This window comes from Dermacentor albipictus, chromosome 1 (assembly GCF_038994185.2).
Source record: "Dermacentor albipictus isolate Rhodes 1998 colony chromosome 1, USDA_Dalb.pri_finalv2, whole genome shotgun sequence".
Taxonomy (NCBI): Eukaryota; Metazoa; Arthropoda; class Arachnida; order Ixodida; family Ixodidae; genus Dermacentor; species Dermacentor albipictus.
The window spans coordinates 50,052,800-50,124,888 of NC_091821.1; the positions used below are offsets into that span (position 1 = coordinate 50,052,800).

General features: G+C 47.7%; 1 protein-coding gene across 1 annotated transcript; it reads left to right on the forward strand.

Annotated features, from left to right (window-relative positions):
• The first annotated feature begins 3,040 nt into the window (after positions 1-3,040).
• Positions 3,041-59,520, forward strand: LOC135912015 (uncharacterized). Its single transcript, XM_070520930.1, has 5 exons — positions 3,041-3,065; positions 3,183-3,302; positions 23,244-23,323; positions 31,765-31,947; positions 54,733-59,520. The coding sequence occupies exons 3-5, from the start codon at positions 23,275-23,277 to the stop codon at positions 54,981-54,983; spliced, it is 483 nt and encodes a 160-aa protein (XP_070377031.1). The 5' UTR covers positions 3,041-3,065; positions 3,183-3,302; positions 23,244-23,274; the 3' UTR covers positions 54,984-59,520.
• Positions 59,521-72,089: the final 12,569 nt, after the last annotated feature.

Genomic DNA, 72,089 nt, shown 5'->3' on the forward strand with positions numbered 1-72,089 from the left:
ATATATACATAATACATATGACAAAAATAAGGCATAGCAAGAAACAGTTGATTCAATTCAAAAACATCGTGCACGCTATATATAATAAATGAAATGTAAACAGCAGATAGATGTCTTGTAACTTGTTTAAAGCATGCGCTGAAAGAATTTTTTAGCTGTAAGTGCAAAATTTTGAGCGTATTTTATTTCTTGTGGAAGAGAGTTCCATATCTGAACACCAGTGAATGATAGCCGTCGTTCTCCATAAACGTTGTGCGTGGGAGGTAGATTAATGTTGCCTAATAATACATTTCTGGTAGTACGTGATGATGTATGAAAGAGGGACATATGAAAGGGGTGGTTGTTTCTTACGATACTGTTTACGACAGTTGCTGTTTTTAGGAGGCGTAGTGAATCGAAGGGTAATATGCGTAGATCGTGGAATAATGGGTTGCTGGGGTGACCCTCCTTAGATTGCGTTATTATTCGTAATGATCGTTTCTGCAATTTTCTGATTGGCTGGAGATAACTATTGTAGGTCCATCCCCATGATTTCAGACAGTATGATAGATGACTGTGGATAAAGGAGAAATATAAAATACGTAATGTGCTTGTGTCAAAAAAGTCACGTGCTTGAAGCAGTTTATAACACCCCGATGCCACCTTCGCCCCAACTGCTAATAAATGGTCTTGCCAGTGAAGGTTACTATCAAAGATTACGCCAAGATATTTAAAACACGGGGTATATTCTAGTACAGAGTTGTCAATACTAATGTTTACAGAGTTGGCATCTACTTGTTTTCTGCGGGAGTGAAATATAGTATATTTCGTTTTCTTGACATTTACAGTAAGCTTGTTGGCTGTAAACCATTTAGAGACGTTTGCCAAATCTACGTTTGCTTTGGACTGTATTTCCTCGATGCTATTGCCTGTAATTATTATAGCAGTGTCGTCTGCATACATCAGCATTTCTCCGAATTTTAAGACACGTGGAAGGTCCGAAACGTATATAGAAAAAAGTATGGGTCCCAAAACAGACCCTTGGGGCACGCCTGCATGAATACGTTGTGGTGACGATGAGACATCATTTATGACGACTATCTGATGACGTTCATTGAAGTAGCTAGAAAACAAATCAAAAATCCGTTCCCAAAAACCGTAGTGCTTTAGCTTGTACAAAAGGATGGAATGGTTGACCGTATCGAAAGTCTTCTTTAAATCTAGAAAGACTACAGCTACAAGTTTGTTGTCATTTAAAGCACTGTTTATAATGTGGGCTAAAGACTGCACCGCTGATGAGGTTGAATGGTTTGGCCGAAAACCATGTTGCTGTGGGCAAATTATGTTATGTTTGTGTATAAAGCTATTGATTCGATTCGCAAGGATTTTCTCGAAAAGGACATTAATGGCGCTGAGCACGGATATTGGTCGGTAACTAGAAGGGCTTGAGCGATCGCCGTCTTTGTATATTGGGACAACTCGGGCTGTTTTTAGTGACGTTGGGTACGTGGCGGTTGCAAGTGAGTGATTGAAGACGTGACATAATATGGGTATTAACATAACGTATTCTTATGTTATATACATAACATAAGAATACGTTTTTTTTTTTCACTTTGAGTTTGATATAAAAGAAAAGCGGTGTCGCGAAGCGTACAGACAGAGAATGAAGCGCGCGATTGCGGTTTCCTACCGAGGAAAACCTTCTCACAGCCCACGTCACATCGGCCGCAGCTGCGATTCCTACAAACAAAAACAATATGACCTCGAAACCACTACGCATCACTTGATTCCAGCCATGTCTCCCCAAATTCAATGACTGGCTCGCAATATCGGTATCGCTACGGGAATAAACAATAAAGCCTGATATCCCACCACTTGAAAGCACACGTGAGAACACGAGGGTCAGAAAATTGTGCGCTCGAAAGTGCCAACACGATGTACTACCGAGAGTGAACGAGACGAATAACTATAAGGGAAATAGTGGCAAACATTACAACAGTATAGTAAATGATAAATTACTAATGCATGAACACATCCCGCCGCCTAAAACTCATCCTTTACGCTTAGAGAGCTGACAGGCCCCCTCATAAAAAAAAAATTAACAATAATGCAAAGAAAAATTTCTTTCAGGGACGGCTTTATTTACTTTTTTATTCTCGCATGAAAAAGAAAGCGATGAAATTTCGTATGGCGTCACAAAATGCCACACGCGTGAGCGGCTTCTTAATTATAGAGCGTGATAAAGTGCTCCGCAGTTTACGAGGCGCCATTTTCAAGGGCCGTAAAAATGGGAATGTCCAAGGCAGCGAGGCAGGCGCCAATAATTTCCTCGCTTCCCTTAATCAACACGCAACATTCCGACACAGAGCGTACAGAGTCTCAGGTCAGTGCGAAAAAAAAAGGAGGAAGGTCTACACACGGTTGGGGCAAGGAGTACTGATGTTTTAGAAAGAAGAATGGGGTGGAGAGACATCTAAGGATATACCAGTGACTGACGTAAGCAGCCATGGCTGTGTTTCGGAGACAGCTCCCGATGCCGCCGAATGAAAGACAGTCCAATAAAGTGTTTATAGCCTTTTTCATTGTCCGTGGTAATGGGGGTCTAGGAAAATACGGCCGCCCGTTATCAAAGGGTCCCGCCACCTATACGGCGGCATGAGCGGCGCCCTGGCAGACAGCAGCGTCCGTGCCACGCACGTCGCCAGGCTTGACGGCGGAATTACGAGTGAAAACAAGAGGAAATTGCGAGAGGGTGATTTTGCGACAGAGAGAGAGAGAGAGATGCCGGTAAAATAAGAAGTTCGACGGCGGGGTATTCGCCGTAACAACGTGGGGGAAGGACCTGCGGAGGCACGATTGCGCGCGACCGAAGCAGCCTGAGAGACATTCAAACAATAAGCCCAACACACGAAGCGAGAAAGGTCGCGAGCGGCGAGCCCAATATTCGGTTTCATAAATAAAAAGAAAGTCGAAACAAGACAAGCAGAGGAGTAAGGAGTGCAGAAGAGAGACAGATAGGGAGAAAGCGACGCAGAAAAGAATGCCAAGCAACAGAGCGAGATGAAAAAAGGAGCAACAATAGAAAGGTATGTATCTGGTACCGCCGGCGCGCTAAAGAACACATGTTCCTTCATATTGCTCAGCTTGCGAACACGGCGCTGCGGCTTCCGCCACGCGGGCGTTTAATGGCGCCGTTTTCGCAGCTGTGTAGTACGCCGGCTGCGCCTGCGTGCCCCTGGGTGTAATTGTGTTGCCTGCCTTCGGCCGGGGCTCTCCCTCGACAAGAGACCGAGGAAAGGGGACGACGCGGCTGAGGAGAGCAGGTCGGTTGTCTGCGGCGAATTTGTTCGCTTTTTTGTTTTTGTTTTTTCATTCTTCGCCCCCCCCCCCTTTTTTTTGCGAGCTGCTTTTAAATGCGATCCATCAGAGCCACCGTAACGCGCGGCCGCTCGCGCACGTTGGTGGCGGAAAGAAGGTGGAAATAAGCGGCCAGTCGCATGTGCCGTCCTCTCTTTATTGCGACTCCCATTACTGGCAGTGGCACTCGCCGTATGCGTTTACGAACGCGCTGCAGCCAGAACCGAGCGCGAAGCCAATAGTCGCTGTTCGAGCAGAAGGCTGTCTAGCTGTGTATAGGTGCCGGCAGGGATAACGAAGACAGCGAAAACACTGTCGACATGAACAGAGAGACGGGACATCACAATGGAAAATTATTCCGTACGCGCATCGGCGCAAGGTGAATGGTACGCTTACTGCAGCGTCGATTGGGGCGCAGCGGCCCAGGGAAAGCCGGCTGCGGTATAGTCGCCCTGCACGTACGCTGACATTATACGCGAACATGTCGGCCATATATGTGCGACGCGCGCAAGCGGCAGGCGACGCAGCCCCCGCGTCTGACCCTGCCGATGCGGTGTTGTCGTGGCTGCAGCAAAGGTCGCGTGCGCCGGTCGCACTAGAAGCTGGTGAACCGCGCATGACTGGACAATGGGCCACCAGTGTTCTATGGTGGAGGTATCGTGTCCGGCACGATGCTAGCACCGGGACGCTGTATGAGGCGCTTAGCCAACGGCGAATATGGGACCGTTGTACACGGCACGCGAGCGGCGGATGTTTCGGCCACACGGAGCGCCTCAGGTTCCGCGTAGGGTCTTCGCGCTCAAAGCCCTGCTGGACAACTAAGCTTGTGTGGTATGACGTTTGTGTGCGTGGTCAGTTTGAGTGTGCTTGCTATAAGCACCAACTAAGCTACAGCTTGGCAGGACCCGTCCTCTTATTTGCGCGTCCACCGGTTGCGTGCAATCGATCACTTAGTTACGTAAACACGAACTTTGAGTAATATATCGTTCCTTTATTGTAACCACGACTCAATTCAACTACGGCCATTCATCGCATCATTTGTGAAGGTAATTACGCTACGAGGGTGAAATGTATTATTGACGATTTTGTGAGAATCCCTTAGAAGCGCTGAGGAAACCGTTGCTGATACTTTGTGAGGACATTGTCATGCACACATTTTTATAGTATGTCGAACAAATTATTATTTATTACTAGCGAGAGGCGAAAACGAAGGGTAAGGATGGAAAGGTATAATTTGTGAACTCCTTCAAGTGCATCATCAGCTTGAACAAGACAATAAATGAAGAGTGCACATCGGTGCACGATTTATTTTGTTTGTAACCAAAACCCAAGCGTTCTTTTAATTAATGTGTGCATGCCTGTGGCTTCCATAATTTGCTGCCGTAGTGTAACATTATAGTTCCTACTACTGATAACCGCGACTAATGTAAACGAGTCCAGAAATATTGGCTAACTTCGAAACCTTCACTAGAGGCTTTCAAAATTAATCATACCGCTTCGTATGATTTTCTTGCTTTTTCATGCGCCACGGCTGTCCGAAAGGCGTAAATTGAACTCGGCAATTTACACTGCGCTCCGCGATCTCTGTAAAACTATGCGAAAACTCCATTCTGAGCCGATCTGTGATACTCGAGCTTATGAGCAGTGAGACTACTGATTTTATTTCTCGGTCATTGCTTTTTTTTTTCTAAGAGTCTATACATTTTCCTAGGGACGGGGGGGTTTGATACTCCTCAAGAGAAAAACAGGGTCGGTGTAATGCACGGATTTCTTTCGCTCGATTCCATTCGTCTCGCAATCATCCACCGCACGCAGCAGGGCCTGTACTAAATGTTCCCGCAGTGTCCTTCTATTTCAGTTTTCAATTATTGCTCGTGGGTCCACTCAAACGTTACGCGAGCTATTTGTGTGATTGGATCATGTTTGATTTTTAAGGCCCGCACATTTGCTGCTACCACAGGCCCTCCTGTGTTCTATCGGAGAGACGCTCGGCTCTCATAGAGCTTGCGTAGGTTTGGAGCCCTTTTACCTTCTTTCTTTCGCTCTCCCCCTTCTGCTCTCTTTTTATCACCCTACTCCTTCCCCCCGTGCATGGCAGCCAACAAGAACTGCCTCTGGTTAAACTCCCTTCCTTTCTGTGCATCCTTTCTCGCTCTATTTCACTAGTTATTATTTCTGTTATTTTTTAACCTCGCAGTATGTGTACCGGTGCCAAGCGGCCTGTACCAAGAGGTGTAGATTGTTCTTAGGAACTTTACTACATATTTATTTATTTATTTATTTATTTATTTATTTATTTATTTATTGCACTGTCACATTCGAAAAAGCAGTAGCATTCTCAATTATGATAAGTGTTTAAGAGGCGCCACTCTGCTGTAACCTGAGTACTAACTATGATCTATGAAAAATTAGTTTGCAATGAAATAAATGATTTCATTCGCATCAGCCAATCTGCAAAGATTACTGTGAGCGATAACTAAGAACGTGATATAAGTGCAGTGTTGTAAATAAAGAGAACGAAGGGAATGAAACCGTCAGGTCTGAGCATCATTCAAACATTGTACAAAGGAGTGTGATTCCCGCAACGATGCGCACAATTCACGCTCTATGCGCTCTCAGGCTTGGGGGCACAATCCCATCGCTCGTAACCCGTTGTCAAGATTGGAGTCCGGCATGAATTCGAAGGTAGCTGGCCCATGCCGTCGTCCAACTTATCCACGCTGAGGACGTTGATGAAGGGAAGAACTGCTTCGCATCGAGAACGAGGAATAAGGGTTTATTTACAGTATGTAAATCAGTCTAACATGACTGCTCAAGAGAAGTGTGTCGAGCATTCGCACCACAGCAGTATTTATACACTCGGTCCTCCCGCGATACAAGGTGACGCGAACGTTCGATTACTCATTGTCAACTTGCCGCCGCCCCGCAGAACAGTTTACGCACACATAGGCACACACATTCCGATGTCCGGCGCCGCCGTCGGAGGGGTGCCGTTCCGGGAAGCTCGAAGCCATGGTGGGTAGCTCGTTGTCCTGCGTCCCGGAAGGCGTGTGAGAAGCAACAAAAAACGGCTTTCCCGCGGCAGCTTGCTCACGCGTAGCAGATCATGTACGCGCTGGAGAGCTCCGGCACCATAGTTCGCCCACCGAACTCGTTTCGTCACAACGGCGATGGGGCTGGAGGAATGTCGGCGGTTTTTAACACAAAGCCCGCTTCATCGAACGCATCCTAGGTGCAGCGACGGAGAGCGGGGGATGCGTGTCTTGTTTCCCGGTCGTAACTGGGTGGCAATCTGGCAGTGCAGCTCGCCATTCTTAACAGCGCTCAACGCTGGCTTAGGCGTCCGAGATAGAGCTGCGCGCCCCCAGATCTCGAAGGCGACGATGTGACAGAAAGCAACGGTAGTGACGAAGAACGCGCGCGATAGGGGGCGCTGTTATCATCTGTAACATTTCAATTGAAACACACACCAGACGTGCGTCTGGTTAACCTCCCTGCCTTTCCTCTTTTCCATTTCCCTCTCTCTCACACAGCAATTATGGTAGAATTTGTTTTGATTTCTTAAAAATAATAAAGAGAAAGAAGCAATGTTCTTGCAAAGATCTGATGTCGTCATCGTTTTGTTTTGTCTACTTCCACCATAATAACGTATACGCAACCTCAAACCTGGACTCGCAACCACAAAACGCTCTTAGGCTATAAATGTTTGTAAAAGAAAATTTCAGCCTATTCTGGAGCTGTGCATAGAATGATTAGAGAAGGTAGCTGGTCAATGGCAAAGAAAGAAGAAAAAAAACAGAAAAGAAAAACCCAAAGAGAAGTTGTGTGAATTCGGCCCCTATTCTATTTAGCCCCCCTATCTTTCTTTTGTGTTGTTTTGTGTTTTTTCCGCTTGGCCAAAACAATATCTGGGTGGGAATGCTCGTATTTAACATTGATATCTCGTGAAAAAAAAAAATAGCTGGCGCATTTATTCTCACCTCTGGTCTCGTCTCTCTCACATTTCAAGTTGCTCCGCAAGAGCACGCACGTTTCAGCGGGCTAGGGGCAGGTTTGCACCGTGTGACGGTCGATCGCCAGACCCAAAGTTCGCCAACAGCTGCGCATTTGTGAAAGTTACAGTGCTGCAGAAGCTCGTACAGATTCCAGCCATTTAAAAGCGTATTAACAATCGCATATTCATACGCTGACGCACACTAGTTCCAAGTTTCGTGTATCAGCGCGACTTCGTGGCCAACGTCCCTCGCCTCAAGACTTATCACGGTTGCTCCAACTGGGACTGCGCCGTGGAATATGCGACAACGGGAGCAGGCTGCATACTCAATATGGTGCGCAAGGCGCGGCAGGCTTATGGCGTAAGCTTTGAATTTACAGCGTTCGCCCGCGCATATTCCGCGGGGACGAGCGAACAGGAGTGGTGAAGGAGGAAGGAGGGCCGACGAGACGTGCCTGACATATATACCCGCGGCTGCGTGTGAAGAGGAGCCGTGATTGTATTCCATTGTTCAAGTCTACGAGGACGGGGAGGTGGTAGGGGAAGCAATAAAAAACAAAAGCTCGATGGCGAAAGGCAAAAATGGGATAGAACGCGTAGCCCTCACTACGATTTCACCACCGCACGGATGCTATGTAAATATACAGCACTAACATAAATGAAAGTGACCACACAGGAATGCACAATGGGAAACCTCGAGTGCGAAAAGAAACGGGATTGGTTTCATCTCGAGATAAACAGAAGCACGCGCGAATTTTGCTCTCGCGGCCTCGCCAGTTGCGGGCGGTGCGCTGTGCCAATCCGATTGATTCTTCGAGCACGTAATAATGTCATTACTCCGCGCGCACCGAGCGCGGACCCCGGCGCAGGACCGTCCCGAGCTGTAGGCCAGCGTACACCCGCTCGCAGAGACGCCTCGCGCTTCGCTTGCGGTCTCGCAACCAGCGCGGGATCGACCTGAAGGAAGTTCGCTTTGTGCTCTATGCTACAGCAGTTCCCAAGCCCTCTCCCAAGCCCAGCTTTCATTATCGTTCTTTCCCGCTGTTTGCCGCTAATCGACGGGGAGGAGAGAGACAGAGGGTCACGTGCTCCTCGCAACGAACCGCGCCCGTTTATGTCGGTCGCTTTTTACTGGTGCATTCATTATGAAGCCGGTCCGCGGATACTAATTTGCGAGATTAATCCTTTCCGGGACAAAAATTAAAAAAAAGGAGGGGCGAGACGGCGAAAGAAGAGCGCGCTTGCAGGTGATGCGGTGCGTATGCGCCCGACCCCCTTTGGCACACATTATTGTTGGTCGTGTATGTCCGCAAAACATGAAACTATTAACAACAACGTCCGGGCGCGTTGTTGTTAGCAGTTTTTAGCTTTGTGTTCCTCTTTCTACGTGGGGCCACTGACTTGTATTGCAGCTATATAGCGGGGAAATCGCTCACCGTCTTCAAGCGGCAAAGCCAGTGAACTGTCATATGCATGCGGCAAGGCCCTCGTGCGTTCCACACAGAATTCAAGTTTGCTAGGAAGCGTTAAAAACATTTAGAAATAGTTTGCGCATTACTCCATAATTTGCGTGCTTAACTTTACTTGCGCTCATAGCGCATGTATGCAGTACATGCGCTAGTATTATAGCACTGTTCTAGACGCATGCGATTAGTGGTATCGAATATCTGTGCGCAGCGCACCAGTACGATAAACAGGGCCGGCAGAATTGAGCTCGCTCATCGTTCACGGCCGGCCAATCCCTATGATTACGTGGGCGGGGCACTGCTCGGAGCATCGACGAAGTGTGAGAAGGAATGAAATAGAATCGTTACATTATGCCGGCCAGCCTTCGTCCGCACCATGCGAAGGATCTGATTATCAAGTAAATTTTTCACAGAAAACAGGCCCTTCTGACTGCGTCTAAATTGGCAAAAGAAACCACGCTCGTGAGGACGTACGTACATGGAGTTTCATTACGTTTATGGTTGGCTAAAGAGCTGTCTGTATGACCCACGACGAAAGCAAAGAAATACGAAGTCTACCCAATAAAAGCTCATTCTACAACGCACAAAGTACGTTATGGAGAGATATAGAGTGAAAGCAAGCACAGGGGGGGGGGGGGGGGGTACGGAGGTCAGTCAGACGAATGCCCCGCTTATTACCCTGCACTGGCGATAAGAGAAACGGGGAATGCAAAGAGGAAGAAAGGCAGAGAGTGAGCATTAAGATTTTAACTTACGTGAAAGAAATACGCATGGCGGCGTTACACCTGGGTTGCATACTTGCACACCAAACATTGCTTGTACAAATGAAACGAAACAGCGAATACATGTTCGCTTCTTTCCGATGTCTCCGACCGAACCTCGCATCGCACGACGCTCCGAACCTAGGTTCAGCGGTAACGTCTTGCGCTCATAGTGTCTAGAGCCGACAGTGTAGGGCACTGCTCCGAGAGGTGCATTTGGATGCAAATATTTCTTTGCATGCGAAAGCTGAATGTCCCTCCTGCTTGCAAGTAAAGGCGCCTTTGAATTCCGCGCCGATGGAGAAGTGTTTGTGTAAGCATGAAAAAGCGACACGTGTACACATGGCTGTGAAAGCCGCGAGAACGGATGGGCCTAGTTTACAAGACACGCACCAGCGACACTGCGTAAAAGAGCCATCTGGAACTGCCATGTCGCGGAAATTCGCCTCATTTATTTAATACAAGCCGCGTTTACATGAATGCGACAGTGTCGCATCGCATCGCATTTCTAGCGAATCACATTCATGTAAACAGCAGTAATGCGCTAGGAAGGCGCATCGCATTAATGCGCCAGGCGAGGGTGGATTTACGGGCGCGAGTCGACACTCGCGGAGCATGTAAACCCAGGATCGTCGCATTAGGAATTATGGGAAGGAATTAGCCATCAACATGGCGGCGGTCCCGGCTGCCCGCTTCGAATTGAATTTGGCGTTGCTTTTGTAAAATGCACTTCGTTCGCAGCAAATGATTGTGTAAACGGCTTTCGCTTAGTCTCAGGCCGCTTCGACGACAGAGTATTATGGATACCCTTGTGGTGTTTTCGAGATCGCTTCTCGTTTCGAACGAGTCGAAGCCTAACGAAAGAAACATTCGAGATGTCAGCGCTACCTATCGCTAGAGTCGGAAAATAGCCGCAACGACGGCATATGGCCTCTGAGATTCGAAGATCTCGCTGGCCAACTAAAGCTGCACAACAGGTGCGTGGCTTTGCGTACGCTACACTATAGCGTACGCTATAAGTTGCGTACGCTAAACTAAAGCTCTCTATTTCTCGGCACTCAACCACCAACGTGCACTCGGCCTACTACCGGAAACCAATTACACCGGAAGTCGGTTGCACTTCCCTTATACGACACCGTGTGGCGCTACCTTCTCGCGAGAGTTAAGGCGCTACATGTAAACGGCGTCGCATCGCTTTTCCCAAATGCGCTTGGAAATGCGATGCGCCACTGTCGCATTCATGTAAACGGGGCTGCGCGGACCAATAGGGGAAAGGCGAGAGGAACGGGACAGTTTTGGCGTTTGTGTCTTAGTCTATTCGTCACAGAGGTACAAGCTTAGCTGGTGTATAATAATGTGTTCAGCATCAGGTTTTACTGTGATTCGCACTTAGGAACAATTCTAGCGAAATATCTTTTTTGTGAAGCCAGCACTGGGCTCTGATTCACAAAAGTGTTTATTTTTTTGTTTATTACGCTAGACATGTTAGTAAGGTAGTAAGACTAGAGGCCGGCCAATTGCGTAGCTGTACATGTTATTAGCGCAGGTGACTGGCCAGGACAATGGAGATGAGCACTTGCGAACTAAAAGCTCTGTAAATTCGGCTCTTGGGCTCGTATTCACAAAAAACTCTTACGCTATATTTCTTCAAAAGAGCAAATTCTAGCCGATGAAGAAACTGGACATATCATCAGCGAAGACGGCCGAACAATGGCAGAGAACACTTACGACTGACAAGCTTAGTGAATACGGGCCCCTGTCCCATGTTCACAAAAAATTTCTACCTATAGAAACTTCGTGAGAACAGCTTGTAGCCTGTCATCATATTACACATATTAGTGAAGGCGGCCGTTCAGTGGCAAACAACTTTGCCGAATCAAAAGCGTTGTGAATTCGGCCCCTGAGTTTCTTTTTCGCCCCCAAGCGCTGGAAACAACACAGACCGCCAAAGTATAAATATGGGCGCGTACCCGTTACACTGCCTGGCCATCGTGACACCTCGGCGCTTGAAAGTGACTTCTGCCGAGACAAATTGCTGTGGAAAACCATAGATCTCGTTGCTGCTGAGTGTCTGTCGCGTATTGTGCAGAACCTCATCATGTGGACTTGGACGGAACGGAAACCCCTAGGCAAACCACATGCCTTGTACTACTTCATCTGTTGTTATAGCCTCATACCACTCCGTGTTTTAATATGGTCACCGTTCTTTTGGCTTCTGTTTTGATTAGCAGTTCATATTATCTTATGTAATTATTTCTCTTTTATATAGGTACGAACAATTAGGGATACGTAGGCACCAACAGATGATACCAGCGGCAAGCTTGGTTTCATGAGAGAAGCATATATGTATATATGACATGTCGGCAGATTGTTGGCACGGTAAAAGAAACATGCCATAAAATAGCATAAACGCAAGAAATATTATGAGCGCAAAATGTCTAAATATAGAAAGGAACACGACTAGTTATGAATACGACTGATACTACAAAGGCAAAAGGTCACAAAAGCAAAAAAAATGATGCATACTACTGCTTGAAAACGAGAATTAAATACATGCAATGTTGTCACCGGTAAATAAATAACATTCACTTATAGTAATTGTTGGCAATACCAGTACCCTAAAGAAACTGTCAGAGCAACAAGTGCACATTTTTGTGTGCTAGCTGCTGGGTGGGGGCCAAACAGCTGCTTTATGCTCAGTAGTCTCCGACAAGGCTGATTACTGTGGACACCAGTTCGCTGTTTGTTTCAATACTGTTTGCCCGACACTCTAAAGCAAGGTGTTCCACATTCTCATTTGCGTTGCCATATTCGCAGTGAAGGTTTTCAGCATGGCCAATGCGGAACAGAACCTATGTTGTGTGGGTAGTATGTACCCAGCCGCAAACTGCCTATAAGATTTTCTAGATGTCTGCTCAGCTCTATCGGTATATCAAGTTCAATAATGGGATCAATGGGATACTTACGTCAGAATTTCCGTAGAACCATTTTCTTCTGCTGTGACCCACAGATGTGTTTTTCAAAACGCAACGTATTTCTGGTCAAGTTGTCGGGAGTGCGGTCGTCGTGTTTTCTTGATACGCTCGTCGCGCTGCTGCATTATAGCTGCGCAATTTCCGGCAATGTTGCAATGTCCCGGTGTCTACCGAAACGCTCCTTCGAAACATACAGCAACGTTTGCGTACTGATCTTGTCTTGGTATTTCAGTTCCGTGTACTATGACCACGTAATCAGTGGTATCATCAAACACCATGAAGCCCGATTAGTTTGCACTGAAATTTCACCCTACAGTGTCAGCCACTTCCGTGAAACGCGGCGCGCTCCGACAAGCATGCCTGCAGAGCGTCGGGCTGACAGCGTTCGTGCGGCTGGCCAGCACTTCACGGCACCGGCGCTGGGCAGGCGGGGCTAGGGCAGCTGAGAAAATTTCAGCGCCGACTCCTTATACACAAAGGTAACCACGTCAGGTACTGCTACAATCGGGGGCGTTATGCATTACTTAAAATATACATTAATTACACTGTAAACCGAACGATAACATTCCCGCCTAGCGAGTCGTACGCACCAAAAATAGGACTATTGGCCGTTACGTTGTCAGTGAAAATAAATTTTCAAAAAGGAACCGCAGCACGGTGACACAGTTTGGAGGAGGTCCGACGACAGGCACGGCCTCACGCTCACTGGCTTCAAAAGCTTTCAGAAATACTAACATCTGCAGGTGGGCTTTCTAAAGTTCGATTACCGTACTCTTGCTTTTGTAATTAAAAGTTCAGTTGCCATGTCGTCCTGGTTGATTCCTCTTGTGTGGATACCTCCATTGCGCTGTTTTCAGAGAGCAGTGCACATCAAGTTATGCGGCGGCTAAGCTTATGCTGTGGCGACGCAGGTTCCTGGACGTAAACGTTTCGCCAGCTTTTCTTGTCTTACCAACTATAGCCACTTTCTTACTTCTTTACGTTTTGAAAATCAAAACATATATTCAACTAATCAACAAATACCCACAAATTAACGTGTGAATTCATTACTTTACGGCATGTATTGCAATTTACTAATTTTAGCGGGTGAGATTGCAAGGCGTATCCGCTTGTAATGAATTTCCAGGATGACGCCAGTTGGACATATGCGCCATCAAACTCGCCTTAAAAATGCACTGTTGTTCCACTTACTTTTAACAAAACGCCCTTTTATGCATTCGACCACAAAAGTAACTAGAACACCCATGTACTTTGTTCCACACGTGTGGAAATAATATCCCGAAACTGGTATCATCCTGCAAATTAATTTCAAGTGGATAGGTCTTGCAAGCTCACCGGCTACAGTCCTTCAATAGCAATGTGTGGCGTAAACTAATTATCTGAGAAGTTATTTATTGAGCTTTTCTTAATTAATTGAAAGTGTTTCAATTTTTCGTGCTAGTAACGTCCGCCTCTTTGAAGAATCAAGCTCAATGACAAGAATTACGTTATCTGCAACAGGCGATCTTTAGAAATTCCGTAAAACCCAGAAATGATCCCCCTGGATAACCATTGCAGGCTTAAAGCCAGGTGTGGCCGTCTCCGTGAAATGACCTGCAGTGTTCACCACGTGTTTTCTTATTCTGCCGGATGTTGTGAATAACGTAGCATGTTTTCGTCTTCCACCGCATCCCAACACACAAAACACGCACGCACAAAACTCCCGATATGGCTTTCCGTTGCTCAATACGTGCTACATAAATGTGTTTTTCCAGCGTAAATGAAGCCCGCAGATGCCCGCGAAATTGCCGCGCGACTGGCCGCGACTGGTGAATGAAGCCCGCGTTTATTCGCGGGCTTCATTCACGCTCGGAAAAACACTTTTATGTAGAACGTATTGAGCAACAGAAAGCTATATCGCGAGTTTTCATGTTGCTCTACAATTTTATCATTTACATTTTTTATTTAATTACAATATTTTATAAATTGATTAATTAATTAGCACTAATTATGGAATTATGCGCAATGACAAATATAATATGAGTATCTCCAAGTGACGGCAAGCAAGATTACCTTGGTTCTGACCAGCTACGTGGCATTTGCATATATTTAATGTTTAGCTAAAGTTACGCAGGACAGCATGTGTACATTACACACACACACACACACACACACACACACACACACACACACACACACACACACACACACACACACACACGCACGCACGCACGCACGCACGCACACACACACACACACACACACACACGCACGCACACACACACGCACGCACGCACGCACGCACGCACACGCACGCACGCACACACGCACGCACGCACGCACGCACGCACACACACACGCGCGCGCACGCACGCACGCACGCACGCACGCGCGCACGCACACACACACACACACACACACACACACACACACACACACACACACACACACACACACACACACACACACACACACACACACACACACACACACATACATATATATATAGTCGCCCTTCAGTGTAAGCTAGAGACCCACCACTCCACCCGACAAATCAGTGCGAAAAACAGTGCAGCTTCTCTCCGTCATATGCCACCATCTGCGCGTCGCAAGCGGATTATGTCACGCAGACACTCGCAATTCGTAGAGCAGAGCGCGGCCTTGCTTCGTGAGCACTTTCGGGTGTTCCACTGGCATGTGACACTCGCTTCTTTCCAACTTATCTCGAAGCCAACTAACTTCGCCAAACGAGAAAGGTGTCCTGACTCGGCAATCACAGAAGAAACCGGCGCGGGGAGCTATAGTTCTGAGCCTGCTCAGTCATGGCTGGCGTTTGAACATGTAGCTAAGGGAACTGACAGCTGCAAAAAGGAACGAAGTAACCTTGATTACAGCGTCGGCGCAATTGCTAGAGCGCACCTGCCTTTTCTCAATAATGCATGACCTGTGCTACAGTGCTCACTTTTAGTTTGCGCACCAATCTTCCCTGCGTGTGCGTACTTTAAACGAGGTTTGAAGTGGGAGATGAGATTTTGTCTCATGGGGAGAGTCCAGAGTTGGTTGAAATAGTGCGATGCTCTAGGCCTGTGCTGTGAGCACGGAAGAGGTAGAGTCTTCTTTTATTTTTTAAACAGAATGAACGTAATGAAGCAAATGAAAATAGTAGCACTTTCTTCGTTTCATGGTAAATGATGATGTTTCCCGATAATGCTTAGATTAACAATAAATGCTTAAGAAAGAAAGGTAATACGCAATGTGGTCAACCAGGAGAAACAGGACTAAGATACGGAGGGACAGGGAGCTTAAGCGGCGTAAAGAGCGGTTGGGTGACCCTATGCTCGGGCAAGAAGTTGAAAAGAATGAAAGACAAAAGAATGAGAGACGAAATGAAATAAGAGAGCGAGCAAGCGAGAGAGAAAGATAGAGAGAGAGATGCGGGCATAAAAACATGATGCAGCGCGTGACAGACGCAGGGCCAGTATGCGGCGTTGCCTAACTACTCGGGGACCGATCTCACAGTGATACCTGTTCGTACAAGAACGGCTTGGCTAGCCGCCCTCCCTAATATTACTCTCGCTATGATGATTGGCCCGCGCCTTTTCTTACGAACCGTTCTGGAGCGCGAAGTGTATTGCAAATACGGGTCCTGACCCCTACGTGTACTCTGCATATACAAAACTTCGCAGCAATGCGGGAGATAGAGGTGGCGCCAGCTTTTTCCGCCAGAGGCCTAACAAAGTTGTTCCTTCAGCATGACAGCCCTCGTCCAGCACATTTACATTTCTGGTGACAGCGCAAACCGCCTTTCTCACCGTTTGGAGGCACTTTATCGCCAGGAGCACCGGAATAATTCCACGGCGCGATGAAATTAATTTAACAAATCATTAAGTGCGATAGAAATGTCCTTATTTGAATGCGCGATACATTGTTTCCTTACCAAGAGTGCACTGCATTTCAGACCCTTGCAGAACGTATGGCTCGACGGACTTCTCGTTTTATGTCTTCTTAGTATGGCAACGGTTTAACACAACGACGACCTCATGTACAAAGAATACGACCCATCATCTAACAACGGCTCAATGCCAGCGTGCTTCACTGCAATAAAGCTATCACTGGGGCGCTGCATCCTTTACAGGTGTGAGGAAAAAAATATGGGGCTTTATTAAGTTTTAGTTTTTACTTTCTCCCTCATTCACTCTAGAATTCTCTTGACAAAACAGTGCGGCCTAGCTTGACATTTCTTTTTCTTCCGCAGTAGTGTTTGCGGATATAGAGTGGCCGTTTCAGAGGGTAGTGGTGGTGCTGGTGGCGGTACTACAGGCGGGGTTAGCCTGGCAGACATGATTGGCAATTGCTCCGCCTGTGCGTCTCTTTTCGCACCAAATATGTCACCATGTGTCAGTCAGTTCTGTCTCTCACAGAAATGTGAAAAGAATACGTGATACTTCCTCGCGTACTACCCGTGGTTCTTCCGGAAAAAAAATTACCTGTTTGACGCGTTCGTGAGGCAATCTCTTCTTCCCACGCTGTCCAGAAGTGCCCTCCCTTCAGGACAGAAGCGCTTCCAGGGCCAGACGAAATGTTCTGTCACCCACTTCGTCACGTTCAGCGCAAGATGGAGAAGCAGTGCCGCCGACTTTGAACATCCATGCAGAAGTGTAGGCTGATCCTGTTCTTACTCTGTATAGGAAGGCGGCCTCCGCGTGGCTAAGTCACTTTACAACTCAAGGCTGACGCGGTGGTTTTCAAACAGAACGAAAGTATAAACGAATTCTCTCTTAACGAATTTGGTGATTCACCCGCGCTCTCACTGTCGGCTGCCTTGAAAGCGCTTCATTGGCGAAGGCATCTGCTCTTTCGCTGCCAGTGATACCAACATGCGAAGGTATCCACTGAAACTTTATCTTGATGCTTTTTCTGGTGATTTCTTTAATTCTGATATTGAATTGCCATATGCACTTCTTATCAGCCTGCAAATCGTATTGATTCCACTAGCTAACTGTGCTAGTGATAGTTGTTCACGCGCTACATTCCATAATTCGTCCAATTAAAAGGCAATATACTTCCTTCTAAAGGAAATTGAACTACTTTTTATTTGCGCCTTTAATGGAACTTAAGCCTTAGCTTGTCGTTCAGCATATATGTGGAGTTACGACACACGGTAAAACTTAGTAAAATTTATGCCCTTCAATATAGCGCAAACAAGTCAAGTCACGCGATGCATGGGACGGTTTTGATTCCCTGTAACGCACAGAAAAAATGAACGATACCTAACGGAACTCCCGACAACTGCTAGTAGAAGCGTTTGCTACCGGAAGGTTGAACATGCTTTATCGCAGTTTGTAGGACATGTTGATCTAAAACACGCCCCAGCGAAAGTGCCGCAACAAGTAGGTGAAGCTTGGTTTCAACAGTCCTGCTCACTATTCTGTTACGAAAATTACGTGTCTCTCGCTGTTGTTGCACGCCACACATTTTTCACACATTCGTCATTTTTGAAGCTAAAAATACGGCATAGTTACATTGAGCTGCGCACAGGATATACTGCGTGGTTGAACAGTATTCTTTTTCAGTTTTTTTTTTCTTTCCTTTATTTTTACGATTGTTGTCGTTCAAGCGTGCTCACTACACATGCATGCTGAAAGTAGAAAACGTATTGCGCTGCTATCTTCACGAAAAGGCACATTTTTTTGTTTAATTTAGGAAACGCATGGAACCACCATGAAAAATCTGAAACGGGCATTCGTGCGTTGGAGGCAGCTCCAAATTAATTTGACAACCTGGGGCTCTTTGATGGCCACCAAAAAGCACGGCAAACTAGCGTTTCACGAATTTCGTCCCCATCGGAACACGGCCGCCACTGCCGAGAGTCGAACCCGTGAACTCGTGCTCAGCAGTAAAACACCACTGCCGCTGAGCCACTGTGGCGGGTGCACTATCTCAAGCTGGAGAAATAGAATCTAGCAAATCAGTCGTACTCGCGCTGCTTCCTCCCATGTTTTTTTTTTTCTATGTCGTTCATGAGCTTTAAGTACACGGCTAACAGGTGTGCGCTTACTTTAATTAAGGGGACGCGAAAAAACAATTATGGCTAAACCGTGTCTACTTGCAATAGTTGTGAGGACACTGCTGAATCTCAATAATGGGCCTAAGTTTGTAGGCCGCTGCAACGGGGCGCGTTAACCTCGATACATATCCTGGTCAGCATTCGCAACTGGAGACGTTAGATCTCATGACATATATCTGTATTGTGGCTCGACATTTTCTCGTTTGCACAATTCGTGCTTTATCCAAATCATTGCAAAGTAGTGATACTCCGGTATATGAGCCACTTGTAACGTTCTGCTTACATCTGCAGGCATGCCGCGCACGCTTTTTATTATTTTTTTCGCCCGCCTAAAGCAATTCGCCGTTGGCAGTCGTCAACACTTTCGCGGCACGGACGAAACTGGATAAAGGAGCGATACAGGAGACCTGATACGTAACTCGATGAACGACGCCATGAAAGCCTTGTTTTCGCCCATGCTTCCCCTTGATTATCCGTCGTCGTTCGCAATCGCGCGTATGTCAAGACAACAATAATCAAGTCGACATTGAGTTCCTCGTACGAAGCTTTCCGAGTTCCATGAAAGCTTCTGGCGGCAAGTTCCGCGAGCAAAGGCGCTTGGATGTGATCTCATCGAAGTCGCTCGTTACGCCGCAATGCTCTCTGGCGGGCTACGGCACGAGAAACGTACGACTGCAGCAATCCGCTTTCTGTGCAGGGTAAACAAATCTCCGAGTGTGGCTTGGAAGCTTTTAAAGTCGATAAGCGTATTTGTATTCAGTGAAACTTCGCCTCGCGGGGCCAAGACTTTTCGCTGTTGCCCGTAGGAATTCACACATTCAGCAAAGGCGTTCCCCAGTTTCTATTCGACGTAGAGACGAAGTAGCCAGGATGAAGTGAATTACTTTCTTACTTTCTTTCGTTACTTTCTTTTTGCATGCCTAAGCGCGCTATCAATATGCGAACGTGGCGACAGAGCTTCACATCGGCGCCCCGCCGCGCCTGGGGATATATCACGTCTGCCAACTCTAGAGGTATTGATCCTGATGTAGACTGGCAGCTATATAGGACGAGACTGACGGGGCAGCAACCGAGATTTGAAGTGTGCGTCGCGAAGGAGCTCCTTCGCCGCCGCCAATCACACTTCGGCAGCATAGCAACAGAATATGGCTGGTATTTTGTAGCGATGCCTTTTCCGATTCTATGCCTTTTCAGGCTTTTCGCGCTTGGCCACTGGTCAGATCGACGGTCTGCCCACATTATCAACGCGATCAGGCGGCCGTGTGTGGTGGATGATAAGAATAGCATAGAACAAGGCATAAGGCATCGCTACAAAATAGCGGCCTATGTGTGTGCACATTGCCTAAGTTCTCCGAGTAGTTTGGGATTACTGGGACCCAGATAACCGCATTTCGTCTCCTTTTAATTTTCTCCTACTCTGTATGCCTTCTGTGTTTGACGACCTCTCGGAGTACGTCAAACAACGCAAGCATTTAGAAGAAGCTCTCCCATTGGACGCGCACTCTGAAGTCACAACACTCATGATGGCTAAAGTTGCGGTTGGTTGGTTGTACGCGTCCGTTTCAAACAACGCGCAGGCAAAACACCGGGACAAAGTGCGACTAGAAACCACTGGTCGATTGATTGATTGATTGATTGATTGATTGATTGATTGATTGATTGATTGATTGATTGATTGATTGATTGATTTTAATGGCACAAAACAATAAAATTGACTGAAAGACGACGTAGAGGAGAACTCCGGAATAATTTTGACTATACTTGCGGTTCCTTAAGGTGCATAAAATGTTCTGTACACGAGTGTATTTTGCGTTCCGTCCCTATCGGAATGCGATCAACGAGACTGGGAATCGGACCCGCGACCTTGTGCTCAACAAGATAACGCCACAGCCACTGAGACACTGCGGGTGGTAACTGTATGTGCACAGTACTTCGCGTCAAAACCCGGCACATGGAGAAAGAGAGCAAACAACAAATTAGACACAACAACAACAACGAAAAGAGAAAAGAAAAGTAGGGGGGGTGGAACGGGGAATTCAGAATAGTAACGTCTGCTGTCGGGCTAGTTGGCACATGGCTAGAAATAGTTCTAAGCTCAAAAATAAGATATGGGCAAGTGGCTTTTCTATTTCTAGAGAATTTAGAAAAACCATTTCTACAGAATTTAGAAATCTTACAAACCGCGTTGTCGGTTCCCTTCCTACAATCGAGCCCGCTGTCGTTTTGTGTGCCAATAATAAATGTCAGCGCCTCCTCTAATGTTGAAACTGAGGGCGCCCTAACGCACGTGTCCGCACCAATCTGCATCGTGGCGATTGCTTCAATGTTTTCCCTTTCTGTACTATTTTTAATGCGCTACGATTCTATAAATACTTCTGAACGAGAAGAAAAGGAACCAAGGGGCTCGGTTTGCGTAAGTCACAACCACATAAAGCCAACAGACAATGACAAGAAAGGAAGCATAGGGGCAATTGCTTATTTCATTGAAATGTAGAAATTAGAAATAAATGAAAACGAAAGTGGACGAAAAACAACTCCCTGCTGGTGGGACACGAACCCACGGCCTCGCATTACGTGCGATATTCTTAGCAACTGAGCTACTACGGCGCAGTTTTCGCGTCCACTTTCTTGGGTATTCATGCATGTGTACTGCAGTTAATCCTGGGAGTATTAGCCGGCGCCACCACTCACGGCCTTCTGTAAATACTTCTGCAACACGAGTGTTTGTTTCATTGCGATAATCTAGGCTCCCAGGATTGCTGATATGTTTGCTGTTGTAACTATGTTCACGTAGCCAAGTATTCACGCATCTTCCGCTTGCCTATATGTAAAATTTTTCGCATGAAAGTGGAATACCGTATACAACTTGTTTGTCGCTTCCAACGATTCTTTTTTAACACTGGTTCGCAGGCATTCGCCTTCCCGAGCAAAAGAATGCAGGAGTTTCTATGTTGTATCTAAGCGTGAACCGAGCGCTCAACGTTACCAAGCACTGAGTGTAATAACAATTGTACAAGAATTTAAGGAGCAGTTGGCAGAATATCTTATGTGAAGCGGATCAGGGCTCGTATTCACAAAAAGTCCTTACTCTAAAAGCTTCCGCGTCACCCACAAGGGATGTAGGACATATCATTACCGAAGGCGATCAGCCAATGAAAAACAGCACTTACGAACGAAAAGATTTGTGGATTCGGCCCCCGTTTCTTAGGTACGAATGAAACAAGTTGTACATAAACATCTAAAAGAAGGCGGCGCAGCTTTGTTTCAAATAAGCAGGCATCCATTACACGCAAGGATAATATAATCCAATTATGTTGCTTTGCCAGTTACTTGTCTGTCCGTCGGTCAGTCGGTTGGTCGGCCCGGTGGTCCGTTGGTCGATATCTCGCATTTAGGACAGAGCAAACGGCTAATATAGATAGCACGGAGTTAACACACAAAATGGAGTCCGGGAGCCCATTTGTGTCCTGCGTAGTAAAACATTAAATCAGCCAGCTTAAAAAGCGTACATCCTGTAAAAGTGAGTGATGTTCAACGGCTTCTTCGACTTTCTTATATTCGTCACATTCTTGGGTAGCTGCGTATGCACGACCGTATGCTCCGGCTTATGTAGCACGGAATTATGACCGACGAATTATGACCAGTGAGCACACCTCTGTTCTGCGTAATAAAACACTATATCAACCGCATAAAGCATGTACATACACCGGCTCATCGGTATCCCTGAAGGACACACACGATTTCATAAATTACCGCGCGGCCGCACAGTATTCAACGGCTTCTATTTTTTCTCAAATTTCTTACATTTCAACTACCCCATTCTTGGGCAATTTGGTATGTGCCCACATGGTGTGTGCCCATTCTGGGCAATCCTACACAATGGGCATGTGTCACTGCGACATAAGCGGTATAGGTTCCTTAATTGTATTCTAGTATGTGTCACACTTTGTACCTAGGCACCTCTCCTCACCGTTCTTCCATCGACAAGTATCGCCTTCGTCTTCATGAAATCACTGCATCGACGTCTCACAGTGGGCATATTCGCGTGAACTACTGTTTGCATTTCGACATAACTTGTGAGCACTGTAAAGCACAAACAAAAACATTGCATGAGAATACGCCTTGTGTAGGATGAAAATGTGCACAATTGTAAGCATCGCATTCAGTTGTATAGCATTAGTTAACCGCTTCGCTAATGCACTTCGCATAGATCCAACGCAACATGTGCGTGGGGTCTGCATAATATTTTTTTTTTCTGAATCATTTTCTCAACTATAACGTCTACATTTTTTCTTTCTGTTTATATTTGAAGGCTTGCCGTCTGTCTTCAGCAGACAAAAAAGCGCCCGAGTGCTGCTGGTACTTACACCCCCTCCCCGTGTGTCACCCGTAAGTGGCGACTCGACTAAATGAATGCCTCAGTGTCCGAGTTGCAGTTCGGTGAGGCGAACTACGTCAAGACGACGTCAGCAGGGACAGTTCGCGAGAACGGAGCACAACTTGTGCGAAGCCCAAAAAGAAGCCTTAAAAGCGTGCGTGTGCGTGTGGATCGCAAAAGACACTTGCAAAGCCTTTGCAGATGGTGCACCAGATTGGTCGCCAGTGAACGGCGCTGTAGCCTCGAAGAAGTCTCATTTTATCTCCGGGGTTGGTCTGTCTTTGCAGGAGCAGCGCGGTGGAGCCTTGGACGAAAGAAATGTATCCCATCCTTTCCTTCATCGTGCTTTACGTCCTCGCAACGAATAGTAAGTGACCTCATAGAGAGGGCGGCGAAGTGAACTAAATTACTTTGATGACACGTGTCGAACACGGTGAAGAAATACACACAAACGCACACACACACGAGCGAGCTTGCTCAAACACATACTCTGAAAAAAAAAATCTTTATGCGATATGCGTTGGCGCCACGTGGAACTGTCGTAACTTAGCAAACAAACAAATTTAAACGAAAGACCGCTAGAAAGGAAACAGTGCTATCCCTGCATAATAACGTTAACAGCAAAGAGAAGGAGAGAGAGAGAAAAAAAGAAGCTTGATTCAGTCATCGCTAACGGAGGAGTACTTCCAGCCGAAAGTTTTGAGCTGTTTGCTCGCTGCGTCAAACTTCTGCTTTTGTACGGAAGCAGTGATTCCGTTTTCTGTGTTTTATTTATTAGCATTTTTTTTCGCGCAGCCAAAAGCGTTCCTTAAAAGCTGGTTTTCCTGTCCATCCCAGGAACTCTTCAATAGGACCAACTTTACGAGGGAGCAAAACGATCAAGCTTTAAAAAAGTTTCCCCATGGATAGAATCGAATAAATCTCTCCTCTTCAGCCTGGTCTATATGCTTTTACATTATATATATATATATATATATATATATATATATATATATATATATATATATATATATATATATATATATATATATATATATATATATATATATATATGGTCCCGCCCTTTCGCGCGCAGGCGCAGTTTAAGTTGCACCTGCTCTAATGCGGCAGAGCCCGCCTTTCTCTGGTTCAGTTTTTTTTTCTTTGTTTCTCCTTTTTCCCAAGAAAGATCCTGTGTGGGGCTTTCGTGTGACTCAAAATATTCATGAGTTTTGCGATCGAATCCTTGTGCATACGCTGACGCGTGCTGCTATACAGAAGTACTAGCAGACGCCTGTTTGGCTTATTTTAGCTCATTTGGTTGAGTGCTGCCTTGACAGCCGGCTGGAGGAGCATTCGACGGAACGGTGTGACCGACTATAGTTCCTTGTTCCTTCAGAGGAATCTTTACCTCGGCAGTTCCTTAATTTAAATGCACGGAAACGAAGAAACTTTCGGTGTCCGCAGGAACAGTTTTCATTATATTTGTTGCTTAAAGGATAGGTTAGAACCTACCGACTGTCGGAAGTAGGGGCCGAATTCACAAAGCCTGTTGTCAGGAAGTGCTGTTTGCCATAGGCTGGCCGTTTTGGCTAATAATATGAACCGACATCACGAGTGGTTCGCGTTTGTTCTTACAAACACCACTAGTGTAAGACCTTTTTCGCGAATACGCGCCCTGGGGCCTAATTCAAAACGTTTTTCGTTCGTGGGCGTTCTTTGTGATTGACCGGCTGCTTTCGCTAATGACATGTATAGCATCAGCATTTGATGAAATTTTTTTAGGGGCAAATCTAACGTAAGAACCTTTTTATAAGTACGGGACCCTGAGGCCGAGTCCACAAAGCTTTTCTATCATAAGTGTTATTTGCTATTGGCCGACTGATAACGTACTCAACATCAGGATTCGCAGAAACTTTATTTTGCGAACAATTCTAGCGTAACGTGTTCTTTTCTTTGCTTTTTCTTTTGTGTGTGTGTGTGAATTTGGGCCCTCATCTTTCATTTCGGCCATCAATTTCTGTTTGATTTCGTAATGTTGATTTCGTAAATGTTGATTTCAAATGTTGATTTCGTAAAGCTACGCAATACAGTGTAATAGTTTTGTGCAAGCGCTAAACTAACAAGTACATCATATTTGCCCGCTTTAGACGATGTAGCTCAGATAGTTTCCAGAATTGTAATATCTGTTTTTGGTCTAAGATTACGGGAATTGTAAACTTCGTGCTTCAGTAAATTGGAAATTTACAGATTTACGCTAATCTGTCTAAAACCTTCTAAGCCCTAAATCAGGATTCTGATTCCAGCAGTCGATAGAGTTCGACTTAATCTCTTGAATTCAACAAATCTCGCTAAATTTGGTTTAGTGTTTGCATGAGGGAATTTCTTAGTTTCCGGTGTATAAGAATGTGGAAGTCGGAGTTCGCGTCGGCTCAAAGCTTCCTCCTCAAGCGGCCTTGCATGTCCAAGACAGAGTAGAAGATTCGGGACACAGGTGCTGTTAGCGTCCCACTTCCTTTTGGCGTGGGCGCCCGACGTATCGCCCGCGCGGTATAACCGCCCCTTTAAAGGGGTGGAGACATCAAAATTTTCGTTCATGCGTTTGTTGATTCAAACGTTGCGTCATGCTTCAGGGAGCATGATACACACAGCGGGATTCATATATATCCGATAAATAATTTAATAATAGCATTATGATACCGAGCGATTTCGGTTTAGATTTCTGGACTCTGGAGGATGCTATGACGTCACAGAGGAGGAAACGCAACATGGCTTGGTCACGTGGGCCACAAAAAATAGTGACGTAAAACTATGCTGCGTCGTCTGCTCGCGCATACGCGTGCTCTGCCAGCAGAGGTCAACTGGCGATTCGAAGTGCATGTCGCGATTATTATCATTATTGCGAAGAGCGACAACAACGGTAAGAAAATATTGCGGCTTGTGAGAGTCGGTGATTCATTCCGAAGCGCCGTAAGCTTTAGCTTCGACGTGAACCGGAAAAGGCCTAGCCACGATATCGGCGGCGCCGAACCATCAGAGGCGGTGAAGCTGCCGTCAGTGCACAGAATGACCACTCCTCGGACGCTGTTTGGCCGCTTCGCCGTACGGCTGCCGCACAAATGGGTCCCGGGTCCGTGCTCTCTACGGCTAGGTAATCTTGCCGTTCGCGAGCAAAACCGCCGTCGTACGGGGGCCCGCAAACGGCGTGCGGCGAGTTTCCGTGCCGGTAACGTGGACGGGTCTTCACAGAAAGGCCAAGCGAAGGAGAGACCGCTCCGAGCTGCCGAACTATGCGACTATGAGAGGAGAGAAGCGGACAACACGAACGCCGCATATCCTGGTCCCTTTCGGAGTCGGCCGGCTACTGTTTTACACTCAAACGTGCAAAGGCCCGTCGGCACGGCAACTCGCCGCACGCAGTTTGCCATTCGCGGGCCGCCGTGCGGCGTTCGTGTTGTCCACTTCTCTCCCCCTGTGTCCGTGTCTGCACGCCTTACCCCTTCTTTGCATTAAGAAAGGATTTCTATATGCCTGTAGCTCGGTCATAGTGGAGGCTATGCTCGGTCGCTCGGCTCAGCAGGCTCCGTAATCGGCATTTCATCGCTACTCATCATACGTCACGTTTTTGTGCTGGTGTGCTATGACGTCAATATTTTCGTTCCTCCTCTGTGACGTAGTAGCTGCCGCGCTAGCGATGGATCTCGACTACGAGAAGGAGTTTTTAATGGCTTTTTGGAGCTGAATTAAAATTATTTTGAAATGTTTGCAGCGTCCGATACCTCGTTCTGGGTGTCCTTGCATACGGAAGCAGCCTACAACATGCTTTCTATAGCCTCAAAATTTGGTGTCCCAACCCCTTTAATCAGGAAAGTGTGAAACGGCTCGAATGGATAGGCCGCGGGTTTCACACTATAATACCTAATTATAGAAAGGTGTCGGCGCATTACAAGTGCCGACGCGGGAAGTATTCTCGCCTAATATAGGTATGCTGCGCAACTCTATCCCGAGCTCGATTCTGTGCGTGACGCATGACATTCAGAACTGAGGTTAAACAGCGCGAATAAAAGAAGGATACGAGGAAACATACCACAGACCAGCTAGCCCTCATCGAGATCTTACTAAGACATTCAGAAGCGGGTTGAACCTTAAATTTTGAGGCCCCGGAGTGCTGTCATGTTCACTTAAAGAAAGAAAAAAGAGGCAGCGTGCTTATCGCTTCACCGAATGATTCTGTTAAATTTCCCGGAAAAAAGGGCCGTTCTTGCAAAAAATGGCGGCCCTAAAGCCACCGTATGCAATGGAAGAAAATGAAGCGGTGCGGCCTAGCTTGCAACGACACTGGAGGTGGCGGCGAAATGTCATCCTGATTCTCCCGCACGGACCGCGCGTTATTAAAGGGCGCAGTTGCAATGATTCCACGCTATAGTGTACAGAATCCGGAGAGGATCGGCGCTCACCCCAGCATTGGCTTTATGATCTGGGTGCGCTAATTGTCTTCTCTGCACAGACTGCAGTGAAGCGGGCAACGTGGAGCACTACATTTGGCACTGCCGACGCTTCGATATGCAGGGAGGAAGGGATTACTTGTGCGATCTGGAGAGAAGGGGATCTCCACACGCGTGTGTGTAAGACATCGCGGTAGGGCCGCGGTTATAGTGGTGAAACGGAGTGCCGCGTCTTCTTCTCGCGCATTTACGCAAACGTGAACTAATGGAACAATGGTAGCGCGATTTGTACTCTGGCCAACCGTGACTGACAATGCTTGTCGCGACGACGCCATCACAATTGCAATCGCGCTGCACGGTTGTCGGCTTTTTCAGTGGCCTAATAGCAGCAAACCAATGTGGTCGGAGGTCGTTTTTTTTTTTTTCAGTGAATAATACTCGTGCAATCTGAGGCCCGGCGAATGCCGTACTCACCAAACCTTTCATACTGTTAGTCGCCCCACAACGCACAGTTTGTGTACGCCGTATATAGACCGGCGCACATCGCATGACGTGCCCTAACAGGTACCGCACACTTTGGAGAGTGCTAACTTAAAGCGGAACTAGCTTTACTGGCAAAAACAGAAGAAGAAAAAAAAACTGAAGTTATATTTGGCCGCGCCGAAGACCCACTCGGATTCGAGCTGCAGCCTCGCAGGTCCGCGACAGGGCGCTACTCCATCGCGCTACGGCGCCAAGCGACGAGTCTCCCTTTGGCGCTGTTTGTCGCCGGCAGTGCTTGAGGGGGTGGGTAAACACGCGGCTGGGACACTATTCATTCGGCCGAGGCAAACATGCAGACGTGTTTTCCATGGTCTTGTTAGGCGTGCATCGAGCGTCTCGTCCGCGTGGAGCACGTCACGCCGACAAACTCCGCCCTCGAAGGCAGTGGTGTGGAAGCGGGAGAAAAGTGGGAGGGGGTAAGGGAAGGAAAGAGGGCGGACGGCGCCTCAGTCTGCGGAATGACCACCGCAACATCGAGACACTCAGGCTGAAGAGTGCAGCGGTGGCAGAGCAAATATTTCGAGTAAGCTTGGTTACTCAGCGAGCTACCACGTCGCACGTGGAAAAAATAACGAGAAGTAAATTCGTTAGTCCCAACCACATGAACCCAACAGGTGATGAATCCAAAAAATCGTGGGGGAAATTAACTGGCGGTCCAATTTACAGAGCATTTTGTTCACAGATGTTCTTCGCCATTGGCCGACCGCCATCGCTTATACAATGTCCGACATCACGATTGCCTGCCATCTACTTTTGTGAACAGCTTTTGTGTAAGAACGTTTTTGTCAGTACGAGCCCTGAGGCAGTAATCACAAAAAACAAAAGCTCTTAAGTAAGAATTAAGTAAGTAAGAGCAAATTGCAGCCAATCCTGTTGCTGGGCGTAGCATTGGCGAAGGCGGTCGGCCAATGGCGAAGAGCATTCGCGAACGAAAAGCTATGTGAATTCGACTCCTGATTTTTCGTTGTAATGTACAAATATATACTTACATTTGTTACACACACGTGCACACACGCTGACCTCTGGTTCGTAACCTGTCTCGCCTGGGAATTTTATTGGCTATGGCCCTACGCTGCGAAACAAAGGTCGTGGGTTCGATCCCGGCCATGGCGGCCGCAATTCAATGGCGGCGGTATGCAACTGCGCTCATCTACTTAAATTCCGGAGCACGTTAAAAAACTCCACGCGGTTAAAATTAATCCTGGGTCCTCCACTACGGCGTGCGTCATTATCACATCACGGTTTCGGCCCGTACAACCCCAGAATTGTTTTTTCGTTATATGGGCGTTACTTCTTTGTTTATTAATAGCTCTTTTTATGATGTTTATGAAAAGTCAAGTTTTCATGTAATCTAAAGCATGTCATCGGAAGTAGAAAGCCTTGCATTTAGCAGGGTTGACATCTTTAGCTTCCATTAAACTGTCTCTCTCTTTATTGCCACTACTCGAAATAAATGGCGAAAACGAGTCACGTACACAAATGAGTATACCGTGACTTAAGGGGGCAAAGGAAAGTCAAGGATGTAAGGCAGACTTGCGCGAGGCTCGGACTCACTGCGATGAATGAACGTGAAGTCAAAGATCCGCGTATGGAGCCAGGTGGACGTGGTTTCGTATTCTTTCATCGTCGTTCACAGGACGCGTGGAAGCGAGCATTGCCCTATCAGTCTAGGCGCATAATGCCATTTACTTGTTCAAGAAGCTGAAAGGTTGTGGTGATGAAAATGGTGGTGGTGATAAACTTCGCCGAACATGGCCTGCCAACCGCAGCCAGTTTTGTCTCACCGAAACTGTAAAATTGGGGTTAAGCAGATATGGTTGAATCAAGAAAACAAATGCATCCTTCTCATTAAACTACATGAGTAAATCAATCTTTGCTAAGAATCGTAGAAAATCAGTTTTGGTGGCTGTGTCTGCTGTCGTTAATGTCATTTAAATAAATGAAAATGTAAATGTATCTGCGTCATTAAAGAAAAAAAAACTACATTTTCCGCATAAGGTGGGGAGGGGGGGAGGTAATGCTTTAAAGGGTTCACGTACTGCAAAATTTTGAGAAACACTGTATAGAGCTATGCTGAACTGCACTTCACGGCATTTCCTGTTCCTTTTTATTGTTTGCTTATTGTTGGTTTTTTTTTGTTTAAATAGCACACAAAGCGTTTCAAACTCAAGGATAACCCAAATTTAAACGGAAGCACAAAAATTACGAGAAAGAAATTTGGTAGGGGGAGGGAGGGGAGAGAATCCGTTTTCTTTCCCAATATCATTCCGACAAGTACTGTTCTGTTGGTTTCCCCGAATGGGTAAGACTGAATACACTGGTCATTCTACATGCACGCTGACTGCCATTATGAATGTTTCTGTCATATTTTGCCAAATTTATTCATGGGAAAAAGAACAAACAGATTTTCCGTTGACGCTTCAGGTGTAACTAAAAGTGACCTCAAGATCTCTGCAGTATTTCTCTTTAAGGAGTTTGCAACGTCGTCTATTCGAACATGCAGTCTCGCTGTTGCAGAATTCGGCCAATTAAAATATGCGGAGAGCTTGCGTGCACAGTTGTGCTCCGTTTTTAATTTCCCCAGACGGAAGTTCTGTCGGCTTAATGCGCATCCAGAAATGCCTACTTAGCACCACGTTCTCGCTTTTTAGAATGCAAATACAACTAATTTTTGATACAGTATGATCTTCCATAGCAGGAGTGTCCTCGACACTGGATGCTGCAACCGGAAAACTCAAGGAGGTTCGATCGCGCTGCTACAACTCGCACTAGAGATTGATCGTGAAGGTTCGTGGCGTACCTATTTTATAGAAAGCACCAAATTTAAACATTTGTTGTTCAAAAAGCCCTTGCGGTTCTGCCATCAATGTTCTGGAGCACGCTATACTTCTCTCTTTCACCCTTTATTCCTGCCTCGTATATTCGTATTTGAAATGTCAGAGGGTGACGGCTGCGCTAATACACGTACTCTACAGGTACTCGTCGCGAAGTGGTGCACTGGAGTCTGGCGCGCTCAGGATTACAGAGATTAGGCTCAAATACAGGTGTCTAGTGTGCTTAAACGCTCGTTTAATCATCATAGCCTTCCTATATATTTATTCATCGATAATAGGTCTTTATCATCGTATGGTGACTTTCACTTCGTATTCTACAAAGAATAACAGAAATAACGGCAGGATCAAACACACAACAGAATTAACAAGTAACAAGCTTCTTCGTGTTATCGTCAGTATAACGCTTAGTGCAGACAAGATGTAATGAAAAGAACGGGCCTTGCGCCCTATTCGTGCGCAGTTTAACGGCCATATTGCGCTGGAGGACACGACTGGTGGATTCTCAGGTGAGAGGATCTTTTGTGTCTACAGAGGGTGACGAGTGGGCGCGTTATCTGAAAATTTTTGACCTTGGGCGATCGCCACTAGCACCATTTTCACCGTTCCACCACACAATGCGTTGGAAGCCCTCCGAGTGGCCAGGAAAGCAAGAGCAACTGCCAAGGAGGTTTTAGTGCTTGAGCGCAGTGCAGGCTGGCATTACTATTACTGAATTCTCAGCGAATTAGTTAGGGTCACTGTGAAAAACTTAAAAGCACTGAGGAAGGACTAGACACAAAATATGAAATGTACAGGACGAGCGCTGCGTGTTTTTCCTAGTGTTTTGAACTGTGTGCTGTCATGCATGCGTATATTAAGTGAAACATTCACTCGTTTTCTTTGGCTTGCATACATACACACGTAGAACAGTGGGCAATAAAGGCAAAAAAAGAAGTGGCGACTCAGTGCCGCACAGATGTGTTCGGCCAGCGCCTGGTCATGTCGCGTTCGATGGTGCGCGCTCGCAGGGGCAGCCCACGGCCTGGACTGCTTCAAGTGCGTGTCGCTGGATCGTGAGAACCCGGCGTGCGAGGACCCCTTTCACAACAACTACACGGCCGACCTGCTCGAGTCGCCCTGCATGTCGTCGCGAAAGAATCGCAACGGGCTCTTCCCCGCCACCGCCTGCATCAAGCTCAACGGCGTCTACGGTAAGCGCGCGCCGCTGGGCACACGCGGATTTAAACGCAGCGTCCTTTGCGTGCATCATTCTTCGCATCTTTCTTTCTCGTTTTTTTTTAACATTTGCAATAACAATAACCTTGTCCAGCCTTCAATTTTCTTCACATGAAACAAACTGAATCGTGTTATCGATTTTAATTTCTATCACATTCACTTTGTCGCTCTGGCCCCCCGAGATGGTGCCTTCAGATATCTATCTCACAAACGCAATAAGTTTCACCCTTGGTTATCTCGGTGGCCCGAAATTCCAGTCGTTAAAGTGCGAACGTGCTAATCCATCACAGAAGACGTGCTACCAAAATGGCGTTACAGTCAATTGTGTAGCAAAGAGGAGGGTCCCCCATCAAACACACGCTGTAGCACTTGCTCAGCTGATTATAAGCCTTTACCACCCGACATATCGTATAGGAGTCTGACGAACTGGAAGATGCCTAAGAGGCCACAGGAAGTCGCCATATACGAAGGCTGAATTTGTCTAGAAAGAGAAAGAAAGAAAACTATTTTCGCAATCTGGAACTTCGGATGCTAGGTCTCTTTAGCGCGACGTACTTGGCCCCTTCTCCTCTGTGCTCAGGCGTGTCGAGTCGCAGTCTCTTTTAAGGCGATAGCGTTAAGGGCTCCGTGTCGCAGAAAATCCGGCGTTGGCGTCCCGCGCCCGGCATTCCGCGTTGGACGTCGTTTCGGCAAAACGAATTTCGAACGGCCCATACCCAGGCCCTCGATGTGGCTCAAGGAAGTTCTTGAACTAATTCAATTTCTCGAGCTAAAATGCGTAGAAAAATCGTAAAGTACGACTTACACATGACCTACAGACATGAGAGTGTCGGATTGTAAATTTAATACACGAGAAAACATAATTCTGTTAAGCGAGAACTCAAACCCCTTTACCGGTGTTTCTACCAATCGTAGACCGGCCACGGCGGCCGCCATTTGCGCGCACCGGCGCGCGAATATCTTGAAGGCCATGGAGCGGCGCGCCCGGTTCCTTGCAACACCACCACATGGCGCTCGCCTACGTCGCATCGCGGCGGAGTGGAGTTATTCACAACGGAGGAAAAGAACTAGGAGAGAAAGAGAAAGGCAAAAGAAAGACAGGAAGGCTAACCAGAAATTATCTCTTGTTGGCTACCTTGTACCGGGGTGGGGCAAAGGGATGCGATATGTGAGAAAGAGAAAAAGAATTTAAAAAAGTAAACCCACACACACATACACACACGGTACAGAACTGTTTCTGTGGGCACTCTAACACAGTCTGCGAGGGCGTTACTAGTGTCACACAGTGTCACCGTCCCATCCTACGTCACACAGTGTACAGTCACAATTTCTCACAAAGTCCAGTGTCTTAAATAACGCAGCAGCGCCTTAGCGTCTCGCGCTGATGTCCGCGTAGGCGTTTCCAAGGGTGTTGTTTTCCGTGATTGGGGGCGCTTGTCCAGTTTGTCTAGGGTGGCTGAGAGGGCTGCTCTTTGTGGATTGAAACGAGGGCACTCACAAAGGAGGTGCGCGATTGTTTCGTTGCACCCGCAGTAGTCACAAAGTGGGCTCTTGCCCATTCCAATAAGAAAGAAGTGCGCATTTGAAAATGTCACTTCAAGCCATGGATGGACTAGAAGGGTGCAGTTACGTCGTGGAAGATCGGGTGGAATACGGAGCTGTAAATTATAGAATCCAGGGTATGAAGGCGTGCACTTGTGAATTCAGATGAATTCCATTGAGCTAATGTTAGGTCACGCGCAAGCGCGGAAAGTTTTGCCGCTGCGTCGGCTTTCGAAAGAGGAATGGCAACGTAGTTGACGCCGTCATGGGCAGATCGGTTAGCTGCGTCCGCTTAATCATTGCCATGTATGCCACAGTGACTAGGCGACCATTGATATATTATATCGTGTCCTTCGTCAACTATCTGATGGTGGACTTCTCTGATTTCTGCGACGAGCTGAGAAGATTCGTGGCGTAGTGCTGAGAGTACACTCTGTAGGGCTGGCTGCCTTAGAATCACAAAAGATTGACCATGCATAGCGTGGTTCCTCCTAAATGAAATGAAGAGCCGCACGCAGGGCTACCAGTTCAGCAGCTGTCGTTGATGATATATGTGATGTTTTTAGCTGCATTTTGACGGATATTGGTAGTATCACTACAGCGGCAGCTGAACCTGCAGATGTGACTGAGCCATCGATGTAAACGTGTACGCGGCCACTGTGCACCTCATGTAAGAGTTCTAATGTGGCTTGCTTCAGGGCAAACGACGGCATGTTAGCTTTCTTCGTGATTCCTGGGATGGTGAGGCATATTTCAGGTTTGTGCAGGTACCATAAAGGTGAGGATGGTCTTGCTGCAGGCATGTAGTTCGATGGCAAGGAGGTATTATTGGCAACAATTATACGACTGAAAGTTGTGTGTGACCTTTCTGGAGGTAAAGCAGCAAGATGGCGAGAAGGTAGCCGAGAAACGTGCCGAATATGCGCCCTGAGAGCGTCGGTGGCTGAGTACGTTGATATTGTGTGATCTCGAGCTATGAAAATCGTTGCCGCTGTATAGACGCACACTTCTGAAGACCGAGACACGTCCTTAGGGCTTGAGCTTGTAGCCCCTGGAATACACTCAGGTTTGTTTTGCAGGTGTTCCCAATCACGGGGAGGCTGTATCTTGCGAAGCCGAGGAACAAGGCGTTATAAAGCTGCAGCATTGACCGCACCGATGTGCCTCATGACTTTCCACCGACAAATTTGAGAGGGAAAGAGAGAGAGAAATAGAAGACAGAAAAGGCAAGGAGCTTAACTAGACGCACGTACGGTTTGCTACCCTATATTGGGGGAAGGGGGTATGGGGATGAAGAGGGAGAGAGAAGCGCGCAGTTTCGCGCACGGTGGAAGGTTCGCACCGAGTCTACACACGGTTCCCAAGACCTGTCGACTTAAGTCTTTCAGGAACACTTTCGTGGCTTTTCTGCCACCGAAGCGTATGGCCAGGGTCCAAGGATCTTCATTATGGAAAATGGTCTCCAGTCCAGCTGGTTCAGTGCTACCCGGAGAACTTCGCGCTCGACGTCGTATTGGGGACAGATACATAGGATATGTTCAATCGTTTCTGTGGTTTCGCAAGAGTCGCACATGGGCGCATCCTCTATTCCAATGCAGAACGAGTAGGCCTTCGTAAATGTCACCCCGAGCCAGAGGCGGCACAATACTGCCGCCTCAGAGCGGGAAATTTTCGATGGCACTTGTAGCTTTAAGAATGGATCCAGCCTATGAAGATGACACTTAGGGAGGTTGGGAGAAGACCAGTATTTGTGTGTCATAGCTTTAGCCGCAATATAAAGCTTTCTTGCAGCGTCGGTTCTTGATATGGGGATTGGAACTGGTCCGGCATCCAGATGGGCAGACCGGCAATGCCGGTATGTCCAGGTAGCTACTGGAATATGATTTCATGCCCTCTAGCGATAGCCTAATGGTGATCTTCTTTTATTTCACATGTCAGCTGCTCATGGGTTCTGATATAGGGCAAAATGCAGACTCTGAAGTGCTGCCTTAGAGTAGCAAAAAATTACCCATTTCTGAGGTGTCTCGTGTAGGAGATATTTGACAGCAGCACGCAGGGCTGCAAGCTCTGCCGCTGTTGATGTTGTCATGTGGGACAGTTTGAACTTGATTGTGGTTTTCGTAGCCGGAATGACAATGGCGCCTGAAGAGCTGGTAGGTGAGACCGAACCATCAGTATAGATGTGCACTCGGTCCCCGTATGTCTCATTGATTAAAAGCAGCGTCATCTGTTTCAGAGCTATTGTTGGATTATTAGCCTTTTTTACACCCGGAATACTTAGGTGCACTTCAGACTATTGGAGACACCACAAAGCTAATGAAGGTCTTGCTGCTGGTATGTATCCTAATGGAAGACAATCTGGAAGGGTGAATATAACTTCAGAAAACGTTGCACGTGGTCTCTGCGATGGCAACAACGCCAAGTGATGATCGGGGACGCGTGAAAGATGACGGACATGCGTCCTGAGACAATCCACCGCAACGCATGTTTGGATGGAATGATCTTTTGTAAGAACAATTATTGCAGCTGTTGATGCACAGCGAGGAAGTCCTAAACACATGCGCAATGCTTGGCCCGGTAAGCTATCCAATGAGCGAATATTTGACTTGCACGTACTAGACAACACTGGAAGGCTGTAGTGTAAAAAGCCTAGGAATAGAGCTCTGTACAACTGAAGCATGGAGCGTACAGATGCGCCCCATATTTTCCCGCACATGAATCTCAGTACCCCAGCAATCGACAATAGTTTTTTCTTCAGGTGCGTGCAAAGAGAGCTCCAGGAAAGATTTCGATCGATTATTACACCTGTAATAAGGCGATTTATTACGAGGCACTGGGCACAGTCTGGTAGCGCTGGCAGTCGACAAACGCTGATCACGCGCACAGCCGCAACAAGAGCGCCTTCTTCATCTTCCTCTTCATCACAATTGCCCCCGGGAGAGAAGAGGAGCCATCCTGGCGACTTACGGCGTAGGTAGGATGAGGGGGTCATAGTACGGCTTAAGTCGGTTGACATGAACCGTGTCACGCCCGCGATGCCTATGGTCGGGTGAAGGTGTCACAGGTTCTACAACATAGGTGACAGCGGAGGTACGGTCTATGACGCGGTAGGGGCCATCATAGCGTGCAAGGAGTTTGGTCGAAAGGCCAGGGCTGTGAGGCGGGACCCACAACCAAACAAGGGAACCAGTCGGGAAAACTGGTGTAAGCGCGTCACTGTCATGCCGCAGCTTTTGACGACCTTGAGCAGCGGTCGTAAGGGCTCGCGCGAGCTGCCTACAGTCCTCGGCGTATTTGGCTGCTTCAGACACAGGCGTGCATTCGGAAGCGTCGGGTCGGTATGGGAGCATTGTGTCCATAGTACACGAGGGCTCTCGTCCATACAGCAGAAAAAAGGGCGAAAAGCCAGTGGTAGCTTGTGTGGCCGTATTATAGGCATACGTGACGAACGGCAAAACAGTGTCCCAGTTACTGTGATCCGAGGCGACGTACATAGTCAACATGTCACCGAGTGTGCGGTTGAACCTCTCTGTCAAGCCGTTCGTTTGCGGGTGGTAGGCTGTAGACTTGCGGTGAACGATGCTGCATGCATCGAGAAGGGCTTGGATGACTTCGGACAAGAAGACACGGCCCCTGTCGCTGAGCAGTTCGCGTGGTGCGCCATGTCGAAGAACGAAGTTCCGCAAGATGAAGAACGCAACTTCGCGCGCAGAGGCTGCCGGGAGTGCGGCAGTCTCGGCGTAGCGCGTCAAGTGGTCGACACCTACAATTATCCATCGGTTACCCGAGGAACTGCAGGGAAGTGGCCCGTACAGGTCTATGCCGACGCGATCGAAGGGCCGAGCCGGGCAGGGCAGCGGCTGTAGCTCACCAGGTGGGCGCTGTGGAATTTTCCGCCGTTGGCACGCCGTGCAAGCGCGTACGTACTGGCGCACGAAGTGATACATGCCGTGCCAGTAGAAACGCTGCCTTAGGCGAGTATACGTTTTCAGAACACCGGCGTGACCATTATGAGGAGCAGCATGAAAATAAGCGCATATGTCAGAACGCATGTGTCGTGGTATCACCAGGAGCCATTTGCGACCATCAGGCAAATAATTTCTGCGGTAAAGAACGTTGTCGCGGACAGTAAAGTGAGCGGCTTGGCGACGAAGTGTTCGAGAAGAGGGTGTGGCGGATGGGTCGTGGAGGAAATTCAGCATAGTTGAAAGCAGGGGATCCTTACGCTGCTCGTCCGGCATATCAGCGACGTTGAAGGCTGACATGGATGCGAAGAGCGGAGACAATGAAGCCACATCACAAGGTAGCGGTGATCGAGAAAGCGCATCGGCGTCAGAGTGCTTTCTGCCCGATCGGTAGACAACGCGGATATCATATTCTTGTAAGCGGAGTGCCCATCGCCCTAGGCGACCTGACGGATCCTTCAACGAGGACAGCCAGCAAAGTGAATGGTGGTCGGTGACAATGTCAAAAGGGCGACCATATAGGTATGGACGAAATTTGACGAGCGCCCAAATAATGGCCAAGCACTCCTTTTCTGTTACTGAGTAGTTGGCTTCTGCCTTCTTTAAGGTGCGGCTCGCATACGCGACGACGTACTCGTCATAGCCGTCTTTCCGTTGTGCGAGGATTGCACCAAGTCCGATACCGCTGGCGTCCGTATGTACCTCTGTAGGCGCTGTGGGATCGTAGTGTCGAAGAATCGGTGGCGAAGTAAGTAGGCGACGTAGTTGCTGGAAGGCTTCGTCACAGGAAGTTGACCACGCGGAGATGCCGTTAGTAGCGGTAAGCAAATTGGTCAGTGGTGCGATGATAGTCGCGAAATTGCGCACAAAACGCCGAAAGTAAGAGCAGAGCCCTATAAAGCTGCGGAGTGCCTTAAGAGTAGTGGGCGTCGGAAACTCTGCGACCGCGCGAAGCTTGGCTGGGTCAGGAAGCACGCCGTCCTTCGATACAACGTGACCCAATATTGTTAACTTGCGAGCAGCAAAACGGCACTTTTTGATGTTAAGTTGGAGACCAGCAGAGGTGAGGCAGGTGAGTATCTCACGCAAGCGAACGAGGTGCGTCGGGAAATCTGGCGAAAACACCACGATGTCATCAAGGTAGCACAGACATGTTTTCCACTTGAAGTTGCGAAGGATGGTGTCCATCATGCGCTCGAAAGTAGCGGGCGCGTTGCAGAGCCCGAATGGCATTACGGTAAATTCGTACAAGCCATCGGGCGTGATGAAAGCTGTCTTCTCACAGTCATCATCTGCCATGGGCACTTGCCAATAGCCGGAGCGAAGATCCAAAGATGAGAAGTACTCCGCGCCTTGCAAGCAGTCGAGGGCGTCATCAATCCGAGGCAGCGGATAGACATCTTTACGAGTGATCTTATTGAGTCGACGGTAATCCACACAGAAGCGTATTGACCCGTCCTTCTTGCGTACTAATACTACAGGAGACGCCCAAGGACTGTGGGAAGGGCGAATGACGCCACGGTGCAGCATGTCGTCGACCTGCTCGTTAATGATCTTTCGCTCGGCTGCCGATACGCGGTATGGTCGTTGGCGTAAAGGAGGATGGGAACCAGTGTGTACGCTGTGAGTGACGGTTGCCGTACGTCCCAGAGATTGTTGGTCACAGTCAAACGACGAGCGAAAATTCTGAAGAAGCGCGAAGACTTGCTGGCGATATGGAGGCGGCAGATCGGCGTCTACGACAGATTCAAGAACGTCTGACGACGATGACGACAACGATGATGATGATGATGCGCATGGCACGGGAGAAGTGAGGGCGTCGAGTCCATAACAGGCCGTGTCGTCGGTAACATCGAGAATGTGAAGCGGGTCAAGGGGCTGAACACGACCGAGTGATTCGCCGCGCAGTAACGTCACATGGGAGTGAGACGGGTTACACACAAGCATTGAGGATAATCCAGACGCAGTGGTGAGGACGGCAAATGGGAGAGGTAGGGCCTTGCGACGGAGAAAAATCGGCGACGGTGTAAAAAGCACTGTAGCGTCTGGCGCGGTAGAGCAAGAGACGGGCACAAGCGCACACATGTCGGGTGGTATGTCCGTATCGGACACAATAGTGAGCTTGGAGGCTTTCTGTTCAGAAGGGTCAGGCAGTGGGGCATCGGCAAGCGGGAAAAGCGCTACTTCGGCCCGGGCACAGTCGATGATGGCACGATGATGAGACAAGAAGTCCCAGCCGAGGATAATGTCATGTGAACATGATGACAACACGAGAAATTCAACAACATAGACAATGCCGTCGATGACCACCCTGGCAGTACATTGAGCGAGCGGGGCTATATGCTGCGCAGTCGCGGTGCTTAGAAGCATACCAGACAACGGCATTGTGACCTTATGGAGGCTGCGACAAAGCTTTTCGTCGATAACAGAAACTGCAGCCCCAGTATCAATAAGCGCAATTGCGGCGGTTCCTTCGACCAAAACGTCCAATAAATTGCGTGGCGACTGTGCAGGCCTTGTAGAAGTCGCGAAGCTTGCAGTTCGTGCCTGCGGAACTGCAGCAACTACACTCTAAGAAGAAAAGGAGGAAATGGGGTATTGAGGTTACTCCTTTAGGGGAGCAACTGATCTGCCACAACCATTCCTCCCTTTAGGGGGTAAGTGCGAGGGGATGAACTGTTACTCCCCATGCCGTTACTCCTCCGAGGACTAACAGTTGCTCTTTTCCGATGCTCCTCAAAGGAGTAACGGTCATTATTTCCGATGCTCCGCAAAGGTGGAATTAATGAAATTAGGCATTTATACGCTAATAAAAAAGATTACTGAGCTGAAAAAAAAGAAAAAAAATGGGTCCGAAAGCAGGATTCGAACTCACGTCCTCGCGCTCCCGTGTTAGCTAGTCTAACCACTGCACCACGGCAGATTGCTTGACGAGACCAGGAAATTGAGACAGGTTAAGCAACGGAACGCAGGTGCGGCAATGTAAAAGCGACTCGGCATTTTGTGCATGTTGTGCGGGGAGAGTGTAACGTTGAGTGTACTTGCAACCATCAGTGAGTGCGAAAAGAAATATGCCCGAGTATTCTTAGGGTGCTTTAAACTGAGGCACTACACGATGTAAACGTGTAGCGAGCTCAAACGGGGCACCTAAGACGACAGAGACGGACAATTGCTCTGTCGCTTAGTGTGTCCCGTTTGAGCTACACATCGCTTCAGTTAAGTTCGTAATCTCCTTGGAACGGAAGGAACTTAGGTACTATTGACCAGCAAAATCTGGCAGTCTATCAATGACTTGCGCGTTTAATTTCTATCGCTCACTTATGGGGTGCGCACGAAGGGCATGGCTCTTCACATTCCAACTTTAAAGAGGCAAAGTGCTGCTTTGCATGTAGTTCAATGGACAGTGCCCGAACTTCGAACTATTCACGATTTATAGACAATACAGTTTTTGCCGCATCACTGCACGACATGGACGAAAACAGCGGAGCGCAGGGGGAGTAACTGTTGCCGCTCGTCCTCCCGTTCCTCTCTTTCCGACCAGGGACTAAACACTTACTCTCCAAAATTTGCACACGGCACGCACATCCATGCAGTTACTCCCTTGAGGGACGAAAGCGCCCTTTTTGGGACGAACTGCGCAGTTACTCCCGTTTTCCCCGGAATTCTTCTTAGAGTGTAGTTTCCCTCGCTAGGTGACTGGCGGCGACGTAAGGGGGAAAGTGAGCGACGACGTGGTGATGGCGAACGATGGGTGCCGACAGGGCGTCGAGGAGGCGGCGAAAACTCGTGGTCGGGAAGAGCCGCATGCCCGGTGGTGTCATGGGAATAGGCATATCCAGGCGGTGCGATAGTAGCGTTACCAGGTGGCATGCGACGATGGCAGAAGCGCGCAACGTGGCCGGCGACACCGCAAGCGAAGCATATGGGTCGGTTGTCGCGCGTGCGCCAAGGGGTCTGAACTGGGCGTCGAGATGGAACGGGAGGCGACGCGGGAGGAGGTGCAGCTTGAAGTCGCATTGGCGCCGGAAACGAGAACGTCGGCGGCGCAGGTCGCGCGGCGACTTCGGCATAGGTCAGAGGTGCAGCCACGGGAGGGCAGGGGTGGGCGAAAGGTAAAGACCCAGCAAGTTCCTCGCGAATGGCCCGCCTAATGGGAGCAGCCAGAGATGTGTCAGGCTGGGGAGGTCCATCATTGAGAGGCAGCATAGACAATTGGCGTGCCACCTCCTCACGAATGAAATCCTTAATCTCAAGAGAGAGCGATGCTGCTGGCATGGTGTTCGAGCGAAGTGTGAGGCCCGAGAGAGAGTCGCCAGGTGCGAGAGCGCTGCGCGCAAGGACCCTTTGTCGACGCAGCTCATCGAAGCTCTGGCAAAGAGTGACGACAGCTGCCACAGAAGTAGGGTTCCGCGCCAGGAGCATTTGAAATGCGTCGTCCTCGATGCCCTTGAGGATGTGCTTCACCTTGTCCTCTTCAGTCATGGTGGAATCGACGCGGGCGCAAATATCGACGACATCCTCTATGTAACTTGTATAAGTCTCGCCGGGCTGTTGAGCCCGCTGGCGGAGGCGTTGTTCTGCACGGAGTTTTCGCAAGGCTGGGCGACCGAAGACTTCCGCGAATGCAGTTTTGAAAGCGGACCAGGTTTGCAGTTCCCGTTCGTGATTGTGGAACCAGAGGTTCGCAACGTCAGCAAGATAGAAGATGACGCTATGGAGCTTCGTCGGGTCATCCCACTTGTTGTGTTCACTGACGCGCTCGTAGGTAGAGAGCCAGTCTTCTACGTCAGTCTCACCTGATCCGCTAAAAACAGGAGGGTCCCGCTGCCGTTGCATGGCGCCGCACATGACAGGAGCGGCAGATGCGCCGAGTGGATTGTTGGGAGCGTCGGTCATAGTAGCGGCTGGAGCAGATGTTAAAGTTCGGCTGCGAAGTTCCAGGGCGAGGTCGGGGAGTGGAGCACCTTCCACCAAATGTAATAAGGCGATTTATTACGAGGCACTGGGCACAGTCTGGTAGCGCTGGCAGTCGACAAACGCTGATCACGCGCACAGCCGCAACAAGAGCGCCTTCTTCATCTTCCTCTTCACCACACACCCAAGAATCGATGGGTCTTTTCATTGGTGATAGTGTGTCCATTAATGGAGACTGGGTATGGTGTCATAGGTTTACGTGTGAATGTAATCAATGCCCATTTCTCGGTCGATACAGTCAAGCCTTGTGTTTGAAGGTATGCTGATGTCAAAGTTGCTGCCCGCTGCAATCGCACGCGAACCTGAAGGCGGGTTACCGCAGATGTCCAAAGGCAGATGTCACCTGCGTATATCGAGAGGTAGATTGTTTTAGGTAAAACTTCAGCTAGTCCAATGAGTCACATTGAACAACGTGGGACTCAATACTCCTCCTTGAGGCACGCCGCAGTAAGAGTAATATTCACCTGTGGGCCCATCTTCTGTTTGTACAAAAAACGACCGGCGAGTGAAATAGTCGGATAACCAGCGAATCATGCGGCCGCCAATTCCGATAGTCTCCAGGGAGTTGATGACGGCGTCATGTGCAACGTTGTCATATGCACCTTTCACGTAGAGAAAGAGCGCAACTGATATGAGCTTACGGCTTTTCTCCAGTTGCACAAACGTTGTCAGGTCAATTACGCTATCAATTGAGGAACGACCCCGACGAAAGCCTGCCATGGAAGCTGGGTAGATATTGGAACGCTAGAAGTACCATTCTAGACGTGCAAGGGCCATCCTTTCCATCACCTTTCCGATGCAGCTGGCCAGAGCGATAGGGCGATATACCGCTAAATCCAATGGAGATTTTCCGAGCTTTAGCAAAGGTACCAGCCGACTTAAGTTCCATTTCCGGGGAACTGTACCTCTATGCCATGAGTTGTTGAAGCTGCTCAGAATAGCTTTTTACCTCTTGTCCAAGGTGTCCCAGGATAGCATAGGTGACGCCGTCAGGGCCTGGAGAGGATGATCGTTTCGAAATAGCCAGGGCAGCTTCGAGTTCTTCCATAGTAACGGACATGTCCATTTCTGGTAACCGAGCCGCAGGGAGGTCACTCACATCAACGTTGGTGTTGACAGGCTCGCCAGTGAATCTCGCACATAATTCCACCGCTACATCAAGCTCAGTTTGGCCAAGATGGAGGACCAAAGCTGCGAATGGGTGTCGTTGTTGCGGGTATGAACGAAGACCACGGACTTTCCTCCAGATATGTGAAAGCGGCTTCCAAGGGTCCAGCGACTCACAGAATCTCTTCCATCGCTCGCTCTCTAGTTTGTCTATGCGACGCTTAATTTTCTTCTGAATGCGTCGTGCGTCTCTGAGATCATAAATTGATTTAGTACGTCCGCATCGTCGCTCTGCACGCCGTCGAATCGCATGAAGTCTCTCAAGTTCAATGTCGAAATCCGCACGGTTTGACGACTATGATAATAAACACTTGGCAGTTTTCATTGCTTCAGCGATGGTGTCGTCAACGCTGCCGGTGAAATCTCCCCGACACGCTTCTTCCATAAGCGACGTGAACATAGTCCAGTCAGTCTTCTTCGAGCCACTATGAGAGAAAGGCAGAGTGAGTCCATTAATCTTTAGGTAGGTGGGAATGTGATCACTTCCGTGAGTCTCGATGTCGCAAAGCCATTTAACATGTGACGTGAAGCTCCGCGACACTAAGGTCAAGTGGAGGCAGCTGCTATACACCGGACCGCACAATACATCGGGCTACAATCGTTCGTGATGCAGAGGTCACAATCAGAGGCAAACGACACAACATTCCTTCCCCTTGAGTTGATCTTGGTGCTTCCTCAAAGCAAGTGATGCGCATTGAAGTCCCCAGTGATGACCCAGGGGCCATCAGTTGCCTGTAATATATATTTCAGTCTTTCACAGGCAAACTGCCTTGATGGAGAGATGTAACAACCAATAAGAGTGAAAGACACTTTGTTCTTACTGACGCGGAGGCATACGTGTTGGTTCTAGTCATGAGCCTGAACCGTATGCGAAACATAGGTCAAGTTCGTGCGGATGTAAATGAGAACGTTGCTTCGTTCCTCGCATGTGGAAGAAGCAAAAACTTCGCAACCAGATAATCTGTGAGTAGTTGATACGTTCGGTTCGCAAATAACAAGTACAGGAAACTGGTTCTTCAAGACAAATTGGTGCAAATCCAAGATGCGGGACTTCAAGCCTCTGGCATTCCGTTGAAAAATCGTCGCACTTCTAACTTCAGTGCGAAAAGAAAGGTTTGGGTGAGCCATGGTGCTTATATTTGGCTTGCATGTACTGTATTCAGTGCACCCAGTATTTGCAATGCTCTTTGGGTTGTCGGTGTCTGCAGCTTGTTCAGTAGCATACGAATCGTATTCATTAGTGATCGCACCACGACAACCACTTACCAATCCTGTTCAGTCAATTCACCGGCAGGAGATGCTCGGGCTAGATTGCTTCCGTCGTCGTGCAGTGAATCTGCAGGTGGTGGCCGCTTTGGCAACGCAGGCCAGGTTTCGGTGTTCATATTCTTCTCAGTCCCTGTGTCCTTTGTAGGCCTTCCTAATGTGCGTGGACTGGGTGGCAGTGGACGAGGTGACAGTGGACGTGGCACACGCGTCACCGACGCAGCTTTCCTTGAAAGACGTCGGCAGCGGGAGCGTCGCTTCCTGAATTTAGCAGCGGCTTCTCGATGAGAGGAATGATCTTTTGCTATTTATTTTAAGATAGCAATTTCTTTCTTAATTTTTGGGCAGTCCTTTGATGAAGCCTCACGAGATCCGTGGCAGTTTTGACATTTCATGACAGCGGCCGCACATTTATCCGCGGCGTGTGGCTCAGCGCAACGGGGGCACACTATTTCGTTCTCACAGACGCTGATCACGTGTCCTAGTTTCATGCAGTTGCGGCACTGCAGAGGCTTCGGAATGAAAGGCCGGCCAGGATGACGAAAGTGGCCCACCTTAACGTGCGACGGAAGGCAGTTGTCCTTGAACACAATCTTCACGCTACGTGAGTTACCCAGGCGAAAGGCATCAACTATGACGTCATGATCACTCACTGCTTTAACCAGAATCGGCAAGTAATTGCTAAGGATAGCCAAGTCTACGTCGTATACGACACCGGTGATGACATCAGAGCCCGGGATGCGATAGCGCACCTGCATGCCATCAATATCTGTTATCTTGCGGAGGGCGCTAAGAGCACCCGCATGCAGAACATCAACCGCCAGTATATTTTTTCGGGTGTTCACTCTAATGTCCGTGATTTCGTTGAGCACCACGGTCTACAGCTGAATCGAGACAGATTGCGTATTAAGCCGCTTTATGTTACCGTTGGGTATCACAGGCATAAAAAAGATGGTGTTGGTGTCGGGGCTCCGCGTGGGCCCAACAGTTTATGTACTGGAAGACGAAGAGGTCCTGGTGTTCCTACTCTTTGCCTAACGGCTCCGCACAAGTTTGAAGTCATCGTCATCAGAAGGGTCCTCGCTTCTGAACGAGTACACATGGGTGCCTTCGCTATCGCTGTCTGACGCCACCGGTTCCGGCAGACGCCCTGGACGGTCCACGTCCATCGCCACCGAACTTGGCGCGACGACTATTAGATACATTGGAGATTTCACAGAAATAGCCAGAGGTAAAAAACCAACACTCTGCCAAGAGACACTTCGTCGTCGTCGTCGTCCATAAATTTGAGGAGATGTATTATTGTCACTAACCTCCTTTTTGGGTATGAAACGTGCGGGCTCCATGATAGGTCGCGGTCGATAATTACCCCTAAAAACCGGTGTTTCCGTGCGTTTGCATTTGCTTGCCCATTGACACTTACAGAGTAATGCTTCATTGCCTTCCGAGTGACTGTAACAGGGCAGCATTTCTCTGAAGACAGCTCTAAGTTCTGTTTTCGCAAGTACAGCAATGTTAACGTAGCTGCCTTTTGTAGCCTTGCTCGTATCTGCAGTCCTGTCACAGCAGACGCCCAGATGCAGATGTCGTCAGCATAGATTGATACTTGAACTACGTTGGGCAAGCATCCGACTATGCCAACGAGCACTAGGTTCAGTATCGTCGGACCCCACCTTGCGGTACTCCACGGAATGTTTGGTGGTGAGTCATGGCGCCATCATCCGTCGTCACGGAGAAATGCCTGTCGGTCAAATAACTGCATAGCCACTGAAAAGTGCGGCCCCCGATTCCGGCTTCAATCAGAGCCTTTATAATAGCATAATGTGCTACATTATTATAGGCGCTTTTTATGTCAAGGAACAATGCCGCAGTGAGTCGTTTCAGACATTTCTGATGTTGAACAAACGTGACCAGATCTATTACATTATCTATGGATGAGCGCCAACGCCGGAAGACAGCCATAGCATCTGAGTACACATTGTAATTTTCCAGGCACCATTCCAGGCGCGTCAAAATAATTCTTTCTGTTATTTTCTTCATGCAAGTGGGAAGAGCGATGGAGCGGTACGATGACAAATCGAACGGTGATTTACCAGGTTTGAGAAGTGGAACCAAGCGGCTGCATTTCCGTTCACATGGAACCATGCAAACCGTTGCGCCAAGACTCGTTGTAATGGTTTGGCAGCATGAGTCGTGCTTTCTGCCCAAGATTGCCGAGCGCCGCATAGGTAACATGTCCGGCCCAGGTGTAGAAGAGCGCCTGCAAGTCGCCAGTGCCGCTTCAAACTCTTCCATCGAAAACATTACATCCATGCGGGAATCCCGTGGCACAGCTGTGGCACATAGTGTAAGTGCGCGTTGGGGTTGCAAGCTGGCAAGTCGAGCAAAATTCTTCAGCAATGTCAATTTCTCTTCGACCTTGGTGCGAAGAGAGCGATTTGGAAGGAGCACGCCGTTGCGGTGACACGCGAAGTCAACGCGCGGTTCTCCATATCTGAGATAAGCGCTGAAGCGGATCCAACGACTCACACAATTATTTCCGTCTTTGGGATTGTAGTGCATCAGTGCGCCGTTAAATCTTTTTTTTGCATCCGCCTTGACTCTTTGAAATCCGTGGATGGATTTTGCTCTCCTATATCTTCCTTCAGCCTGCCGGCGACTCGCTTGTCGCTGCAGTTCGGCTTCGCATTCTTAATATTTCGGGAAAGGCTGAAAACTAGGAACTGGGAAGCTTGCTAGCAAGTACACGACCTGCATGATGAGCAACATGGCAACAGAGAACGTCAAGCGGAAAATCAGAGGCTGAGATAATTTCACGGGTGCGGCAATGGAAAAGAAACTTGCTATGAGTAACTACTTAAGAGAAAGAAAAGAAATTAGGAAAGAACCAATATATGGTAACTCAAAGGGAAGCTCTGTACTTTTCGAAGAGAGATCAGGATGCCTTAGAACACGCACTTATAAAGCGAAATACAAGGAAGAAGAAGCATGTGCTTGCTGCGTCAAAACTAGGGAAACGACGGAGCATGTTTCATTAGAATCTGAAGATATCTGCCCAGCGGTCGATTTGGGCCCCTCTGGCCTCCTTGAATCCCTTGGGTGCAGCGAGAACAGGGGGAAAATAAACATGTCCGCAATAGAGATTAGTAAGAGGCTATGGGAAGAAGAAGTAGTTTAATGAATGGAAAATGTAGAGGTCGGCCGGATAATGGAGCATCTGGCCTGCTACTCTACGTAAGGGAAGGGGAAGAGGGGAAGAAAAAGGGTCACAATGGGGTCACAATGGCTATGGGAAGATCCGTGGAAGAAAAGTAGGAAAACAACAAACAACGGAGGCGTACAAAAACGAAGTTCACAATAGAGGTAGAGAAAGTTCGGTTATGGGAATTTATCGTGTTTTTTTTTTTCCTTTTTTGTTCTTTTTTAACATGGGTAAGACATTAGGCAATATAACAACAAGATCTTGGTGGCGCAACCCACCACCCCGTTCCAAAGGGGACGCTCATAGCATCCATCCATCCATCCATTCATCGCGGCCCACGCAAGAGGCCACGTTTCTACCAGCAAGCCCGCCTTCGTGCTGTAGGGGTTGGAGGACGGACGTCGGGAAGAAAACCCAAAACTTGGGAGGGTTTATTCTACATTATATACAGGGAGGTGAGAGTCAATGAACGGTCGTACAGTCATTACGGGCCGGCAGCAACTCGGACGCTGCGGCCCGCGGCAAGAAGTTCGAGAGAGGTGAATCAGGGAATCAGGGAATGTCCCAGAATGCTCAGGTCTCTCTGGAAGGCTTCTTATAAACCCTTCGAGCACTGTAAGTCACGTCATGTTTGACCAATGGGAGAGTCCGCTCCGATGACGCCACTTTCAGCCAATGGTAGGCGCCCGTGTCGCGGTGTCACACCTGGCGGCTCTCTGCGGCCTTGCCTCGCAGACTGGCAATGCACTTCTAACGAGGAGAAGGGGAGGGCTGCTCATGCTCCATTGTCCGAGGCCCACCTGCTAATCCCGGCGGCGCACGAACTTGTTGGCACGTGAACTTGTTGCCTTAAACTTGTTTGCTCGGCCGCTCCTCTGGAATGTGCTTTCCTGCTTCGGCATTCCTCAATTAGCTGTGCTGCGACTCGAAGTGGTTTGGGGAACTCGAAGTAATCGCAGGAAACAGCTCCATATCTAACAGCTCGTCCTCGCCCCGGTTGTTCTGAATGGCCGGTGAACTCAATTCGCTGGCCATGAGGAACGCTGAAAGAAGCTGCAGGGTACTGGGGTCGAGCCTCGTTTGACAACCCTCGGGATCCTGGGCCCTGGAGAACATACGTCAAACAAACCAAACAACACAGCGCTGCACCACGCGTAAGCGCAGGCTCTTCACCCCTGACTCGCCAGGCCATTACTGAGTCAAAATGAACCCTGATCTTTTATTTCCCCAATTTTGACCAACAGTTCCAACCACCCTTCCAAACAGCCATCCATTTCTCCTCGAATGCCGACAAGACCAGAGTACTATTGTTGTTGCAAAACAAAAGGGTCGTTGACGATGCAAACAAATGAAAACAGCCGAACATAACTTAAGTGGCCTAACTACACGAACAGCATGTTTCCAATCTATCGCAGTGGCGTACTTATCGCACGTATTGGTGCCACTGAACAATCTGGTCAACCTCACAAGTACGTAATCACAAGCGCACTAGCCTTGTGGTCACTAAACAGAACGCGTACTTGCGTTGTAGGCAAACTTTTCATTTACGCTTACTCACGTTTCTTCCCTGAAAGTCCTACAGGACACGTGACGTAAACGAACAATTAAACTTGCGGGACTTACACACTCCGCAGAACTCTTAAAATAATGCGTCTTTTAATAACTCGTTCCACGCGTACTTATCAGAGAAGTCAGAATACGGCTGCCCTCCACACACACTAGCAACCCAGTCATAAAGTCTGCTTCCCTCCGTCCACACAGGACACGCGCTAATGGAACTAAGAACGCTTCTCCGTGCAAATCATGCACTCACTGAAAACCTACGCGCTTAACCTTGCAAAATTCAAAAATACTTAAAAAGAAAGAAGGTTAAATAACACACGCGCTTTACCATAGGCCTTTCGACGATAACCTTGACCTTTAGGTTACTCACACATACACAAAAAAAAGCCTATCTACTTATTAATGAGCATCTCGCGAGACTACATGTTTACATAAACCTCATCTTTCAAATCACGGAGCTTCTCAAACGAAAACACAAACAAAGCTCAAACCTTACACATTGAAAGAAATCCTAGTCTCAAATCGCGAAAAACTTTCCGATGCTCAAAATAAAAAAACAAGACACTCCATTTCTACGGAAGGGCTCTTCGCCTCCCTTTCCAAACGCTTATGTCTGACTCATACTCTGAGCCGTCCTCGCGGTGGTCGCGGCTTGAAAGCTACTCTGGCTGCCGAGAGACAACAAAAGGGCTGACTCACTATCAGCTCCCCCAAGACGTTACGGTCTCCTGCCAATTTGCGTCCCCGCGCCCCGCTTTCAACACGAACTCGATTAACCGCGTCGCTACTCCCCACCTGGTCTCGTCCTGCCACCTTGCATTTCTTCGAACTGCACGCTGAGCTATGAAAAGAACTACGGAACGACGAGGAGTTTATCTGCCTCGTGCCCTTTGTCCGCGTCCGTGCAGAACATTCTTCGCGGTCCCCCTTTGACCTGTGGCTCAAACGTTTAGGATGCGTCAACATCGTCAGCGACGACCGCACCTTTCTTCTCCTCGCGCCCTGCCCATTTGGGTTTCTCGCCATTTTTGGCAGCGCTACATTATTTACCGACTTTCGGTCTTTACCGCGCTTCTTTTTACGGCGCTTTCCCTTTGCACTCGCTTTCATGTCGCCTCGTGCCTCGTGCTGGCCGGTACACATTTCGTCGGCCCGGATCGGTCTCTTACCCGCACAGTCTGAGTGATTCTCACTTAAGTCAACACTCTCTCTGCCTCGACTGGCGGACAGCTCAACCGACTCTGGAACAATGCAGCAGGCTTTGCTCGAGTTAGACAACTCGCACTCTTGCGAACTGCCCTCTACTACATTGCCCAGCGCACGCTGTGCATCGACACACAGCCCGTCGGTATCGATCGCTGTCTCACGCGCACAGTCCGAATGATTAACAACGGAACCATCCCTCTCTAGGCTATCTAGACTGGCGGAGAGCCGCACCGATCCCTGAACAATGCAGTTGTTCTCTCGTGAGCTACGGAGCTCGCCACCCCGAGAGCTATTCTCAACTGCATCGTCCAGCTCGCACTTCACTTCTGCACGCAGATCTGGCTCTACATGGGTGCTCGCGTCTGTCGCGTCAACAGTACCCTTTTCCTCGCTAGCAACCTCGCTAACCTTACCAGCGACGCACACACGCGGTAACTGTGCCAATTTGTTCGCAGCTGGCCTAGCTGTCTCCACAGTCATCTGTTGGCACAGCACCTCGTCGCTCTCACTCTGGCCTTTAACGGCCTCTATCGCCACTAAGGCATCGTTAGCAGCTAGCCTTTTCCCTTTACTTATGAATCTGCAGCTAATCTCACAGGCACTACTCTTCTCGTCGGCTTCTGGCGAAAATCCGCTAGACACTTGCTCATTCTTTCGCTCTGTACTACCTACAGAATTCACAGACATCCGTTGTCTCTGTGCCAATAACTGATCACAATGCTGTATCTCTTTGATCAGTGCTGCCTTCTCTCTCTCATACTTTTGCTCACGCTCTCGCTTACGTTCCTGATACTCATGTTCGCGTTCCTTCTCACGTTCGTGACGCTGACACCTAAGAGTAAGTTCTTGAAGCTCATGCTTCCGTTCATTCTCGCGTGCTTCACGCCTACTCTCACTCTTAAGTTCACGACGCTCTCGCAAACGTACACGACGCTCTCGCTCCCGTGGTTCCTGTATCACCTCCCAAGCAAGCTCAATGCTTTTGTCATCATTGCCACTATCGTTAATCGCCTTTATGATTGCTGGCGTTTCCATCCGTTCGTCCGCCTCAACTCCCAAATCGTCGCACACCAACAACAAGTCTAACCTCGTCAACCTTCTAAGATCCATGGCAGCTGCCCCGACAGGTGGCCAAAACTGTTTTCCTTAATTAATTTGTGCAAATACACAGTGCATCAAACTCCCGATTCCCAGAACTATCAAAATTGAACACACAACCTTTGAGTCTGGCGAATCATAAGGAAAAAAACCACGCGCTCACTTACGGTTGCAGCACCCTGCCATCCGGCTCATTCGTCCGCTGTTCCCGGTTCCTCCGGACTCCCTGGGTCGAAGGCTCGCTCCTTCTTCGCTACTCCCAGTTTCTTCGGACCTCTTTCGACGAAGGCTCTCTCTTCTTCGCTCTTCCCGGTTCCTTAGGATCTCTCTCGACGAAGGTTTATCCGTAGCGCTGCCACCAGCTGATGCATTCGGAGGCGATCTCACCGCTGCCAACCAGATGTAGGGGTTGGAGGACGGACGTCGGGAAGAAAACCCAAAACTTGGGAGGGTTTATTCTACATTATATACAGGGAGGTGAGAGTCAATGAACGGTCGTACAGTCATTACGGGCCGGCAGCAACTCGGACGCTGCGGCCCGCGGCAAGAAGTTCGAGAGAGGTGAATCAGGGAATCAGGGAATGTCCCAGAATGCTCAGGTCTCTCTGGAAGGCTTCTTATAAACCCTTCGAGCACTGTAAGTCACGTCATGTTTGACCAATGGGAGAGTCCGCTCCGATGACGCCACTTTCAGCCAATGGTAGGCGCCCGTGTCGCGGTGTCACACCTGGCGGCTCTCTGCGGCCTTGCCTCGCAGACTGGCAATGCACTTCTAACGAGGAGAAGGGGAGGGCTGCTCATGCTCCATTGTCCGAGGCCCACCTGCTAATCCCGGCGGCGCACGAACTTGTTGGCACGTGAACTTGTTGCCTTAAACTTGTTTGCTCGGCCGCTCCTCTGGAATGTGCTTTCCTGCTTCGGCATTCCTCAATTAGCTGTGCTGCGACTCGAAGTGGTTTGGGGAACTCGAAGTAATCGCAGGAAACAGCTCCATATCTAACAGTGCATCGCGTCGCCGCTAGAGTTTCCCGGTAAACATTACGGTTACGTACGCTGCAGTTGCCAGGAAGCGCGAGAAGCAATCAGGGATCTTTGGACGCTATCGCATTCCACTCTTAAAGGCGAAGCTTAAGCGTCGTCCAAATTTTTAAATAAATATATATATATATATCTCTTCACCCTTGGTTACCTTCATGGCCATCGCCAAGATGAACGCACGTCTGTGCGAAAAAATAAATGATCTTGATAATTTGATGTCTATGTCGTTGTTTTTCAGTTGACAACAAAACGAAAACTACGTTGAATGGAGAGTCGGCTATCCCAAAGCCATGGCTAACCAAACGACGCTCTGAGGGAGTTATTTCTATAAGTGCACCCCTCTTGAAAAACAATGACCGAAGCCTGCTGAAAAATGTACGTGGCGTCGCTCTCGTCCTACAAAAGTTGTAAGCGCAGGTCATAAGGCGTTAGGCTAACTACCTTATTCAAGTAGTTTCGTTTCAAGGACATTAAGCTATGGGAAAAATGATTTGATAAAAAGACATTTTAATCACATAATTACCCTTTTCGTCACAGGCTTTACGGGACCGGCCTAAATCGCAAAGTAGGAAGCAGCCACTCTGAAAGGCTACGGCACCTGATATCCGTAGAGCTTCCGTAACGAGTACGTGCTTCGAGACAGCCGTCGCCAGAGTTTTAAGTGAACTGACCTAATTAATGCTGTCGAAAACGCTACCCCGCGGCATGTTCCCTAATTGAGTCCATGAACGTGCTAGCGGGTCACATTTATTTATTTCGTGTTTTTGAGCATGCCGAGAGATGAAGCGCTATCAACTATTGCACGAAGCCATACAATGCGTATCGTTATTACCATTTCACAGTTCAGTGCCGCACCTACACGCCGACGCCGATGATGTGATCATTTGGCGAAATTGCTATTGTCCAATCATCAGTGCTTTCTCTCGTTGTTCCAGCCAGGAACCAACCAGGTCAAATAAGCACTTTTCTTTAATTAGCAACGCCACACAGTTCAGTTAGTGTAGTAAACGCGCGCACACACACACGCATCAACACAAAAATAGACAGAGGGAGAGCAAAAATAATTAATTGCCAGGCTTAGCTTGGTTAAGCCAAGAATGCGTTGCATATTGCGCGAGTTGGGGCCCAGCTTTTCCTCCGGCTGTCGTGACGTCACGTCACGTGGTTGCGCTAAAGGTCAATGGTGGCTGCCCGGCCGCGCCCAAGGGCTGAACTGAGTGATTGCAATATGCAACGCATAAAAATAGAAGCAACTTAAGTACAAACATAGCAAACTTAAAAGAGAATAGACCCACATATGAGACGCGCAGCTATGAACAATGGCTCATACCCTCAATGGTGGCTGCCCGGCCGCGCCCAAGAGCTGAACTGAGTGATTGCAATATGCAACGCATAAAAAACGAAGCGCGAGCATAATTTCAAGCCTCGTTGCTGACGCTGCACGCATGCACTGTTTGAAAGCGCACTGACGATCCGAAATCCGAAAGAAGGCATGGCGAACAGGAATGTTTACCTGCACGCACCAAGCACGCTTGTTTGGATTTTTGCGTAACAAGCGCTGTTACGCAACATTTGAAAGTCCCGTGCGTTATCTAACGGGCCTCGTTTCCCGCCTTGTAGTTCCGGTTCGCCGTTGTATTGTAAGATAGACACGAATTAGCGAAACGCGAGAAGAGGTCATTTTGCGCAGAGAGAAATGTTGCGCGACGGCACCCTCCTTTATTTCTTTCTTCTCGCAGAGGAGACGGGTCAGACAATGGTGGTGCGCAGCTGCGCCCTCGACAGCGGGACGCTGACCGTGGACACGGAGATCGTGCGCATGAGTCACTGCGGCGGCTTCTACTTCGAGGACCGCTACGTGCGGGGCTGCCTGCAGAGCTGCTTCGAGGACGCTTGCAACGCGGCCGGTGGCGGCCCTCACAGGCGCCCGCTGCTCACGCTGGCCGCGCTTTTCCTCGCCTCAGCCGCCACGCTCGGCTTGGCCCGCTGATGAGACGCCTGGGCGAAGGCCGCTGCCAAGGACTTGTTGTTGGTCGTCGGCTACAGGCCTGCATGCATGTGTGCGCGCGTGCGTGTGTGTACGCAATTCAGCGTCGTGTGGGGGACTCCCATGTGTGGATGGAACCAGAAAATAAGCGCGGTGTGCTCTCCTTGCAGACGCATCCGTGCATCCTATAAAGTGCGCGTGAAGATGAGTGGTCCCGAGTGCCGTCGGTGGTTGACATTTACGTTGTGATTATCTTTTTCTTGTTGCACGTGGGTCAGCCGCCTACTGTATCGTCGCTTGTGCTGTATACTGTTTTATCTGCTGTTGCGAGAAAACAGGAGCGAGGGGAAGGACAGGGAAGTCATAAACATGGGAGTATTTGGTTCGCTACCCTGTGCTGGGGGAGGGGAAACGAGGTAAAAAGAGCAAGAAATATGGAGATGGTAACTGTTGAAGGCCCGTGCAAAGTATATACTATTTGGGTGGTTGCTGCGCTGCTGTCCATCGCCCTGTGTCCTGTGTAAAGGCTAGCGCTCCATCGAGACCTTCTGAGCCTTCACGGCTAAGCGCAGCCAATCGACCGGCTATTTAGCTGAGTCGGAGTCACTGAGCAGCATCTTGTCATCAGAGCGTACTGTGATGTCCGATAGGAGCCACACCGGCCGCATTTTCTCTGTGTTCGATGAAAATTGTTTTAAATAAATAAAAAAGAACATTAAAATTAACCGCAAAAGCAAACATTAAGCGCACGACATACGTTATAACCAGTGATTAATAATACGGTATTTACGGCTATTCTGCTTTACTATTATTCGCATTACCATTGCATAAGGCCCATATACAAGCAGAAGCGCCGCATTCTCAAACCAAACAAAACGTCCCAGCGTCACTTGAGACCTTCCGTGAAGGTAGTGCGCCCACGTTTATAAATATGAGCTGTGCCTTTAGCTGTAGCAAAGGCTCTATAAACTAGAAAGCGCAAATTAAACCAAATTATGTTCAGGGGGCAGCAAAAGTTTAGAGACATTTCGGAGCCGTAAAACATAAAATCGCGGCAAATAACTTAGGAGCTCCACTTGTATCGTTAAAATCGCGCAAGAAAAAATGTGATCCCCTTGAATGAAACACAAGTCCTTAGCCGTGTTACGCAGGCGTTCGTGGAGGCCTGAAGGAAGACCTTAGAAACTGCAAGTCGTATACTAAGGGGCAGAGCTCACATTTCTTTAATGTATTGCGGCCCTCTTTACCCAAATGACCTTACGTCATGGTATCGTCATAATTAATTCAAGGCGATTTTAGAGGCAACCGTACGACCGAGACAACTGAAGTTGTGCTGTGCGGGTGCTTTCTGAGGGCGCTCTTCTATGTCAAAGCCATATACATGCTCCAGTTAAAAAGCACAACCTCGCTGGTAGCCGTATTTGTTACTTACTGCAACGTTGTCGTCCATAGACATTTCCTCCTTGTGATCGACTAGAGACAGGACTGTACTGACTGCGACAAGTCAAAGGCCTGTAAACGAAGCCAGTCATCTGAGCCTGCCGCTGCTAAAGATATGGGCCGGTATTCATAAAAGACCTCTTACGCTAGCGTTGTTCACAGGAAAAACTTCCAGCCAATCTCCTGATGCTGGACATATCATTAGTGAAGTCGATCGGCTAATGGCAAAGAACACGTGTACGAACGAAACGCTTTGTGAATTCGACGCCTGAACATTCTTCGCCGTGGCGGATAATACATTGTTCGGGCAATGGTAGCAACATGCGAGTATAGCAGGGGCGCACTCGTAACCTTTTATCCCAAAATAAGCGAAAAGCTTCGCAGCGTTACGCAATGCGTCAGACGCGCCAGATGTGATCGAGAGACAGTCACTAAGACTCGACTAATTTCCTGCGTGTCCGACTGAGCTCGTGCACGATCAGTCAGCAGAGGATCACAGACGTCTCGCGGATGCAGACACTTTTTTGCTGCGCTGGCCTGATCTAAGGCTCTAAGGGTCAATGACCCTTACAGCCTTAGAGACCTGTGACAAAAGGCCAAAGGTCATGGGCAATGTTGTTCCGGTTTTTAATTAAACGTGCACCGTGCTCTCGCATTTCCATAAATGTTTGCGTCGAAGTGAGGAACATCGGAAGATCCTCGTCCACACCTTCTAAAGTACACACACGATCAAGCCAAATTATTATTCACCGTTAGCGAGATATATTCGGCTGGGCAGAGTTTCGTTACAGGGTATACGACAGAAAGTAACTTCTTTACATTGCCAGACATGGGGTTCGAATGGTGGAAACGGATTTAAGCACGACTGGAATGATTTGTTGCAGCGGCACCGAGACAGGCTGAAGGCGCTTAATACCTGCGTCTGCACTTCGCGTTTGTGAATAAGAGGCGTCATACAATCAGCGCATAATGCGATTCCATGACAAAGTACGGTATGACAATTCAATGAAAGTGATGACAGCGTAAAGGTGCTCTGGCAAGGTAAAAAAAAAAAGGACGCTTGCGCCATGTTAATGCGGCGGAGCGCGCATTGTTGTGCGCCGCACGAAGCTGTTACCGATTTGCCCAGTGAGTCGCAGGGTCTTTATACCCTTTGTCGCGTTATACATGCGTAGCTGACGTTTTCTACAAGGGGCCCCGCTAAACAAGGCTAGTTTCATTCGTACTTATTACACCGTCGCTTGTACTGTTGTGCCACCCCATATGTGATTAAGCCGTCTACGTATAGCTCTCGCTATTACGCCTTCACCTGTATATGTTGACCAAACATAAAAGCAAGTGCTTATTTTCGCTATTCCAAATACTGTAATAAAATAAAACGCCAGCTGCATTGTGTCTTCACGCGAAAATCTTTGTTGTCACACTTGAAGAGCTAGGTAGACCACCGATGTGTGGCGCATAACTCCACCACGCCATGTACCAGAGATGAGGCGGCGCTAAAGTTGCCTGAAAATTTACTGCCGATGCTGACCGTTCTTTGAACGACGCGAAATGTTATTCTGCGCTTGTCGCACTATACCGTGCATCAAAGGCTATAGAGACCAAGATCGATGTGATAGTAATGGGCAGCTGCGGTAAAAATACGACAGACATGTGAGCAGCGAACGGAATGCGCATGGTGTGCATTCAAGATTTCTGAAGCGGTAGTCTCCGCAGCACCGAAGCCCCGGAACAAAATGTTGCCTCCCTTTCTGAAAATGCAACGAGAAAGCTAGCAGGAAGTCGTCTCCTCTACCCGGCGCTCCTTTGCAGAGAAGCTTGCTTGCGGTGTTGCAAACATTCGGTTTTCCTCATTCGAACATGCATGGAGCCCGAGAGTGAGGCCAAAGGACTGAAGCAACGGTTTTCTCCACAACGCGTCCAATTGGCTGAAATCAAAGGGATATGTACTGTAGGAGGGGCCACCCAAAATAAAGCGAAATAGCGCTGCGCTGGGCGGAACTACCACGTGGTACGCATTTCTCCTGCTCGCCATGCGTCGGGCAACTCGTTTTGAGATCATTGTACCCAGTGGCGTCTCCCGGGAATGTGTACAGCATTTTCTTCGCGAAAAGAGTTTCGCGCGCTTCTCGTTTGTTGTGATTGCCAATTTAAGAGAAACAGCGCGCGCCTGTGAAATTGTGTTGCTCGGGAAAAAAAGCCGCAGAAACTGTTGAGATTTTAAACACTGCTTTCAAGAACGATTGCTATAGTAAAAACTCGAGTGTACGTGGGGTTCTCTCGGTTCGAAAAAGGGGAAAATACTGATTCATGACAAATCTTGTTCTGGACGTCCGTCAACTTAACATGCAAATGAAAATGTCAAAAAAATTCGTGCTCTTGTGCTTGAAGACCGACGACGGACCATTGAAGAGCTGCGGAACTTATCTGGACTATCTTGGAGCTTGGTTCAGCGAATTTTAACAGACTATTTGGGACTGGGAACGGTCGCTGCGAGATTTGTGCCACGAATTCTGACAGATCAGCAAAAGGTCGTCGAGTGGAAGCATGCCGTGCTTTGAAAGAACAACGCCAAACCAAACTAGACTTTCCTTCCAAGTTGATTAGTGGTGACGAAACTTGCATGACGCTATTTTTAAGGCCTTGAAATTAAACATCAGTCAAGTCAGTGGAAGACGCCATTGTCACCCCGTTCAAAAAAAGTACGTCAAGCGAAGTTAAGCATCAAGACCATGCTCGTTTATCTCTTATGTGAGTGGGATAGTGCGTTCGGAGTTAGTTCCGCCAGATCAGACTGTTATTCAAGCTTTCTATTTAGAATTACTGAAAGTATTGTGCCAGATTGTGCGACAAAAAAAAAGGCCTGTTTTCTGGCAGTTGGGAGACAGATTTTTCCACCATGACAATGCACCAGCTCACGCAGCCATCTCAGTGCGCCAGTTCTTGTCAAAATATAACATGACTCCGTTGCCCCACGACCCTTACTCACCTGACCCCGGGCCGCGCGGCTTTCTTTTTTCTTTTTTTTCACGAATAAAGAGGAACATGAAAGGACGGCGATTTGACGACATAGGAAAGGTGAAGAAAAAACAAGATAAGTTATCAGCCACCGAAACAGACGATCTGAAATATGTTTCCAAAAGTGGAATCACAGATTAGACAAATGTTTTAAGTATCATGGAGATTACTTTGAAGGTGGTAAGGTTGCATTGTAAAAAAAAATACGTAGTCTTTAAAAAAAATTTTTTTTACCCACTCGTAGATCGCACGCATACCAACAATTGCATGCACACCTGCGGTGGAAGTTCTGAAGAATATATTCAGGAAAGGAGGGGGGAGGGTGGCGTTCTTTTTCCACTAATTCGCACACAATGATGTAAGTCCATTGCAACGTGTTGAGCAAGTTTAATCGCCAGTATTGATAAACAACTCCTTTAGTAGTTTTCCAGAGAACTAATTAGCATATATCCCAGTTGAAAAAGACAACAGGAATTCCTGTCGCAACTACAGAAATTTCTGTTGTACAACAGGATTTTTCTGTAGTAACTACAGATTCCTGATGGAGCGACAGACTTTTCTGATGTACAACAGACATTTGTTGTTGCTACTACAGAAGTACAGTCTGTCGTATGTCTGTTGTTACAACAGAAAGCTGAAGCTCTGCAACAGATTTTTGTAGTACTACAGAAATTTCTGTTGTACAACAGGATTTTTCTGTAGTAACTACAGATTCCTGATGGAGCGACAGACTTTTCTGATGTACAACAGACATTTGTTGTTGCTACTACAGAAGTACAGTCTGTCGTATGTCTGTTGTTACAACAGAAAGCTGAAGCTCTACAACAGTTTTTTGTAGTACTACAGAAAAAATTGTCATCACTACAGGCACCCTGTTGTCCCAACAGAAATACTCCTGAAGTAACCCGAAAAACTTCTGTAGTGCTACAGAGAGCTGTTCAAATACTACAGAAACCTATTGTGGCAACAGGCCCCCAATTGTCACAACAGAAGTGTTCCTGATGTAATGCGACCAACTTCTGTTGTACTACAGAAAAATGTTGTTGTACGACAGAAACCTATCATTGCAACAGGCCCCCAGTTGTCATAACAGAAGTGTTCCTGAAGTAATGGACAAGCTTCTGTTGTACTACAGAGAACTGTTCCACAACGGGAACCTATCGCCTCAACATATACCCAATGATCACAACAGAAGTTCACTGAAATTGTGTGATGCGACAAGCTTCTGTAGTGCCCGGTTGAAAAAGACAAAAGGAATTCCTGTCGCAACTACAGAAATTCTGTTGTACGACAGAAGTTGTTGACATTTCTTAATTGGGAGACATTTCTGACGTTACGACAGAAATTCTGATTTCGCAACAGAAGCATTCTGTCGCGACAACAAGAGTTCTGAAGTCGGAACAACAGCTTTATATCCTGACAGCGACTCCGACGTTACGACACCAATTCTGACGTCGCAGCAGAAACATTCGGTCGCGACGGCCAAGTGTTCCGAAGTCGCAACAGAAGCGCTTCCCGTCGCGGTCCTTTAAAATTGTATGTTTTTGCATCGGTAGTGTACACTGTACTTTTCTCCTGCGCGGTATTCAATCGCACTTCTCTGAAGCCGGCAATGCCGACACCGATGGCACCGACACCGGTATTAAAGTCGACGTGGCGAATAGTTATAATTGTGCCGTGACGACGCGGCACCAGCAACGCCCTACCGGCCTCCTCAAAATCGGCCGCTGATCAAAATCATACCATCTGCGGGAATGGCTGCGTATCCGTTGTTTTTTTTGTAAGATGTGGCACACAGGCCTGTGGACTTACATGTGCTGTTACACTGACACATTAGTTAATTTCCCAGGAATATTTCACAAGCTTATGCGAAGCGGAAAAGAAGATTTCGGTTGTTCCACAAAGTTGCGTGAAAAGCTGTCTCGCTCGGGTCTCATTAATCTGATACAGTGCTGCCGTGAGAAGCCAGTATGCTGTCAGAAAGAACTCTCATCCACGAATGTTTATGTAGCTATTTTGCATTGAACACACGAATTATATGCGCGCTCAAAAGTGTAAAGAACGAGAGACAACTGTCGAAACTAGCAGTAATAACCCTAAAAGTCAACGTTGTCTATTTCTGAATTTCTTATTTAATATGGATATCGTACATCAAAATCGATGTTCTAGCACTGCACGATGTACTTGTCGACGGTACGAACACTCTTGCTCTTCTAGAGATGCGGCACTTGTCGCGGTGGAGTGATAGCGGATCTTGGCTCTCAAAATGCAAATGTAAACATCGGCACATCAGCACGTCGTACTATTCACATGGCCAAAATGTACACTCGAAGAACATGTCAGGGGTGGTGCAGTGGTAAGATGCCGGGCTGGGAATCGAGAGGTCGCATGTTCGAATCCTAGGCAAAAACGGTTTTTGTAAATTTTTTTTTTACTTTTATGTTTTTCTTTTTTGTGCTAACAAATTTACATAATCTTACGGACGTCTCTGTCAATTTTTAATTCAATATTGATCAAGAACTACAGAACTTTCTACTACAGGACGTCACACTACAGACAACAGAACTACAGGCAACAGAACTACAGGCAACAGAACTACAGGCAACAGAACTACAGGCAACAGAACTACAGACAACAGAACTACAGAAACAACGTCCCAAAATACAACAGACTGGTAAAATTTCCTGTTGTGTTTTTCAACTGTACGTCAAGCGAAGTTAAGCATCAAGACCATGCTCGTTTATCTCTTATGTGAGTGGGATAGTGCGTTCGGAGTTAGTTCCGCCAGATCAGACTGTTATTCAAGCTTTCTATTTAGAATTACTGAAAGTATTGTGCCAGATTGTGCGACAAAAAAAAAGGCCTGTTTTCTGGCAGTTGGGAGACAGATTTTTCCACCATGACAATGCACCAGCTCACGCAGCCATCTCAGTGCGCCAGTTCTTGTCAAAATATAACATGACTCCGTTGCCCCACGACCCTTACTCACCTGACCCCGGGCCGCGCGGCTTTCTTTTTTCTTTTTTTTCACGAATAAAGAGGAACATGAAAGGACGGCGATTTGACGACATAGGAAAGGTGAAGAAAAAACAAGATAAGTTATCAGCCACCGAAACAGACGATCTGAAATATGTTTCCAAAAGTGGAATCACAGATTAGACAAATGTTTTAAGTATCATGGAGATTACTTTGAAGGTGGTAAGGTTGCATTGTAAAAAAAAATACGTAGTCTTTAAAAAAAATTTTTTTTACCCACTCGTAGATCGCACGCATACCAACAATTGCATGCACACCTGCGGTGGAAGTTCTGAAGAATATATTCAGGAAAGGAGGGGGGAGGGTGGCGTTCTTTTTCCACTAATTCGCACACAATGATGTAAGTCCATTGCAACGTGTTGAGCAAGTTTAATCGCCAGTATTGATAAACAACTCCTTTAGTAGTTTTCCAGAGAACTAATTAGCATATGTCACCTGTTTCATGCAATATCTGGCGTAAGCAACGGCAATTAAAGCTAATTTATACCAGCATTATTCTTTACAAGCAAATCGGACAGTACTTTGTCAGATAGCTAATTAGCATCTTTCACCAGTATCATGAAATCCTACACCTTCGCAAGTAACGAAAACTAAAAATAACTTATCGCAGTATACCTCGCCCGTTTCTTTTGGAATTTGGTGCAGCTATGAAAACCGATACAACGCTAAAGCAGCCGTCAATTTTGTGCCCCAACCTCACCACGTCTGCATAATGACAGCTCCAGACGCTATACACACGTAAGTGAAAATATCACACAGCTACCAGTAGTAGTAAAATGCGCAGCCTTTATCGCAGACAGTCCCAGTTAGGTGCAGCAACGACAGTAGCGAAGCAGAAGATACTTTTTTTTTCTAGGAAAGTTCTTTACGCCAGCTGTATTTAAAGGAATCTGGGCGAATCGAATAAAAATAGAGGTTTTAATTAAAAAGTTTGCTAGAGTCAGCAGCTTGAAACCGCTGTTGTAACATTCGGCGAACCATCAAGGGCAACACCGACGCGTCCTGTAAACACCATTCAGTGCTACAGTAAATGTATATGATCGAGTTAGCTGCCCCAAGCGCCGCCATTTTAAACGAACTTGTTGCATGGCATGCACTGTCTAGCCCAACAAGTCAAAGTACAGCGGGCAATAAAACGCCAACCCACAGAGGCTTCTATCATCTTGTCTTTTCTAGTAGTTATTTCGCGCGAAACCTTCAGTTTTTGTCAAACACCAGTGGAATGCGCAGAGGTGCACGCATACCTCGTGCATATCCACGCACGTTCAAATGGCAGAGGCCACGCGATGGTTGAGTTGGATACCTCCGTGCACTACGTGCAAATAAACGAGGACGCGGAATGTTCAGTCGCCCCACTAAATTAGGGGACGCTTAACAGAGGTAGCAACACGGAACTTGCGTGCGAGTAATGTTCCATGGATTCAGATGGGCAATAACTCAACGCTTTCCATAACCCGCCGTGGTTGCTCAGTGGTTATGGGGTTAGGCTGCTGAGCACGAGGTCGCGGGATCGAATCCCGGCCACGGCGGCCACATCTCGATGGAGGCGAAATGCGAAAACACTTGTGTACATAGATTTAGGTGCGCGTTAAAGAACCCCAGGTAGTCAAAATTTCCGCAGTCCTCCACTCAGAAAGTGGTTGTGGCACGTAAAACCCCATAATTTTTTAACGCCTTCCATACGTAGACGACATAAGGCCCTGAGGGGCGCCTATAACCTAAAGCTATTCCATAGTTTTCTATTCCAATTCTGCAATCAGCCCTCCGCGATTAGTCAAAAAATGTTCGGGCAAATCCCACTTCCCCTGTCTGTCACGCGACGTCACGAAAACCGCGAGAGGTCCCGATCTGATACGACGTGTTTACACTGATTATGCATGAATAGACCGAACAAAAGAAAAATAATTATTTCTGATTCGCCATTGCCTTTCTGCTATTGTCAACAGTTTTCGGGCTACGCATACTTCGCTTCTGTCACGGATATCACAAAACCGTGAAAACTCACCGCGTCAAAGTGACGTGTACGCGTTAAAGGTGCATTTATTTTTCCGACCACAACTGAATTTTTTTTTTCTGTATAGCCTGAGACTGCTCCATTCCGAAAGGAATAGAAGATGGCTGCCCGCCGATCACCCAGGCACTGGCTATTCGCACCTGTCGAAGAGCATGGATTTATTTGCGTAGAATAAACTTCTTGCGTGGCAGCATTACGTTATCGAGCCTTTTCGGCAAGTATAGGACATCACTCTGCCAACTCTTCTTTGCTGAGGATCCCTTTTAGTGGCATCCCTGACCTTCCGTTGCACGCCGCCGCTATTTTCCACCAGCCACCGTAAGCTAAGGGAAGCGGACCAATCTCAGATGCCGGCATCACCCTCCTCATCCGGTTATCTATTTTCACTGCGCTGGGTCGGCCCCATCAAAACCCTCTCCACTTGAGCGTGTTCCTCGCCTTTTGTCAGCCAATTATATAGGGAAAACCGCTTAATGTACGCGATTTTATTCGTTTTGAAAGCAGACAAAGGTGACCTCCTATATAAACAAAGAGAGCGTTTGATTGGGCTGTTCAGACAATACTGCGTTTCACCGCCCAATGCTTGCGTCGGCGGTTACGTAAATTTGACGTCAGGAGATTGGAACATAAACAGATTGAAACAGTTTTACGTTGTAGGGCCCCTGAAGGTACACAGATTTCGTTAGAAAGCTGATAATTTCGTTAGAGGGCATGCAGTGACGAAGGCCTCAACTTGTTACGCTTTACCGTCGACTTGATGGCTTCCCCCTTTTATCCTAACTGCTGTCAGCCTATGAATGTGGCGTCACGTATCCGATCTTGCAGGCGTTACCTTAAAAGACAAGTCGCTTTAAAGTCACAACGAATGCCGTCGTTTGGAGAAAACGCGTCGTACACATTGTCATAGGTTGTTCCTTCGATGGGTCTGCACACTTCCGGACTGCAAAATGCTGAGAGATTACCCGCGCTCCAACGCTTGCTTTTGTGACGATTCTTGTATTTTTGTGTGAGCATAGAAACATAACCTAAAGTAGTCCACTTTCCTAACTTTTTCTCAGCGTCTCTATCTCTCTCGAAGCTTTACGGTATATGGGAACCACCCAACTCGCGAAGTGTTAAGGACATATCAGCACAGTACAGTGACTTGGGGGCCACCACAATGTGCACTATTTGGATGAAATCGGCCAGACCTTGTAGATAACAGAAGTTCTGGGCTCTTTTACTGTATGCGTCTTCTAGGAAAGCCGATGTTCCACTTGAAAACAGTGCTTTGGAAGAAAAAAAAAGAGAGAGAAAAATATAATATACGATCGTGGTATGTATTGCTCATTGAAATGTTTAGGCCTCTCGGTCTTTTCACGTGATGTCATGGTTCTACGTCTGCATGCAGGCCTTATGTTATCACAAGGGTGTTTAGTGAACATCCGCAGCTTCTTCCACGCGAAAGAGTAAGTGTCGGGACCATTTTCATCAAACGGGGTTTCAAACACGAATATCACATTAACTTTACCTGCACGCGTGAAAATATCGAGCAGATATCAGGCGCCAACAGCTTAGGAAGAATTTCGGTGAGCGCTTGCTCTTCGCCAGATAAGCGAAAGTTGTTGTATTCACAGCAACAGTTGAACGTTTTACCGGGTGACACCCGCACATGCGGACGTTCGTAGGGAGTTTTAGTTTTTGCGCACCCAAAAGTTAGGGGACGCGATTTGCCGGGCGTACGAAAGAACGCAAGCAGGGCTTTGGGAGCGCGAAGACGCTTGGGTGCACCGTTCCTAAAACTCCCTGTTATATATACTTACGTGGGTTCACGTTTCGCCGTGCATGTTGTCGTTACTTGCGCGTATACAAATAAACTATTGTTTCTCTCACTGGAATCGAGTGCGAACATTTTTTTTTTTCACAAGCGCGTGCTGCGCGCCCCATCGCCGCGGCCCAGAAATCCGCGAAGAAGCGTCACCACCTCGTCCGCAAAGCAGTCACGTGGTGCGGAACTCGCTGCGATTCGAAGCAAGGAGCCGAGCAGCTCTCGGCACCTCCGGAACAAGCCGGATCTACTGGCGGGGCGAACCAAGCGTGCGCAATTATAGCTGCACGCGTTGCATCGACGCCCTGGCTGCCATGCAATCGGTGATAGACGAACTCGTATATGGTTACGTGCGCAGCATTTACTAGGTGATTAAAGATTGAGCCGGCACGAGCGACCGAAATTCGCTCAAAGTCGTGCTGTGCTGCGACGCTATATGGAGGGCGATGATGACACTCTAGATGACTGCAGCAGAAGATGCAGACCTACTGGTGTTACGCTACACCTTTGACGAAGGGCGTACGTGTCGGACACTAAAATCGCTTATAGATGTGGTACAGCTGCTCCCTGAATCCATGTCCCGCGTTCCGCGACTAGAGCACGAAAAACACAAAGACAGCACAATAGACGCGGACAACTGTGTGCGTCCTTCGTGATCTATGTAGGATGTCCCAGCTAACATTAACCAAGCTCTTCAGCGAAAAAAGAATTAAAAAAAAAACATTGAAAAAAACATGGTGCGAGATACAGTTTTAAGACCTACTGTGACCAGTCGTCAGATTTTCGACAACCAAAGCACCGCAGGTTTTATAATTGCATCTTGCACCATGTTTTGTATTTTTTTTATTAGAACAGCTTGGTTAACGTTAGCTGGGACACACGGTATATAGTCAGCTCATATGGAATACCGACAAGCCCTAGTTTACAGTAATTCAATGCATTTCTTCGCTGTTTATTTATTTATTTATTTATTTATTTATTTATTTATTTATTTATTTATTTAAAAGCCTACATCGCCCAGTTGGGCATTATTGTTGGGGGTTCGAAACAAGAGCCACAATCAAAATAATAAAGCAGATAGGCACAGTTGTCCCTTAAACATTCAACTAAAGCATGCATCTTGCAAGGAAGAAGAAAACATATTTGCGGGATCATCGATCACACTGCATCCAACCGATTCCATTCGGAAATCGTAAAAGGAAAAAAAGAATGCGCAAATACATCCGTGCTACATTTCACGAACCTTTTTAGCATGATCATTTCTGTGTGATATGCAGCGTGGGCTCATGTAGAATTATTAAAACCAGTTTCATCATACAAAACGTAATATGAAAACTTTTAAACGCAAAAATTTTCTTCACTGCTGAAGAGGTTTCGAACCTAATTCATTCTTAATGTGAGTTATACTGTAATTAAAGTTATAATTACCACTGCCAAACGTGCAGCACGGTTCTGTATGCGTTCAGGCTTATAGATTAGCGTTTGGCCATGAGGATACCATACTGTACAAGTATATTCGAGAATTGGACGCACTTTGGTGACATACAGAGCTTCATACTCAAATCCGCCCCAAGCTGCCTTAAAGGCAGTTTGGGGCGGATTTCAAGTTACGTGTAATGGAATTTGACACATTCTGGCTTTACCAGTTACATACAGCCTATATTTTTATTCCATGATAGATCCGAAGTAGACATCAATGTACTTAAAATGTTCAATGCGGCCGAGCAGTGGCTATAAAAATGGAAGGGTTTGCATTTCCTAGTAAAACTAATAAAACAACACTTACATTCAAATTCATTTCCCATTTTTCGCACCACGATACCACAGTGTCAAGATCACGTTGCAAGACGTGAATATCATCCATGCCGTGTATATATTTACAAATGACACAATCGTCCTCGTACAGCCTGACATTAGAAGTTAACAGTTCTGAGAGATCATTAATATAAACTAAAAACAATCAGTGGCCTTCCACTTTGTGAAGAAGTTTGACCAGCGAAGCTGTGTATGTGAACCCCTTAATGGCGAACTGCACCTCCACCGCGGGTCGACCCGGCACTGCACCATCTTCTGGATCGGCCCACGTACGCGAAGTACTTAACGCCTGCTTCACCTCTGTCGCGGGTAGGCCTATCTTCGGGATTTTTTTTTTCTACACGCGGACCCGGCAGGGAGGAAACTAGCCCTTAACAGCTTCGCTGTAAAAGTAGTGGTCCTGGCAGTGAACCTTGTGGCACTCCGGAAGTCACGTCAACATACAAAGAAGAAGAACCATTTACGACAGCGGCCTGCTTTCTACAAGATAGATAATCCTTCACCCAACCAAGAACAGAAGCAGGCAATACTAAAAATGTAGTAGTAGTAAAATACCATGCGGAACAGTGTCGAATGCCTTCTGAAAATCAAGGGATACCGAATGAACTTGTGGCCCCCTATCGTATAAACTTAAAACATCATGAGAAAATTCACAAAATTGTGTAACACGATAAACGGACCTAAAACCATGCTGTACTGAAGAGAAAAAATTATTGCTTTCCAAATGTTTTATAATACTGCTATAGATTACGTGCTCAAGGGTTTTACAGCAGGCACTTGTCAAGGAAATCGGTCTGTAGTTAGTGACGCTATTTCTGTTACTGGACTTTAGTATTGGCACAACACTCGTGAACATCCACTCAGATGGGAGTTTCCGATCTACTAGTGATTTAGAAAACAAAATAGCTAGAAAGGCACCAGAGCTCTCGCACATCTCTTCAATACATGGTTGAACATCGCGTCAGGCCCTGGAGCCGAGTTTGAATAAAGGCATTCGAGAAGAGTGCACACACCATTTGTGGAGACAATGTCAGCCATAGGTTCAAAAGCGCGGCGCGTAACAAACGGCATTTCACCTTGGAATAGTTCGGAAAACACAGGCTGAAAATATCTCGCTTTCTGTATGTCTTCCGATAAGTTCGTTTGGTCATCAATAATGTTCGGGATGCCAACTGAGTCTATCTTATTCGATTTCAGGTATTTCCATAGCTCCTCGGAATTAGTAATACGTTTTCTCTCTAAAGAAACGAGGAAGGTATTTTTCGCTTCTCGTAATGGTTTTTTAGCACTCTGCTTGTTTCACCAAGTTCTTCCTGAACATCAGAAGCTTTTGCTAGCCGGAAGCGCTTGAAAAGGCGGTTCTTTTTGGTTGATTAACTTCCTTGAATTTGCAGTAATCCAGGGTTTATCAGCCCTACGCTTCGTTGTAATAACCTGGGAAGGTACATGGCAATTGACAAAACTAGCGAGCCCACCTTTAAAGTAAACCCAAAGATTGGTGATGTTCATGACTAAAGAAAACTCATGCAACTGAGTCAGACCAAATTATGGGATTTTTACGTTCCAAAACCACGATCTGGTTATGAGGCAAGCCGTGGGGGGAGGGGGGGGGGGGCTTTCTTTAACGTGCACCTAACAACACGGGTGTTTCCGCACTTCGCCCCCATCGAAATGCGGCCGCCGTGGCCTGGATTAGATCGCGCGACCTCGTGCTCAGCAGCCCAACACTATAGCCACTAAGCAACCGCGGCGGGTCATGAAACTCAGTCAAAAACAACGTTAGAATGAACGATATCGCGTCGTAGTTACCGCTCTCATAAAAATTCTTCGCGTCTGCATTTTTTTTTTAACTTTACACTCTCGCAAACCATGCACCAACAACCATCCCGTGGTCACTAATCTCCGTCATCGTTGTAACCGACTCTATAAAGGTGGGATGGTTACAATAAACAAATATTGTATGTGGGCACATGATTCACTATACCTTGCGGGGGAATTAACAGACTTATGTAACTTATGCTCGTTAATAAGTTCCTCGAGAGTCAAGTACGTGCTAGACCGCGAGCAAAAAACGGGAGCGTGACTTACCCAGTCAATATCAGAAAAATTGAAGTCCCTTCCGAACAGAACATGCCCAGCCCCTAATGTAGCCAATACTTCAGACAACGCTTCCAGCAGCTGTACGTTGTTACAGTTAGGAAGCCGATAAAAACCTACAGCAACGTGTTGCGCATCGGACAGTTCAATTTTACACCACACAGCTTCGCCCTGAAGGTTGCCAAATGATACTGGCACCCTTTTCAATCTGTTATCAACCGAAATGAAAACTCCCCCACCAAACGCATCGCGATCTTTGCGATAGACGTTTGCATGGGAAGGAAAAACTTCTGCATTGTAAATGCTTTTGTCGAGCCACGACTCGGTGCCTAAAATTGTGCCGGCACTCGCAGTAGTCACGAGGTCCAAAAATTCATCCTTTCAAAGCGAAACTTTCTTTGTCTCACTGATTCGTCCGTGAGCGCCGAAAACGCACTGCCGGAAAGCCAACTTACACATCTGTGTAGAACACTGCAGTTTACATTCCAGCGTCGCCTGGCCGGCCGGGCAGTGTCTCAAACGGCGCGAAGCAACGCGCTCAGCAAGAGTAGCCCATGCACACAAAGTTCACTGAAAGCGCAAGTTTCGCCTTCTAGGCATGACACCACCCTTGTCGCGATTTACTGAGCTTCCCTGCTTATCGGAGACCGCAAGTGTGCGTGAACACGGGCTCGTCTTAGTATCTGGAAAAACAAAATCAAAGCCCTCTTTTTAAAAATGGTTGGACCCCCGTTACCCAGACAAACTATATATCTGCATTGCATTACGCGCGTCACGCAATGCATTCCCGGCCGTCACCAAGGGTGGGCCGCGAGTGCATCGCACGGCGGAAGAGGCTGGCGTACGCGAACGTAAGCGCGAGTGCGATCGTGCCCCTAAGGCCGATACCGTGCATCGGCAATGGCACGCAGAAGCCATGTGGGCGACGCTTGTGCAGTTGAGATGCCTACTGGTCTTGAGCGTCTTGAACATCAGACCGGACACGTCTCGTTGTGATGCGGAAACGTTCCTGGCAGGAACGATGACCTTAAAGCCACATAGTACGCCGATCCTCGTGTGCGGTGACTTTAACATAGATGTGGCGAAAGAGCACGGCAGTCGGATCGAGAGTTTCATGCTAGATCGCTACTCGTTGAAACTGAAGACGCTAGGGAGACCCACGACGCAACACCGTTCCTGCATTGATCTCACTTTTGCAAGCATGCTGTGTCACGTTACGATGACAGAGCCTCTGACCGTCTACTACAGCGATCATAAGGCAATACCATAGAGAAAAGATTGAACAAGAGCGGACACTCCCGTAGAGCCCAACGGTCGAATTGACTGCAGCGCACCAAGGCGTCGGTGTTAATACCTGAACCACGTGCACTTCCGGTTTTGGGCGCTCGCGTTTTGAACGCTATAGCTGGTACGCGTTACGCCTGCGGCGCTGATTTTTTTTTTTCTTCTTCTACAGCTTAACTGCGCGCGGTCTTCGTGCGAAATCGTTGCATTATTAGGCAAAATTGTTTGCGAACGATCTTTACAAGCCTCCACCGAATATGTGCCACGTGCAATTCCATAAAGGCGCAAGACGCCTTGTGAAATGAGGAAATGTTTATTTTATTCTATGTAAATGCTCATTGCGGGCTTTTTCTGCATTCATCCAACGTTGTGGCACCAGGCAAGCAGCAATAGTTCCCGCACGAAGCTCCACCGGACGACGTCAGCTGAAAAAATTAAATTACAAGTGTCATTTGGTATTAGCACATACAAATAACGCGTGTAGAGGCGAGACGTGCGAAAGTGGTGAAGGGGTGGCATTACAAACGAAATCATTTCGCTTTTACATACACGGCGTAGAAAATACGCTACTCATCCCAAACAATACCGTAGTTACCAC

What these genes read in the sequence shown, in the direction of transcription:
- LOC135912015 (XM_070520930.1), top strand. Translation starts at nt 23,275, where the DNA reads ATGTATCCCATCCTTTCCTTCATCGTGCTTTACGTCCTCGCAACGAAT. An exon ending in TTACGTCCTCGCAACGAATA is followed by an intron (nt 23,324 to 31,764) that starts GTAAGTGACCTC and finishes GCGCGCTCGCAG; the next exon opens with GGGCAGCCCACGGCCTGGAC. An exon ending in CAAGCTCAACGGCGTCTACG is followed by an intron (nt 31,948 to 54,732) that starts GTAAGCGCGCGC and finishes TTCTTCTCGCAG; the next exon opens with AGGAGACGGGTCAGACAATG.